The sequence below is a fragment of the Muntiacus reevesi genome, chromosome 2, assembly GCF_963930625.1.
Source record: "Muntiacus reevesi chromosome 2, mMunRee1.1, whole genome shotgun sequence".
Classification (NCBI taxonomy): domain Eukaryota; kingdom Metazoa; phylum Chordata; class Mammalia; order Artiodactyla; family Cervidae; genus Muntiacus; species Muntiacus reevesi.
The window spans coordinates 253,886,552-253,958,640 of record NC_089250.1 but is presented as its reverse complement, the minus strand read 5'-3'; positions in this window follow the sequence as shown (position 1 = coordinate 253,958,640).

Here is a 72,089-nt window from a genome sequence, read left to right as displayed (position 1 = left end):
CCCTTGGACTGCAAGGAGATCAAACCAGTCAATCCTAAAGGAAATCAGTCCTGAATATTCATTGGAAGGACTGATGCTGAAGCTGAAACTCCAATATTTTGGCCACCTGATGTGAAGAACTGACTCAGTGGAAAAGACCCTAATGCTGGGAAATATTGAAGGCAGGAGGAGAAGGAGACAGCAGAGGATGATGGCATCACCAACTCAATGGACATGAGTTTGAGTAAACTCCAGGAGTTGGTGATGGACAGAGAGGCCTGGTGTGCTGCAGTCCATGGGGTCACAAAGAGTCAGACACGACTGAGCGACTGAACTGAAGTGAACTGAAGCTGGAAGTCTGTCCTGAGGTCCCCAATCACAGCACTGTATTTATGATGCTAGGGGCATCAGAGTCCTGACCACTTTGCTACCTTCAGCTGCGCTCACCCCTCTATTCCCGTCTTGGTTCCCCCGGCCTCAGCTACACCTCCCTCTACTATCCTCTTAAAAACCTTGGGCCTTAAACAACTCCAACTTGGCTAGTATTGAATAAATGGTTTCAGGAAGGTAGCAGCGGAGCATAGGGCTACACGCAAAGCTGTGTTGTCAGATGCCACTGGGAGAGAGAGGCTGCCATGATCTCAGATTGAGCTGTAGCATCTGGAGAGCCATGTCTTGCTGCAGACTTTGCCCTCACTGTGTGCTGGGCTGTGCTCTGTCATGTTTGATTCTTTGCAACTCCATGGACTGTAGCCCACCAGGCCCCTCTGTCCTGGAGTTCTCCAAGCAAGAATACTGGAGCGGGTGGCCATTTCCTACTCCAGAAGATCTTCCCAACCCACTTTTGATCGAACTTGCATCTGCTATGTCTCCTGCATTTCAGGTGGATTCTTTACCCACTGAGCCACTTGGGAAGCCCTCTCTGCTCCTACATAAAACCAGCCATGGCAGGTCTCCTGGGAGGTGTGCTTCCCCTGCATCAGGCAGAATGTCATTGCTGTTTCCAATTCCCAAATCAACTCTGAAATTTCCATATTTATTATTCTAACTCTATAGAAGAAAACTGCAGAGCATATAGAAGACAAATTTGTTTTTGTTTTCTCAGAATCCTTTTTTTTTTTTCTTCTGGTAATAGTACCTTGATTTTTCCTGGGACACACCCCTTTCTATCTATATGGATTTACTGGACTACATTTCAAGCCCTTCCTTGCCTAGAGATAGGCATGTAATACAGGCTAAGGAGACTGGATTCTATTTTGCTTGCAAGTCTGAATGTTGAGAGAAGGGATGGAAGAGATGGAAAATGATTGGAGCCAGTTTATCCGGATAGCATTAGGTCCTGAAGTCTGGATCCCGGGGCTGCTCAGACCTCATCCTTTCCATGATCCTTTTTTCAGCCCAGCTTTCACTCCCTAAGTGACTCAGACCCTCCTCACATTAGCCAGAGTTAATTTCTGTTGCTTGAAACCCTAAAACCCTACAAGACAGAGGGCTGGCCATTCACTCATCCATGCAGTGGCAAGCTCCTGAGCATCATCTCTCTGCATGGTGCTGGGGGCATGGGGGTGAGGAGGGCTGAGTTTCTGTAATCAGCAAGGGTAGTCACTCATTCCACTCTTGAGTATGTTTTCAGACCAAGGAACTTGTCCTGGGTCATGCACAGGACTATTCCATGGCTTGATGAAATTCAAGGTAGGTTGTCACACATCTGTACTATTTTATAGATCTGTGTTGCCTTGTCCACACTTTGCTGGAGGATCAGTCAACTAATAGTTTCCTCCACCTTGGCACTAAACTGCTGCATGGACAAAAGTCAGGTATCTGGAACTATGAGAATAATTTCCTCAGAAATGCGTCCATCCAGTTGGCCATTTCATTTTTTGGGGGGATTTTGTGAAAGATGGTTCCTAAGGGTCAAAAGAGACCCTAATAGCAGGTCAGGAGATATGGCTTGATTTGAGGATTTATCACAAAATTCCATTGTGGTATTGGATAAGGTGGTGGCCTTCTGTGAGTCTCAGATTCTCTTTAGGTAAATTGGGAAATTATTCCAATGATCTCTAATGCCCATTCTGCTTTGGTAGCTTCTAACCATCTTCTGTCATAGGGAAGCTCTTGGATAAAGAGAGAAAAAAGGCTGTCTCTCCTTGTGATTTGAAGGTTCTGTATGGCATAAAAAGAGTTAAGCTTTGCAGCACTTTGCAACATTGATAAAAATGTGTGTACTTTAATTTCTAATAAAAAAATCAAGCAGGTATGAATAGCAATAAAATTGCTCAAAAATTGTTCAAATTGAAGGGAAACAATTGGAAATGGATTTGGAAATACAATGTTTAGCTAAGCAAGCTATAATGTTCTGTTATTTTAATCAGCATTGTAAAGTAATTTAAATAATGCAGGAAGAGACTTTTATACTTTAATATATAATCACTTTTTTTTCAATGCATTCATCAAAAGGCATTTCATGTTAATGATTCTATGGCTGACGACAGATACTGGCAATAATGGTCTCTCGTCTGCTCTCAGCTTATATTTGGAGCTTTTTAGATTTAACTTTTTTTCTGCTCTTCCCTACTACTCTTAAAGGAAAATTCCCGTAATTTTGGGAAAAAAATGTTGCTCCTAAATGTTTCAAAGAGAAACATATTTTTAGAAAGAAATCTAGAACATTCCCCTGATATGATGTCTTCTGTAGCACCAGTAAGTTGGAATGGAGTTCAGGGGTCATCTCAGCCACTCAGTTGCCTCCAGGCCCTTGAAACTCAAAAAGCATGAATGTGTCTTTCCCTTTAAAAGTCTTCTCCAAGGACAGGTGGGATTCTCTCACTCCATAGCTATTTTATCTGTAACTTTAATAAATAAATACTTATTGACAGTTGAAGATTTTGCATGAAGGAATGACAAAGAAAGTTTCCATCTTATGATAGAATTTATGTTGACTGTTAATATTATCAAATGACTTTCTTTGGAAATCTATTTTTAAAGAGTCATTTGAATTATTCTTGCTGCATTCTACATGCTTATGAAGCCCCATATCCTCCAGAGAGAAGGGTTCAATGCCAGCCCCCAAATGGGGAAAGTAGATCTCCAAAGATGATAAGGCTTGGCCTTGCCCTCGCAAGAACCTTCTTTTCTCCCCATAAAACACACTTTCAGTGTCACCTGCATTGCTTCTGCCCATACTGGTACTTGTTCAGTGAGGAAAACTCACCTATCCATCTATCCATTCATTTATCCATCTATCCATCCACCCATCTATCCCCACCTCCAGAGTTTCCCCAGGATAAGAATAAAACTTAGCCCTAGATGTGTCTTTACATCTGAACCCTATTTCTGGACTGGAGAGCTCCTAGTTCGACTGTCCAGAAACATTTTCGGAAAGGCAGCCTAGTTTTCATCAGCTAAGCCTGAGACGGTGGAGTTGGATTCAAAGCACTAAGGAGCCAGGGGGAGTTGGCAGCCAGGTGGGAGGAGGGGCCCAGGCTGGGGGCCCAGGAGCCTCTGTTTGGGTTGAGTCTGCCCCAGATGGAGGGTCTGGCAGTCGTTCCTCTCTTTGGGCTGGTTAGCGATGGATTGGAAACACATGGCAGACTCCGGGTTGGCGCTCGTAGCCACATGCTGCTCGTTGAGGTGGCAGGCTAAGCTCGAGCTGCTCCGGGGCAGGAAGGAAAGAGAGCTACTGGGGTCCCAGCTCGGGTCAGGAGGGCTTCCTGAGTCCTCCCCACCTGACTTCCAGGGGACTTCAGTGGCCATTCTCCAGGAGAAGAGAGGTGAATCAAGGACTGCGGAAGGATGACTGCTCAGGGTGAAAGCAGAGTCCAGAGCTGAGCTGAGTCCAGAACAAAGGCAAGAGGGACAGGAGAGGGGACTTCTGTTCACCAGGGAGGGGTCCCTAAAACTCTCTGTGCCTCTCTTCTCACACTCGTAAGTGATAAGCCTTGTCAATTCCTGTATCACAGGCCAATTGAGAGAAGTACCTAAAGTAACAAGGATAAAGCACCTAGCACAAACCCTAGGGAATAGTGGCTTCTCAATATTGGACTTCTCAGGAAATCCACAGGAAAGCAGTGAGGGGCAGAGAGTAAGTCATAGCTGTGAAAGGGCATCTGTGTCCAGGGGCAACCCAAGAAAGACACCAGAAAGCTCTCAGGGGCCCTGCATCACTGACCCACCTCCTAGCCCCCAAAGGACACGGCTGCAGAGCCCAGGAAGGACTGTAGTCCACCTCAGAACTCAAGAGCATCCCAAATTCCATCTTCGAGGCATCTGCACTGCCACATGATGACAAAATCCACACCACTCAGGTCTTCAGAGCTGCTTGTTAACTCCTTTGGGTGCTAAGTGCTTCCTGGGTCTCCATGGGGTTGCACTGGAATCCTGGGGTCCTGGGGAGAGAGGAGACACGTCTCACCCTGAGGATGTTGTGACCTACGGAGGAGAGGAGACGTAAGTGCACCATGCCGCCCCTGCAGGGCACGAGGCAAGGCTCAGAGCATGCCTTCCATTCCCTCAAAGGGCAGGAAAGGTAAATCCAGCCAGAGGCATGGGCAGCCAGTCAGCTGGGAAAAGTGTTTCATATTACTGTCAATCGAGTAAACGTGTGCTACAGCATCAATAAGTCAAACTTCTTCCTCAAACTTCCAAAGATTAAAAAAATAAATTAAAAAAACACTCTATCCTTGGTTGGGGTAATTGTGAGAAAATGCTGAGAGGGATGAAGTTTGCTAGTACAGAGGCAGATATATATATGGTTTGTGTATTTGATTTATGCAATTTTGATGTCATATGCACTGACTTTAGAAATCTCCCTTCGATTTAAGATGAGAGTCCATCATAGAAGTTTCCTAAAGATAATTAACTATATATATTAAAGTCTTTAGAAGTGAGTAATATTTGAGCCAGCTATTCCAAACCTGAGAATTTATCCTAAGAAAATTAACATATATGCTAACAAATGTTTAGCAAGACAACAGGCACCTCAGTGTCATACCTAATTGGAAAAAAATGGAATTTATCTAAAAGTCTAGTAATGATTGAGTCAATACAAAATCGTGGTATGCACAAATAAAGGAATCGTATTTGGCTAGTAAATGCAGAGGAGTAGGATATTTTAATGGAAAAATGTTGAAGAAAAAAGTCATGAAAAAGAAAATAAGGTAAAATTAAAGTGAAATAATGTTCCTTTTTAATACTACTTATCTATTAGTTTTCTATCTACCTATCTTTCATCTATTTATCTATATATTATTATATTGCCATTACTCATTTTAAAATTATTTTTTGTAAATTTTGTTTGTAAAATGTTCTACATTAGCTTATTTTTTCCAATTTTTTTTTTGGTCAAAGATCACTTTGGTTTTTGTACATAGAAAAGTAGCATTAGATTTTTCTTCCATTAAAAATGGGTCTTGGTGCTTTCTAAAGTTTAATATTGTAATTTGGTTTAAGAGAAGTAATTTCCAACTTAAAAACAAAAACAAGATAAAACAAAACCTTGACCATGGCCATCCTGAGAAAAAAGAAGAAGTCCATGAGAGGGAGAGGCTGGCCAGGCTGGGCTAGGGTAAGAGAGGGCCACTCACTGCTCTTGGTCCTCCTTCCAGAATCTAATGGGTAGAAGACAGCAGTGAACTCACGCTGTGGCCCGTGTTACCTCCTGCCCAATTTATCCACAGATGTTAAACTCTTGTTACAGAAAATTAGATTTAAGACAAGATGTTCCAGCCATGTAGACTATTTCTTTGGGTTATAGCTTATCTATTCCTTAAATTTTTTTTTTCTATTAAAGTGTAGATTTTTAAAATCCAATTGCCAATTTATCTTGCCGACTTTGCTTTCTCTACTTTATTTTCATTAAATGCCTAAGAATGACTATGTCAACCTTTAATACAATTGAAGAAAGTGTACCAAACTCACGTGTCTCTGATTTTCACTGCAGTGTTATTTATGTCAGTGAAGAGTTGGCTTGGTATCCGTTGACAGAAAATGGATAAACAGAATGTTGCATATATGGATGGTGGAATACTATGCAATAATGAAAATGAATTAAGTTGGTGCCAAAACCAATGTTGGATGATAAGGAGAAATAGATTATATTTCCGTAACATATTATCTATTTTATGTTTGTATCTACTTGTATACAATATATGGAGGATGTCATGGCAACCCACTCCAGCCTGGTGGGCTACTGTCCGTGGGGTCACAAAGAGTCAGACTCGACCAAGCAGCTAAGAATGACACAGCACATATACAATATATTTATATTATATATTTATAAAAATGTATATTGGGTTGGCCAATAAGTTTGTTCATATTTCTCCATATGATGTAACAGAAAAACCCAAATGAATGTTTTGCCCAACCCCCCATATTTAGAAACATGCTTTATTTCTGAAATATAGGATGATACTATATAAGTTTAATACAAAAATGCTATATTTTTTCATGAATAAAATATTTTTTAATAAGTGAGGAAGAATTAGTAAGAACTGTAATAACTACAAGATCATATGGATTAGCATTCAGGCCTGACCATGATGGAATCAAGAGCAGTGGACTTAGCTTTCCCACCAGAAATAACTGTAAAACTGAATGAAATTTATGAAGCATCTGTTTTCACACACTGGTGGTGAGCACCACATTTAACCATTTTCTGCAGGGGGAAGTACTTACACTTTGTAAGCATCACAGGCATGTAGTTGAAATCTACAGTCAGGCCATACTTTGGGAGTATTAATCGTTTTTCTTTTTCTAAATGTGCCATTTATTGTTCCTTTTCTCTCTTGGTTTGAGTATACTTGAGTATACTGTATTTATTTTATCTCCTCTATTGGCTTTTAAGCTATGCTTCTCTGGTTTATTATTGTAGAGATTAGTCAAAGGATATTATACATTCTTAGCTTATCACATTCTTCCTTGAATTAATATGTTTGCTTTACATATAATGAAGAACTTTCCAGTAATACACTTCTATTCACCTCTCTTTGTGTGTGTGAGGGTTATCATATATTTCACTTTTGTATGTTATAAACCCAAAACACTGTTGTTATTTCTTTCATTTTTAAAAATAGTTGATTTATAATGTTGTGTTAGTTTCTGATATACAGCAAAGTGATTCAGTAATATATATATATATAAATTTTTTTTATATTCTTTCATTTTTTTTCCATTATGGGTTTTTTTTTTTCTTTTCCATTGTGGTTTATTATAGAATATTGAATATAGTTTCCTGTTCTATATTGCAAGATCTTGCTGTTTATCTATGATATATGTAGTAGTTTATACCTCCTAATCCCAAACCCCTGATTTATTCCTCTCCTCACTTTCCCTTTGGGAACTGTATTTGTTTCTATGTCTATGAGTTTATTTTGTAAATAAGTCAATTTGTATCATATTTTAAATCCCACATACAAATGATATATATTTGTCTTTCTCTTTTTGACTTATTTCACTTAGTATAATAATCTCTAGGTCCATTCACATGATTAGAAATGCCATTATTTCATTCTTTTTTATGGCTAAGTAGTATTTCATTACATATTTATACCATATCTTCTTTATCCATTCATCTGTTTACATTTAAGTTGCTTTCATGTTTGACTATGGTAAGTAGTGCTGCTATGAACACTGGGATCCATGCACCTTTTTGAATTAGACTTTTCTCCAGATATATGCTCATGAGTAGGATTGCTGGAACAAATGGTAACTCTATTTTTAGTTTTCTAAGGAACCTCCATAATGTTTTCCATAGTGGCTGTACCAACTTACATTCCCACCCTCAGTGTAGGAGGGTTCTTTTTCCTCCACATCCTCTCCATCATTTATTATTTGCAGACTTTTAAATGGCAGCCATTCTGACAGGTGTGAGGTGGTACCTTTTTGTAGTCTTGGTTTGCATTTCTCTAATAATTACGAAGTTGAGCATCTTTTCATATGCCTATTGGCCATCTGTATGACTTCTTTGGAGAAATCAGTTTAGGTTTTCTGCCCATTTTTTGATCAGGCTATGTATTGGTTTTTGTTATTGAGTCTATGAGCTTCTTGTATGTTTTGAAATTAATTCCTTTTTGGTTGTATCATTCGCAAATATTTTCTCCCAGTGTGTAGGTCGCCTTTTCATTTTGCTTATGGTTTTCTTTGCTGTGCAAAACCTCCAAGTTTGATTAGGTCTCATTTGTTTATTTTTACTTTTATTTCTATTGCCTTGGAAGATTGATCCATGAAATGCTGCTATGATTTATGTTGGACAATGTTATTTTTAACTTAAGGAGTCGAATGGCTTATAAAGAAACTATGAAAGGAGAAAAATGCCTTTTAGATTTATATTTTTTCCTCTCTCCTTTTATGTAGACTAAGTTTCTATTTGTTACAATTTTCCTTCAGCCAATTTTTTGAGGTATGGTGAAATAGGTTATTGAAGTTGCCTTTACTTTGACCTCATTTTCCATGAATATTTTCACTGGATATAGGAGTCGAAGTTGGTTTACTTTTATTTCAACATTTAAAATACGTTATTCCATTGTTTCTGATGAGGAATTAGCAATATTTATATCTTTGTTCTCTTGTGTGTAAAAAGATCTTTGATCTTTGGCTGCTATTAAGAATTTTTTAAAAAATAAATGTTTTCGGCAATTTGATTGTGATGTAACTAGGTGTAGTTTTGTTTGTGTTTACCCTGTTTGTGATTTGTTGTTTCTTTAATCTCTGGGTGAACACTGCTCATCAAATTTGGAAATTTTTTGTCATATTTTTTCCTGTTTCAGTCTTTGTCACCTTCTGATACCTCATTTACACACATATTCAACCACATAACTAGATTACTTAGGTCTCTGAAGCTCTACTCACTATTTTTTTCTTTCTTAGTGCCTCAGGTGGTATAGCTTCTCCTGACCTGTCTTCAAATTTACTGCATGTTCTTCTGATCAATACGCTGTTAATCCCACCCACTGAAATTTTCATTTCAAATATGTTTTTCTATCCTAAAATTTCTACTTGATTCTTTTTCATAGTCTTCATTTCTCTGATGAGGTTTTCTATTCATTTACTCATTGCTACTGCTGTTGCTGCAGCTAAGTCACTTCAGTCGTGTCCGACTCTGTGCGACCCCATAGACAGAAGCCCACCAGGCTCCCCCATCCCTGGGATTCTCCAGGCAAGAACACTGGAGTGGGTTGCCATTTCCTTCTCCAATGCATGAAAGTGAAAAGTGAAAATGAAGACGCTCAGTCGTGTCATTTACTCATTATACCCCCAAATTTCTTTAAGTCCTTAAACATATTTATAATATCCATTTTAAAGTCTTTGTTTTCTAAATTCAATAACTGTGTTATCTTAGGGTCCATTTCTATAGAAAAAACTTTATCTTTTCCTGGTTATAAGCCAAATTTTCCTTCTTTGCACACATAATTTATTTTTCACTGTGTGCTATATGTTATGAATGCTATATATGTGAGAATTTATTGAGTCATCTTCCTCTAAAAAGTATTGAGATTTGTTGATAGTTAATTTGTTGGAATATCAATTTGATTATCTTATGACTTACTTTTAATCTTTGTTAGGATGAGAGTAGTGTAATCTTTATTCTGAAGTTCAAATATCTTACTTTAAAGATGTGAGCTTTATGGAATTTCAGTTAAATTCCTGGAATGTTTACAGATGTTTCTCCATCCTGACTGTCCAAAATTCCTCTGATTCCCAGTGCTGTATGTCATCTGAAATCTCCACTTGGTTCACATTCTCTTTTGTAGCTTTTTGTTTGTTTTGAGGTCTTACAAAGTTGTACCATGTATGAGCACATCATTAGTATTCATCCAAAAGCTCAAGGAGACTTCTATGCAAGTTATTTGTACTCCTTCTCTGTGAAGTATTTCTTCTTTAGTATCGTGTCTTGTAAAGTGAAAGTGAAAGTGAAGTTGCTTAGTTGTGTCTGATTCTTGGTGACCCTATGGACTATAGTCCTCCAGGCTCCTCCATCTATGAGATTTTCCAGGCAAGAATACTGGAGTAGGTTGCCATTCCCATCTCCAGGGGATCTGTCTGACCCAGGGATCGAACTCAGGTCTCCTGCATTGCAGGCAGACTCTTTACTCTCTGAGCTACCAGGGAATTTATTTAGAGTATAGTTCTATCTTGTAAGTTCCAACCATCTCAGCTGTCCCAAATTTTAATCAAATCAAAGGAAGATATTGTCAAAATTGAGCTTCCCTGGTGGTTCAGTGGTAAAGAATCCTCCTGCCAATGTAGGAGACTTCGGTTTAATCTTCGGGGTCAGGAAGATCACCTGTGGAAGGAAATGGGAACCCACTCCAGTATTCTTGCCTGGAAAATCTCATGGACAGAGGAGCCTGGTGGGCTACAGTCCATGGGGTTGCAAAGAGTCGGACACGACTGAGCGACTAAACAACAAACAATTGTCAGACTCAGTAAATAAGAAAGATCTACATGCTATTATAAAAGAAACACTGGAAATGTAGAGAGACAGGTTAAAAGTAAAAGCATGGGGGAATATGTATCATGCTGACAGTAAGCATAAGAAAGCTAGCATGGCTCTGTCACTATCAGACACAGAGATTTTAAGAAAAGGACGTGATCAAAGTTAAAGAGACTACTTAATTAACATAAATGGGGCAATTCATAAAGAAAAAGAGCAGTATATATATAAAATATATGGACCAGATATCAAAGTTTTCAAACACAAAGAAAAACAAAACAAAGAGAAAAACAAAGATAAATCCACAATAATAGCTAAAGATTTTAACACTCTACTCTTAGTAACTGGTAAAGCAAGTTGATAACACCAGAATATTTGATGAACACTATTTACCAATTTGACCTAGTTGACATTTATAGAACCTGACATTCAACCACTTCATAATACATATTTTTTCTAGTGCACTAGAAACATTCACCAAGGTAGAACTTAAGATGGACAGTAATACAAGTCTCCATACATTTCAAGGAAATAAATTTAAAAATTAGGAAAATTCTCTCATCCCTGAATATATAATACATACTTCTCAATAACCTATTAGTCAAAAGAAAAAGTTCTTATAGACATTGCCTAATATTTGTAAATAATCGATAATAGGAACTTCCCTGGTGCCCCAGTGATCAAGACTCTGCACTTGCTTTGCGGGAAGTTCAACCTGCAAAGGTTCAACCCCTGGTCTGTGAATTAAGATTCCACATGCCACAGGGTGTACCCCCCCCCAAATAAGAGTAAAAATAATTGATAATGAAAGTATAGCATATAATATTTTATAGGATACAGCTAAAGCAGTACTTAAAAATATATTGCCTTACCAGTTAGAATTGAAGGTACTAAAATTCAAACTTAAAAATCTGAGGAAAACAAAATAAAAGTGTATAAACAAAAGAGGAAATAATAGAGATGAGTAGATATCAGTGAATAGAAATTAACAAACAGTAAAGGCAATGAATAAAACAAAAAATAGCTTCATTTAGAAGATTAATAAAATTGATAGGTAAGAGAGAAAGCATAAATTTCTAATTAAAAAATTTCCAAGTGAAAAAGCAGGAGATATCCCCAGACACATGTCACACAGATATTAAAAAGATAAACTAGTACTATGAACAATCTTGTATATATAATTTGACAGTTTTGATGGAGTTAAAAAGTACATTGAAGGTCACAAATTACCAAAATTAATACAACAAAGTACAAAAGTTTATTAGCCTTATATGTGTTAACTAAATTGAATTTGTAATTAAAACGTTTCTACCAAAAGCACCCAAGTATCACATGGATTCACTGGTAGATTTTATCAAATTTTAATAAAAAAATAATACTAATCTTACACAAATTCCTTGAGAAAATAGAAAAGAAGGGAGTACATTGTAGTTCTTTTGATGAACCCGTCTTAATGCTAATACCATAAGCAAATAAGGACGTTAAAAGGACATCATTAACTAATATTTCATACAAACACAGATGCAATACTTCTTAGCAAACTATAAACAAATTTAAAGAGACAGAACATCATCATTACTAAGTGGATTATCTGAGAAAAGCAAAATTGGTTTAACACTCAAAATTAATCTAATATACCAGAATTGCCAGAATAAAGAAGAAAAGAATATCATATAATGATCTCAATAAATGCAGAAAATGCATTTGCTAATTTTCATGCACAATCCTAAAAATAATCTCTTTGCCAACTAAGAATAGAAGGGATATTTTTCAATATGATAAAGAGTTCTCCCTACTATCAAGACCAAAGAAAGGATATTTCTTAATATATCTATTCAAAATTATACTGAAAGATGCGGTGAGTACAAGAGGAGAAAAAAGAAATAAAAGATCCAAAATTCAGAAAGGAAGAAATATAGCTATCATTATTCATATATACAAAATTCTACATGTTCAGTTCAGTTCAGTTCAGTCGCTCTGTCGTGTCTGACTCTTTGCGACCCCATGAATCGCAGCATGCCAGGTCTCCCTGTCCATCACAAACTCTCAGAGTTTACTCAAACTCATGTCCATCAAGTCGGTGATGCCATCCAGCCATCTCATCCTCTGTCGTCCCCTTCTCCTCCTGCCCTCAATCCCTCCCAGCATCAGGGTCTTTTCCAATGAGTCAACTCTTCGCATGAGGTGGCCAAAGTACTGGAGTTTCAGCTTTAGCATCAGTCCTTCCAATGAACACCCAGAACTGATCTCCTTTAGGATGGACTGGTTGGATCCCCTTGCAGTCCAAAGAACTCTCAAGCCTAAAGAATCTCTAAATAATTAGAAATAGTAATTACTTTAGCAAAGTTACTAGAGATAGGTCAATATTGGAAAATTGTTTGCATTTTAGCAGGGATCAATTGGAAAATGAAATTTTAAAATATTATACATAATAAAATAAAAATGCTTAAGGAGATAGGTGTAAGACTTCAACACTGAAAAGTATAAGAAAATGTGAGAAATTAAAGAAGACCCAAGCAGTAAAGAGATATACCATGTTCATGAATTGTTCCAAGATTCAGTGCTGTTAAGATACCATACATCCCAAAATGATTCAATGCCATACAAAGCAAAATTCCGGCAGACTTTAGTTTTTGATCAGCAAACTGAATCTAAAATTATATAGCAATCTGAAGAGCCTAGAACAAAAGGCAATATTAAAGAAAAACAAATTTGGATGCTTACACTACCCGATTTTAAGAGAGACTATAAAGCTGTAGTAATCAAGACTTTTTGTACTGATGCAAATAGGAACATATATTAGAGAAACAAAATACAGAGTCTGGAAATTAATTTAGACAACTGAGCTTTGACAAAATCTGCAAGACAATTCAACAGGAAATGAGGGTAAACAAAGGGATAACCATACTGGCAAAAAAAAAAAAAAAAAAAAAAAGGCTCAAAACCTATCTGACACCACACACAAAAATTAACTTGTGGAAGATTTTAGCTCTAAATATAAAATAAAAATCTATGAAGCTCTTAGAAATAAACTTAAAAGAATATCTTACTGACCTTCAGGTAGTCAAACATATTTTAGATATGGCATGGAAAACATAGACCATAGCCTGAGTGTTTTAGCTCAGGCTTCCATAACAAAATACCATAGAGTGGGAGGCCTATTATGTTTCATAGTTCTGGAGGCTGGAAGTCCAGGGTCAGGGTGGCTAAGTTCCGATGGGAGACTTCTTCCTGACTTGCACTGAGTTCTCACATGAGAACAAAACAGAGAGAGCTCTGGTGTCTCTTCCTCTTCTTATAAGGGCACTGATTTCATCATGAGGGCCCCACCCTCATGACCACATCTGGCCCTAATTACCATCCACAGGCCCCAATACCAACCACATTAGGAGTTAGAGTTTCAACATATGAACGGGAGAAGGGGAGGAGTGTACAAACATTCAGTACATAGCATAGACTGAAACCAATACATTAGACTTGATCCAAATCAAAAACTTCTGTTTACAGAAGACACCGGTAAAAATGGTACAATAAAATTCAGTCAGTAGTAAAAAGGAGTGAACTACTGATACATGCAGAAACTTCAATAAATCTCAAAGAGAGGCAGAGTAAAAGAAGTCAGTCTCTAAAGGTGACATACTGTATGAGACCATTTGCACGGCACTCTTTTTGACAAAAATTAGAGTCACAGAGGATAGATCAGTGGTTTCTAGAGGTTAGGAGTGGGGAACGTGTGACCACAAGAGGCAGCAGTGAAAGAGCTTTGTGGAGTTCTGTGTCCTGATTGTACTGGTAGTTACGTGAATCCATTCACATTTTAATAGTCAAAAAACTGTACACCAAGAGAAGTCAGTTTTACTGCATTGTTAATAAAAATATAAAATAATTGGTAACTAGATGGGGAGAAAAGACTTTGCGACATACCTATCTGGAAAAGAACTAGTGTTTATATTAGAAAGGCAACTCAACAAAATATGAACAAAAATTGTGAAAAAACACAAAGGAAGCTGTTGCAATGGTCAATAAGCGTTGGAAAAAGTGGTCAATGTCAGCAATTATCAGTGAAATGCAAATTAACACCGTACTTGACTTACTAGAAGAACTCACTAGAAGGCTTAAAATATAAGGGACAGTCAATGGTAAATGCTGGTCAGGATATGGGACAGACAGACAGTAGAGCGCTCTCATATTTCTGATTAACTGTAAAATGGTGTAACCACTTTGGAAAACAGTTCTGTAATTTCTCATGGAATAAACATACACTCTATGACAGAAATGCCACTCCTAGGCATTTACTCAAGGTAGACCAAAATATATGTCTGTAAAAATTTGCACAAAAATGAGCACAGCAACTTTGTTCATAATTGTCTCAAATTGGAAGCAACCAAGATATAAAATTTGTGGTAGATTCATACAACAAAATGCAACTCAGAAATAAAAAATGAAAAACTATTGATATCCACAACAAGCAGAAAAATTACAGAAATATTTGTGCTGAGGGAAAGAAGCCAGGCATGGAGTACTTTCAGTAGGATTTCATTTATATAAAGTTCTAGAATAGAATCTGCCTGCAGTATGTGAGACCTGGGTTCGCTCTCTGGCTTGGGAAGCTCCCCTGGAGAAGGAAATGGCAACCCACTCCAGTACTCTTGCCTGGAAAATCCCATGGATGGAGGAGCCTGGTAGGCTACAGTCCATGGGGTTGCAAAGAGTCGGACACGACAGAGCAACTTCACTTTCTAGAACAGACAAAACTAACTTATGTATAGAATAGAGAACAGTGGTTGCTTGAGTGGGTGGAGAGGAGAGCCCTGACTGGAAAGGAGCAAGGAGCGTGGGGAAACTTTCTGGGGTAATGGAAATCTTCTATTTCCTAGTACTCAATAGCATGTGGATTACACCAGTGTATGCATTTGTCAGGGCTTCCCAGGTGGCGCTAGTGGTAAAGAACCTGTCTGCCAATGCAGGAGACAAGAGATGTGGGTTTGATTATTCCCGGTGGGGAAGATCCCCTGGAGGAGGGTATGGCAACCCACTCCAGTATTCTTGCCTGGAGAATCCCATGGACAGAAGAACCTGGTGGGCTATAGTCCATAGAATCTCAAAGAGTAAGACACAAGTGAAGTGGCTTAGCAGAGCACACTTGCATTTGTCAAGATTCACCCAGCCATACACTTAATGTGTCTTTTTCTTTGTGTAAATTATTCTCTATTAAAAAACATAATATGTGCTTATTGGGAAGATGACCTTAAGAATTGAAAGTGAAGACGCTCAGTCGTGTCTAACTCTTTGCGACCCCGTGAACTGTAGCCCACCAGGCTCTTCCGTCCGTGGGATTCTCCAGGCAAGAATACTGGAGTGGGTTGCCATTTCCTTCTCCAAAAGTGAAAGTGAAGACACTCTAAGAATTGAAAGGGCTAAGCTAATAATACAATAAACACACACGGTGGCCTTGCCTGGACTTATCACACCAAGGTACCCAGCCCTGAGCCGGCCCAGCAGCTCCCCAGCACCCCCTCACCTTGTCCTCACCCCTGCCCTGGTGTCATCCTTTCTGGTCACCACAAGGGATTTGGCAAACCACTCCTCCACTTTGATTTCTCTATTTGGCATCACTCCTTCACCTCAGTTGGCTCTCCCAAGTCGCTGGGAGAACAGGAAGAGGATTGGAAGGTAAGTGGAAGGAGATGGGTAGTCCTCACCTACTCCCTTGGGTTGGCATCTGACTGCCCTGAAGATGAGCTCTAAGCCCAGGTAGACGTGAAAAAGCTGGGAGGGTCCCAAGCGGTGCATGGATTCTTATGGGAACAAGTCTGCCGGGCCCAGGAGAGAGGCAGCTGCTGCTTTCCTCATGTGCCTTAGTATCTCCCTGCTTTTGTTTCCTTAAATATAAGGTTTTTTTACCTTTAAACTCCAGAGGCTCAGAAAGATGTCCCTGTTACAGGAGCCTGCAGTTCTGAGGCTTGGTTTACCCACTGCTGGTTTCATCACACAGAACCTGTAACTGAGCCAAGACTCTTCCTTAACCCTTTGTGGGGGCGGGGGTGGGAAGCAAAGGAGTGCATTTTCCCTTCCGCCTTCTCCTCCTGCTCTACTGACCTTTCCTTTTGCTTTTTGCTAATGTCATTTTCACTCTTGGTTGGGCTTTCTCGACAGCAAGGAAGTCTTCTTTATGAAGCCGTGGTGATAAACTAGGGTCATGCATTCATACACACAGAGGAAACCACTTCATCAGCTCCTCCTCTAATATCAAATACCTCTAATCTCATCAAGAAAACAGCAAAACTGCAAAGTGCCCTTGTTAATCCTGTCACTTACTACCTCACTGGATTTTGAAAAATGCAGTTTAATTAGCAAAATAAAAGAACTTAATCTTTCTCCGTATTATTCACACAAGTAAAAATATATGCGTTGGCTGAAGATAAAAATAAATTGCACAGGGCTACTAACCAAACACAGGAGTGGGGGAAGGATGAGGCTGCAGCCACCCTGATTGGAGGGAAGGAAGCAGACCCTAGGCTTTCTTAGGGCCTCATAAAAACAGCACTCCATTCTTCATAAATATCTCACACATACTTAATATAAAGAAGAACAATTTTTAGGCGAAAAGGTGTTCTAGCATACAGGAATGTACTCCCTTTATTGCAGATTGCAGGCTTTGTAAACATGCAGTAGGGTTCAGCAAAGCTGCTGCTGTGGATTTTAATAAAAATTGTACCAGTCAGGAGAGGAAATTTTCCCCAACAATTATTTTTAAAAAGGAATTAAAATCCCATGTTAAAAGACAATTGTGACAAGATAGAAAAAACACAATATCTTTTTTTTCCTTTTTAACTCGAGCCACCTCTACCCTCTTACATATTCATAAAATGTATACAGAGCTAATTTTGAATGTGCCCTTTATGACTATGTCACAGTCGCAATATCACCATGTTCCGAAGGCATAATTAAAGATTTGCCTAGATTTATGAGACTTTATCATTATCAATAGGGTTAAGGAATGCCGGGGAGACACATTGTTGGAAGATTCTGCTCAGCAGTTTCTTGAGCAATGAGAGTCCCGGTATTACTTTAGTGCTGAAAAAAATGACTGTTCGGCACTAATATATAGCTCTTTATTAGAAAGGGAACACCAAAGACACTTCAGTCAAAACACTTCAGTGGCTTACCCATCTCTTCCTTTCGGGGGATGGAATCGTCAAGAAAGCAAAACATCTGGCTCATGGAACTGTGTGAAATGGAAGCATCAGCTCCCCACAGCGGTAGATAGCTGACGCCTCAGATTCCCTTAATAAACTCTGAGCCATATTAAGGTGGACCATGTGCCTCAAAACACTAGGATACATTTTACATTGATCATCACTCTCCAGAAGGCAGGGGCTGCCTGGCTCTTTGCCATTAGCATTTACTCAGGTTCAGTTCAGTTCAGTCATTCAGTCATGTCCTACTCTTTGTGACCCCATGGACTGCACCACTCTAGGCTTCCCAGTCCATCACCAACTCCTGGAGCTTGCTCAAACTCATGTCCATCGAGTTGGTGATGCCATCCAACCCTCTCATCCTCTGTCGTCCCCTTCTCCTCCAGCCCTCAATCTTTCCCAGCATCAGGGTCTTTTCCAGTGAGTCAGTTCTTCACATCAGGTAGTCAAAATACTGGAGTTTCAGCTTCAGCATCAGTCCTTCCAATGAATATTCAGGACTGACTTCCTTTAGGATGAACTGGTTGGATCTCCTTGCAGTCCAAGGAAGTCTTGAGAGTCATCTCTAACACCACAGTTCAAAAGCGTCAATTCTTCAGTGCTCAACTTTCTTTATAGTTCAATTCTCACATCCATACATGACTACTGGAAAAAACATAGCTTTGACTAGATGGACCTTTGTTGGCATAGTAAAGTCTCTGCTTTTTAAACTAGGTGGGTCGTAGTTTTTCTTCCAAGGAGCAAGCATCTTTTAATTTCCTGGCTGCAGTCACCATCTGCAGTGATTTTGGAGACCAAGAAAATTAGTCAGGTAGGAGCACCCTATGCACACCTGCTTCCCTACCTGCCATCCTTCTGCAGCTTTCAAGGTTTAGAACCAGGTGGTTCTATGGAACGCAAGTCGCAGCAGCAATCTCAGCAATGAGGTTTTCTTTTTATATCTAGATATTTCGTTTTCCTGTTCTTGGAGCAATCTCCATTCAGAGCAGGACAAGCCGCAGAATTGCATTTCTCAGGCATCATACTTTTCACAAGGTAAATGAGTATGCCCGGGCCCCGTGGCCTGGCACCCAGTCCTCGGGCTGGGTAAGGAAAAGGCATGTGTTGAACAGGCTGTCATTATGATTCTGGTGCCACCTGGAATCTTCTGTCTTCTATTGGTCTCTGCAAACCGTGTTTCCTTCTTCCTAGTTCCTCCTGGTATTACTCAGTGTTTGGTTCTCCAGGGAAATAGAACCAATAGAATGCATTTAGGTAGTAGATATATGCATTCACACTTACATACACAGGTTTATTTTAAGGCATTTGCTCATGAGACTGTGCAGGCTGGCAAGTCCAAAATCTGCAGAGTAGAGGCTGGAGACTCAGGGAAGAGCTGATGTTGTAGTTCAAGTGCAAGGCCAGTCTGCTGGCAAAATTCCTGATTCCTTGGGGGCTGTCTGTCTTCATTAAGGCCTTTAAAATAATTGGATGGAGACCATTCACACTATGAAGGACAATTTGCTTTACTCAAAGTCTGCTTATTTAAATGTTAATCTCATTAAAAAATACCTTCGCAGCAACATCCAAATGTGTTTGATAAAATACCTGGGTCCCATGGCCTGGCCAGGTTGACACAATAGCAACTATTATACTGCCTGTCTCAGAGCCATGAGTTTCACTTCCATGGTAGATGGTTCTGCATGAAGTAGATTGTTCCACATGCATGACTTGTCTAAGAAATAAACTGATCTTCCACTATCACATCCAACACATGGTGGTTCTGCCATAGTTTGAATTAAAGCAAACTTCTCTTAATTCTGAAGAGAAGGTAAAAAGTGCTTGTCCTTACAAGCGAAACCCACCTTCTCCTTTCTCCTTTAGAGGACCTCTGCTTGACTCTGCTTCCCTTGGAAATACCTGGAATGAGTCTCCAGGGTTGGAGCGGGCATTCAGGGTCAATCCTCAGGTCCTTTGTAGGATTTCTCTTGTCGGCTGTGCACGCTCTTGTAACCTGTAATTCAGCAGTGTTGTATGTACCTTTAAATGAGGAAAGGGACAAGTGTCTCCACCCATCTCCAGGTAGGCTTTAGCTGGATACGGCTGAGAGGAGATTCAAGACGATTGCCTGTGTGACTCAGTCCTCCCTGGAATGGGGGTCCTTTGGTCTTGAATTTGGCAACTGACCCCCTGCATTCTCCACTTGGACTGGATACCCAGCACTAGCGCAGGTGTGACTATTTGGGAAGGTGTTTACCCGGTTTGAACCCAGGCCCCTTTAAACACCTACTGAGCAGCCCTTTTCATCTGAGGTTCTTGCTTAGACTGTGGGCAGAGACTAATGGTGCTGGCACAAAGGTTTTTGCCAAGTTCATATCCCACACTCAGTGAGTAAAAATGATTATCTTTATTTGCACCATGTGGCTATCAAGACTCATTGAGTGCACAAAATAGAGATGATGGTCTGGAGTGGTACTGAAAGACTGAATTTGCCTGCAGTGAAGGTGTTGACAGAAACGGGAGCATTGGTCACTCTGGCCAGAACTCCAGCTCCTTCTGTCTTATGTTGGGGGTCTGGCATATAGCTGCCCACTTGGCCTGGCTCCTCATCAACGCTAATTAGCAGTGAGCATCCGTAGTGAGGTGGCCAATGTTTCACTTGATGGAATTGTGAAGAATTAGTAAAATAAATAAATAACTAGGAAGCAGACATGGCAACCTCAAAAATGTCCAGGCTGGGGCTGTAGCCCCACCTCCTCACGTCCTTGTCCTCACTGCACTTCTCCTGTCAGTGGGCACATCAACGAAACACAAGTTCTGCTAGTGCAGATTCATCCAGGTGGTTATGCCTACACCTTCTGCCTACATGGCACCCATCCTAGCGGCTGATACCAGTCTAGCTCCTTGGAGGCCCACTGTCTTCCTGTTCTCACTCCCCAAGCTGCTCGAAGGGCTCCCACCCAGCCTGATCCCAGCCACGACAGAGAGTTTCTAAAGAAAAAGCTCTCAGACAAGGTCACTTCCCTCCCTGCCCCAGGAGGGCCAGCTCCCCATTCAAATCATACAAATGACGTGGTCTGGGTAACAATACCCGTGTCTGAACACAGAATTCACCCTGCTCCCCTTTGCTGAAGTTCTTACAGATCTGCTGCCCAGATGGTAAAGAAAAGCCTAGAAGCCATAGAATGCTAGGTGTGTTTCCTCTCTTTAGGTGGTAATCACTCTAAATGATGACACTTCCTTGTTCTAAAAAAGTGGCTATTATCCTTGGAAGATAAACTAGGACAAGATGTGAGAACGCAGTGCTGTTCTGGTTGGTTCTTTAAAAACTGGTAAATGTCTCCAAATCTCTTCTGTATGGTTAGTTAAAGCTTCAGTATCAAACTGAAGACCCTCACGTCCTGCCAGGTCATCTCTCACCTTAATGAGCTCTGGGAATGTGAGAATCTGAGATTCTACTTAGTAACCCTCCAAGCAGGTACTTATATACACTTTCCATAGAGTGAAATTAGCAGGTGAATTGACAAGAGATGACACAGCTCAATGTATTTTTTTAAATTGCTTACCTTTATCAGTCTATTCGAGCAGGTTGTGGTAGAATATACAGAATTACACACCAGTCCCAATAAGGACCTCTGTACAGGGGAATGGTCAGATAAAAGGAAGGCCCCAGTGTTAGGAAAATGGCCTGACCACAGTCATCATCAAAGCAACAGAAATTCTGTCAAAGCGTCCAGCTCTCACTTTCAATATCTCGCACGTGTAAGAGAAGGAACATCTGTGGCATGCACAGCAATATGTTTTAGCAACGTTTTTTGAGACCAAAATTAACATGAACAGGAAGACAGGTTTGTGTTTCTCTGTATTTTCACTTATTAATACAACAATCTGAAGGTGATTAGCAATTCTGAGCTATGTTGGGCTGTGGGTTTCCATGTGCAGTATTGAGATGTAGAACAAACATCCTCACTCTAAGTGCAGAGTTTGGACTTGGGTAAGTTTTATGGAACTGAACAGGCTTGTAAAGCTTGGATGTTTTTCAGTTCATGCTTCAACACGAGGAAATAGACACCGGAGAAGACAGAAATGCCACAGTGCCACTGTGTTGGCCCTTCTCCAATATGTGCTGAGTGCCTAAGATGGGCCAGGAGAGCAGGTCTCAGTCCAGACCTAACTTTCCACATCCTGTTTTCACAGTCTTTCTTTATTCATTTGCTCATTCATTCATTCACTGATTCATCATCATTGGCTTTGCAATTTTTAAGTGGTAGGCAGTCTACTTAGACACTGTCAAGCCCTGGCTTTCAGTGATAATCAGACATCAAACTTACTTAGAGAAGTTCACAGAGAAGTAAGGAAGATGAGCAAATCCACATTTAATTAAAATACAAGTCACTAGGATCAGGTGATTTGCCAAATCATGTGTTTTGGGGGAGGTCCGAGGGAGCAGAGGAAAATTCTGGCTATTGATCCATGTATGGATCTCCCAAGTCTCTGAGAATTTCTATTATGCTATCTTACTGGGCTGGTGTGAAGCTTGAAAGCCCTTAGAACAGTGAGTGGTTATATAGAAATGTAAAAACTCTTTGCTATCATTGTAATCTCCATCACCATCACCATCATCACTATCATAATCACTAGCACCATCATCACCACCATCTCTGCCATCACCACATTATCACTGCCACCATCATCACCAAAACCCTCACTATTAACAGCCACCATTATCACCATCACGCTCATCATCATCAACATCATTATCACTAGCACTGACATCACCGCCGTCTCTGCCATAACCACACTGTCAATGCCGCCATCATCATCACAATTACTACCACCATCAGCAGCAGCACCATCACACCATTATCATCATTTTTGTCACCACCTTCATCATCAGGCAGGATTCTCTGTTTGCCCCTCCAGACATACACCCCGTTCTTCTCTTCCTGCTCTGTACTCCAGGAAACTGATCCATACGGACTTCATCCACAGGCTCCCACGCCCTCTGATTTCCAGCTGGGAATGGACATTGGAGAGCCCACAAGAGAATGAGGGCCGTTGGCAGTTATGGCCGTGACTTTCTCCCTTCTGAGGCCTAGGTTGAGAGTGGTGGCATTCCTCTGCTGAAGGCCACAGTTCCCATCAGATGGCTCTCTCCCACTGCTGGAGACCTCCGGGTCTGGAGATGGCTCTTTCCTTGACCCTTCAGGCTTTGAGGTGGTACTGGTAATGACTATTCACTGCTGCCAGTCCTTGGGGGCCTTTCCATTCCTTAGTGTTTTCTTTTACTCCCTCCCCACACTGTTGTGAGTGGTCTTGTCATTAAACTCTCTCTAGCCACTTTGGGGTGTGACCTAGATTTCCTGCCAGGACTCTGACCATCCAGTCAGTTTTCAGTCCCTGAGTCATGTCAGACTCTTTGCAACCCCATGGAATAAAGCATGCCAGGCTTCCCTGTCCTTCACTATCTCCCAGAGCTCACTCAAACTCATGACCATTAAGTCGATGATGCCATCCAACCATCTCATCCTCGGCCACTCCCCATCTCCTCCTGTCCTCGATCTTTCCCAGCATCAGGATCTTTTCCAATGAGTTAGTTCTTTGCATCAGGTGGTCAAAGTATTGGAGTTTCAGCTTCAGCATCAGTCCTTCCAACGAATATTCAGGACTGATTTCCTTCAGGATTGACTGTTTTGATCTCATTGAAGTCCAAGGAACTCTCGAGAGTCTTCTGCATCAGACTCATGAACCTTTGTTGGCAAAGGTCTGTCTGTGATTTTTAATATGCTGCCTAGGTTTGCCATAACTTTTCTTCCAAGGAGCAAACCTCTTTTCATTTCAAGGCCACAGTCACCATCTTCAGTGATTTCGGAACTCAAAAAAATAAAGTCTGTCACTGCTTCCATTTTTTCCCCATCTATTTGCCATGAAGTGATGGGATTGGATGCCATGATCTTAGTTTTTTGAATGTTGAGTGTTAAGCCAGTTTTTTCACTCTCTTCTTTAGGACCATGTAATCCCCAACAAGTGCTGTTACCAGGGTCTCCCCAAGCAAGGTTCTTATTGTGCTTATCAGCCACTGCTTCTAAATCCCCATCACCACTTTCCCCAAGACACAAAGTGCACACATCTTTAGCAAGCTTTCAGTTATTGACACTTAAAGCTCAAGTATCCAGTGGTTGCATCCTGTGGGACTCAGTTCAAGCAATGTCCCTTAGAAGAGACATCATTCCCCTCTCCTTTTTTACAGCTCTATCCTCCAAGATCCAGATGACAACTCAGATAACACTTCTCACCCCAGAACATAATTTCCTTCTGTACTTGCCCCATGCCCCACAAGTCCCTGTAGAGAAGGGATTGGTGTCACCCTCACTCCAGGACTTCAGAAGGAACATTCTCGATGTATCTTTGTGGTATACAGGCATGAAGGAAGGGACGGACAAGGAGTAACTGGCAATGTCCCCGGAGAACTCTTACCACTACTGCTGGTGCCAGTGACCAGGCGGTGCTGACAGCTCTCCCTGCAAACGGTTCCATCACCCATCATAGCACCCTAGAGGGATCAGGAACATTTATCCAATTAAACAAAAGGAATAATCATTGATTAGATACTCTTTGCTACACCCTGAGCTATGGATCTTCATATGCTGTTTTCCCTAATATGCAGTTTTCCTTAATATGCAGAATAATCCTGCTGTGAACTGGTGTGATGTGGAAACTGAAGCAGGAACAGGATTAGCCTCAGGCCTATTAGACTCCATGAACCTCCATGCCGGTCACCAAGGCCAGGCCCACGGTGCTCCGTTACACAAGACTGTCCACAGTGCTCCCACTGGGTGCGGCGCACCTAAGCAGAATGACCAGAGTCTCTAGACGTCGGTTCCATTATCATCAGGAACATAGATATTTCTGCTCTGTCCCCACTATCCACCTGTCCCATGCATCCAATGGGGCAATGCTAGCACCTGGCCCAACAGTAGCCATGAGCATCCAATGAGATTCGCCTGCCCGGAGACCCAAGGTATTCAATAATAGCTGTGGTATACAGAAAAGTACATCTCCCTCAAAATATATTTGCTTTCTAACCCCTGGAATCTGTGAATATTGCCACATGTGGGATTTTGAAAGGAGAGGCTTAGCCTAGATTACCCAGGTGGGTCCTAAATGCGATCATGTGTATCCTTATAAGAGAAATGCAGAGGGAATTAGACCTAACAGCACACAGCACAGAAGGGATGTATAGACAGGCCAGAGATGGGAGTGACGTGACTACAAATCAAGGGATGCTGTGATTGACAGCAGCTGCCAGCGGCTGGAAGAGGCAAGGGGTGTGTTTTCCCTTAGAGCCCCCAAAGGAACACAGCCCCGCTGATACCCTGACTCCAGACTTCTGGCCTCCAAAACTGTGAGAGACTATATTTCTCTTGTTTAAGTCACCAAGTTTGTAGTAATTTGTTAGAGCAGCCCCAGGAAAGCTAATACGATAGCCTGCTAAATACTCTCGGCATTCGTGTAACTATCTGGCCCCTAGGTGCTGGGTCTACAGAGGGGAGGACAGAAGAATGAGGCACAGGCCATGCCCTAGGGCGCCTGCCTGCCATCCAGAGCCCGTGTCAGAATGCTTATGTTAGGGACAAGGACAAGGGCCTTGCTTCCTGCCCCCTCTCTCCCCCCGCCACCTCCCAGCCTGCTATCTACCCACAGGAGGCTGAAAATTTGCATAGCGACTTTCTTCACCCACCCCATCACTTTAGGAGATGTGCCAAATTTTGGCAGCTCTAGGGAACCAAGCACTCTTCCTGGGTGGCTCAGACAGTAAAGAACCCGACTGCAATGCAGGAGACACAGGTTCAATCTAGGGCGGGGAAGATGCCCTGGAGGAGGGCACGGCAACCCATTCCAGTGTTCTTGCCTGGAGAATCCCATGGACAGAGGAGCCTGGTGGGCTTGAGTCCATGGGTTTGCAAAGAGTCTGATGACTGAAGCAACATCACAAGTGCATGAAGGGAGACAATATCTGTGGGGTTCAAATCCCAGGGTCCCAGCAAACCTGGCTCCTCCCTGCTGATTGGGCTTCTTGGAGGGCGGTGTGGGGAGGTGGGAACATGGGGTGGCTGTGGAGTTGGAGGCAGTGTGCCCTGTTGTAGCATTGTGGCTGCAGTCCTTTCTGTCCCAGAATGAGGGCACGCAGGATGCAAATAGGTTTGGGGCCTTACAGAAGGCATGACTTTTATTCCTTCTTGATTTATAGAAAATACCAGTTATTTCCACATATTGGAACTGAGCCTGGGCTGGGTGTGAAGGCTTCCTTGTCAAGTGCCTTTGTGGTTACCCCAGTGGGAACTGCTAAGTAGACAACTGGTGGTTATGGAGGGGTGTGGTGGGCACCCAGGGCCTGTGGAGGAGACAGCTGGGCCATATAAAAGAGGCCGCTTCAGGAGAGAGCTTGGGTTTCAGGTAGTGAAGAGGAGGGTGGTTTCCCTGCCTGAGGTTCCCTACATTAGGGGGTCCAGAGGGTGAGGGGCTGAGGGGTCACAGTGTGCAGGAAACTTCAGACACGTGTACAGGCTATGAAGGTGCCACATGCGGGACCCCAGAGTGCCCAGCAGGCAGCGTGTACCCAGGAAGGGAGTCAGTGCTCTGACAGGAGTGGAGCTAGGGTTGTGGGCAGCCATAGCCTCAACTTCCACGAGGGATGAACCGGCTAGGAAGCACTGACCTAACTGCTTCTGTCATCAAGTCAGCTGGTGCCTGTCAGCCACTGGGACTTCAAATTTGATCTGGCCAGCGTGGCCAGGCGCTGCCAAGGTGGTTTGAAGTGGATTTGGACTGCTCTGAAAGCTGTCTCCGGCAATGAAACAGACAGTCTCTGAGCTTAGTGGGCTGCAGGAGCTGCCAGCACCGTTCTCAGATGGGGGAAGGGGAGGAGAGGGACTCCTGGCAGTACCCACAGGGCTTGTCCCTGGACCATGCCAGGCCTAGGGTATCCCCAGCAGAGGCCTTGTTTCACGCCAAAGGCGTGAACGCCAGGAGGTCCCAGAGTCTGCCCAGTGATGAGCAGGTAGAGGAGTCTGTGCTCTGAGCAGGGTCTGGGTGGGGAGCAAGCTTGAGTTTAAATTTTGGTTGCGATCCTTTCTCATGAACACCACCTCTCTTGTCTCCAAGCCTCAGGTTCCCAACCTGGAAAGTGGGGATCATACTGACTCTCTCAGCAGTCCAGCAAGAGAGGGGCTAGCTGGGGTCATCTGTTGTAGGCCCTGGGCTGAGGGCCTCGCCGGCTCTGGGAGCTCCCACAGTCACCCTCACTTCCCAGCTGTCCTTTTATTTATTCACTCAACATGCAATTAATTAGTAAACACCTATCTTGACTTAGGCACTGGGGCTAGGGCTGTAAACAAGAAGGATGAGGTCTGTGCCCTTGAAGACCTTCTATTCTCGTGGGAGGGAACAGACAATGAACAACTGACAATGAACAAGGTCGTTTCAGACAACTGAACGTCTATATTAACACCTAGGAAGAAAATGGAGTGGAGTATCAAGGAAGAAGGAGCGTCTGGCTAGGCAGCATCCCGCACCAACCCCAAGGTGTCATTACATGGACCCTGGGGAGAGGGGTACAGCAGCAGCCCCTGGGCTTGTACAATTAATGCAGTAGCTCCAACGGTGGTCAGGGAACCTCTCTTGAGAGATGAACTGAATAAAACTCTAGAGGAAGAGAAATAGAGCCAGAGACATGTCCGGAGGTGGGAGTGACCTTGACAAGGGCAAAGTGGCTAGGCAGACTGAGTGAGGGTGGAGAGGAAGTTGCAGGTGGGGGCTGGACACGTGGTCATGGTGGCTGAGCTTGGGTTTCATCTTAAGTGCAGCCAAAATGCATCACAGAGCCGGAAACAGGGGCGTCACGGTCTGATTTATGCTCTCAAAGCCGCAAAGCACCACCGACATCACCACTGTCATCACTCCTCTCCTCCAGCTCCCAGCAGCCCACCCTAAGGCCTTAGCTCCTCCCACTCTTCCCAACCCCAAGTCATTTTTAGAAATGCTTAAATTGAATTACAAGATGCCTGCAGTCATCCATCTTGTACTGCACCGCGGTCCATTTATCCCCCACACCCGTCCTCCTGTGGATGGACTTTTGATGGTTTCCCGTTCGTGATTATGTTTAGTGCGGCTGGCACTTGCACGTGACCTGACCAGGTGCCGCCCTGCAGGGGGAGTAGTGGAGCAGGTGCCTGGTGGAGCACACACAGGGGCGAGAGTGCAAAACGGTTTTCCTGAGTGGTTGTACCAGTCCCCACTTCCACCAGCAGGGCTGAGAGCTTTGTTGGCTCTCCATGCTCCTTAACCCCCGGCTCTTTTCATCTTTTCTGGTTTTGCCATTTTGTGTGCTGATATTTCATTGTGGTTTTTATTTACATTTCCCTGATGGTTACAAGGTCCAGCACCTATTTGCATGCTCACTGGTTACTTGGATATCCACTTCTGTAAAAGGGTCTCTTTACATCTTTTTCTATTTTTCTTTTGAGTTGTTTCTTACTGACTTGTCTGTGTCCTTTTTCAGCTTGATGCTCCAGAGTCACTTCAAAAAGTTACAGGCTTGATCATCAACTCCCACAGCTGTGTCCACCATCTTTCCCCTGACCCCACATCCTTAGGCCTGTTGGGATCTAGGGAATTTCTGTATTGAATCCAGATAGGGCCAGTTCCTAGCCATCCCTTGGAGTAGGTTATTCTCAACACCAGCTCTTGCATTGGTCCCCGTCTGGAGAACTATCTCCTTTCACCTCCCGTATAAAATGACTCAAGTGTTCTGGTCCCAGAATTGTGCCCATGTTGAGCTCTGCAGACCCAGGTCACAGTCCCTCTTGTCCCAGAGTGGGCCTCTTTCCCCTTGTAGGGTTCCTCCCATGATCAAAGGTTCCTATGGGTAGGGCTGGGTCTCCATCTTCTTGATTCCCAGAGCAGAACTTTCCCAAGGTCTGAGCACTGAGTCAGGTTGGCTACAGACAGGGGCCAGGCCCCTCGTTCTTGGACAAGAAGTAGGAGGAAAAACACTGACCACCATGCAGTGGCTCCTAACCTGTCCCCAGCAGGGGCCACCCCTGCCCGGAAGGACAGGGGGTGGATGCATTTTGCTCGAGGCCAGTGTCTCTGTGCTCTGGCCCCTCCCTGCCTACCCAGGGCCCAAGTACTTGTCTCTCTCCTTCCCAGACTGTGTCCCCTCCCAGTGACCCCACCCAGAAAGACCTGTCCTGTCTCTGAGACTCTGATCAAATGCTGACCACACAGTTCAGCCCCTCTAGAACCTCACTGCAGAGAGAACCCCTGAGGAAGATACTGCAAACACTGTCTCTAAAACCAATCATGCTATTTAAGATTTATTAAAAAAAAATCCCATGACAACTTGGGAAAGATGATTTTAGCTTAAGTCATATGTGGGGCATTTTTCTTTGCTGTTTTGATAACATTTATGCACATAACATTTAACACTTGAAGACAGCTTCTCTTTTCATTTTTCATTAAAATCAATCAACACAACACAGAACTCCATGTGCCCATGGGAATGCTGATGTAAGAACTCTGGCAGAGGGTTGTTTGTGTCTATAGGACTCTGCCCTCCTAACTGTTCCAGTCTGGACCTCTGGAGGTGGCCTTGCCATTGTGATGAACTGGGCCCACCCAGCTCCTGTGTTCTCAGACAAATGGCCGCCCAGAGTTGGAACGAGACCATGAGTTCGTTTCCAGTCTTGCTGCCCCCTCACTTTCCCAGAGAAGCCCAGCCCAGGACCCACCCTGCTCTGGGCTTTGATTTGTTGCATTGGCTCATAGTCAGTGGGGTCAGGTCAGGAGATGTTTTACTCCAGATTAAAAATAAAAGCCAGAATGCATGCAGGGGGATTTGGCTGTCAGAGATAGATTTCTGTTTCTTCCCATAAGGTTTGATCTCATCCTATCCACTTCCTCCCCAGTCCCTCACCCTAGTCCCATCCAGTCTTCCTCAGGCTCCTTCTGTTTCTCATCAAGCACCATCATCTCTCTGCACCAACATTACCTGGCCTCAGAGAAATTTCATGCCTCTCTTTCCTAAAACTCAAATCACATGTGCAATTATTTTTCCTTCATTTATTAACTTATTCATTTGTTCAACAAACTGCTGGCAGAGATTATCTTCTCACAGAGAAGAAAAGCACATAGGTAGATAGAGAAACAACCAGAAACTAAGATAATCTCATAAAATGACAAAAGCAATCGGGACAAAGCAGGTGTAATGGTTAATTTTATGTGTGCACCTTGGGGCACCCTGACATGTTATTCTGGGTATGTCTGTAGGGGTGTTTTGGATGAGATTAACATTTGAATCAGTAGACTGAACAAAGCAGATTGCCCTTCCCAATGTGGGTGGGCCTCATTCAATCAGTTGAGGGCCCAAATAGAAGGAAAGAGCTGATTGTCTCAAGAGTAAGGGGGAACTCCTCCTGCCTGAATGCATTATCTGGGGCATCATTTTGTCCAGTCTTCACATTGGAACTGAAACATTTGCCCCTCTTGGATCCTAGGCCTGCTAGCTTTCAGAGAGGAGCTTAAACCATCAGCTTTCTTGGTTTTCTAGCTTAATGACTATAGACCTCAGGACTTCTCAGTTTCTGTAATCATGTGAGCCAGTTCTTTATAAGAAACCTCTTTCTCTTTTTATATGCACCTTATTGGTTCTGTTTCTCTGAGAATCCTGCCTAATACAACAGATATATGATGCAATTGGAGAGGATACTTGAGCTAATGGGGAAAAAGAGCAAACTGTTCAAATGTGGGGGAAGGATGCTCTAGGAATAAGGAATCACATGTGCAAAGGCTTTGAGGTAGGAACAGATTTGTTGTATTCAAGAAACATGCAAAAATAAAATAAAAAAAATATCCATCTAGCACTTGAATTTCTTCATATGAACTTTTCCTTATCTGAGATGTAGGTGATATGTTCTTAATTTGACTTCATTTTTAATATGCTGTATTTAGTTGTATTAGTTCAGTACTCTAGGTAAATACATGGCAATTTAAATCATGTAAATGTAAATGTAGACTTGTTTTCACAACAAACAAGGTTGTCAGGGATTCCTTGTTTTCAAAGTACAAATGAGGAAACAGACAAAGGATTAATCTCAAAAATATACAAGCAACTCCTGAAGCTCAATTCCAGAAAAATAAATGACCCAATCAAAGTAGTGTGTTTTAATTAAATAAAATCTTGGAGTCATCTCGTCTCCTTTCTGTCTCTTGGACCCCACCATTTAATCTATTAAAGTGCATTGGGTTGTCCTTTAAAATTTTTCCACATTTAGAATATTCTCATATCCACTGCGATCAGTCCAGATATGTGTACTGTTCTCCTCACAGGTCCCATATTCATCCCAGTTAACTCAAAATCATGTTTTTCCTTTTAAAATATGAATCAGATAATACTACTCCTTTGATCAAAATCTTCTAAAGCTTCCTCATTTCATCCATTTGTAAGCCAAAATCATTATGGTGACCCACAGGCTCTATGTATTCTGGCTTCTATTGCTTTCTGACACTGTCTCCAACTTTTCTCCATTACCTCTCTGGACCCATTGACCTGCTGCTGTGCCTGGAACTTGAAAGATTCCCTTCTGTCCCAGGGCATTTGTACCTCTGCCTGGAACTTTCCCTCCTATATATCCATGGCTCTCTTCCTCTCCTACTAGAAGTCTTTGCTTACAATTCACCTTCTCGAAGAGACCCACTTTGACCATCTATCTAGATGACAGCTGCTCACCTCATCCCAGATCTTCTGAGACATCTTTTTTTGCTTTCTCCTTTTGTCCATGCGAATACTTCTGAAACGCTCTATCATTTATATGTTTATCATGCTTTTTATTTATTGTCTTTCTACTAGAATGAAAAAGGACAGAGGGTTTTTTTCCCCAGTTTTGTTCATTGATGACATATGGTAGGTGCTCAAGATTACAGGTTCACTGGAGGCACACTTGCCTGTGCATTCCTTGAGCATGTGTGGATTTCATGTTTTGCATTTCAGACTGTGTGAAAGCTAAGGTAACAAAGCATCAGAGTGTGCAGAGGAGATCGGAGCTATTGTTACTGGTGCCTCCACTACTACCAACTAACTTTGAGTGCCTGCTACATGCCAGCTATTACACTCAGCTGTTGCCTCTTTAAATTCAGAACCATCCTGTGACACAGACAGTGTTATCACCTCACCTTATAGACAAGGAAACAGAAGCATACAGAGGATAAGCAACCTACCTGCAGTCAATAAGTTAATGTTCTGTGTAGCCAAGATTCAACCCAAGAAGTCTGGTTTCACATCTCTGTCCTAGTCTTGGTCCATCACCTTTCCGTGGGTACCATGATACTGAAGGATCTGACTGTATAGGATGTGGGATATGGATCTCTTTGGACCTATTTCCCCCAGCCAGAACAACTTCCTGAGGTCTTCACTAGTGGCCATTGTTGTCTCTGTCTGATGAGGAGCAAAGTTTGAAGGGAGAGGGAAATGTATGGAGTAGAATGGACAGAGTTCTGATGAAAGGTCTTCTTAATGATTAAATCACTTTTGTTCTGGTCTAGCACTTAAGCACCTCACCCCACACAATCTGTACCACTCCTGTAGGGAATATATAGCCTTACGTATCCTTTGGATAAATGCCCTTTAAAGGCCTTTACACCTTCTCTCTCTCTGAGCTTTGGCGCAGGAGAATGGACGACAGGTAACAGGGCTCAGCAGGATGCAGGAAGAGCAACTCGGCGTCTGATTATCTCCTGCACCTCTCCTGGCAGCTCGTGGTCCATTTATGCAAGTACTTTTTCCTACCCCATGTAAATCTTCTCATTTAGATGTGTTATACCTAAATTCCCTCTCTAAAGAATTTTTATTCTGAGAAACAAGTTGATTTCTCTATTGAAGGGTTCCACTGTAATTAAACTGATTGCTGAAAAAGACATCATTCTTCTTTTAATAAGGCAATTTGCATATTCAATAACTTCAGCCTCACTTGCTGAAAGACAGTTTGAAAGTTTGTTTGTATATTCTCTCACTCAACTGTTTTCCGATTGCCTTACCTCGTTTCCAGTAACATGGTGATAATTGAAGGGAAAATACAAGAGAAAATTTCTTTTAATAAAAAAAAATTATGTTGTTTCAAAACATGGTACAATTAATAGACAACAGGGAGGGCTCCTGTAGGAGAATATTTTTTGAAAATCAGATATTTTGTAGGTTACTTGCTTTGCTGTTCATAAACTGAATCCTCCAGTCTGACTGGAGTTGGAGACAGAAGGAAGTGAGAACAGGAGATGCAAGGGCTGAGAGCTGGGTTGATATGGGACACTCACTCCAGCTACAGGAGGAATGGCTCAGATAAAAACCACATTTGTTACAGACTGAATGTTCGTGTACCCCAAACTCATACATTGAAACCCCAACCCTGTCTCAGTACAGGCTGGGACCTGGGACCCTTTGCTACAGTGCTGCAGAGCTTACACCTGGACACACCTCTCCTTAAGCAACAAAATCCAACGGAACTATATGGGGCTAAAAATAACTGTGTGCATGCTCATTTAGGGCAAGTTCTGGACAAAAAGATACAAAAAGACCCCAAAACACCCAATTATCACTTCTAAAGATCTGGGAGCAAAAGCAGGGTACTGCACATGCACCCTGCACACGAAACCACCAAAAAGGTAGGCAAAACACCTAGGTCACATCTCCAGCTGGACCCCTGGACACACCTCTAGCTTCACCCTATACGAGAAACCATGCAACCCCTACTCCCCACTTAGGGAGGGAGCAAAGGAACCTGTTTCTTGTTCTCTCTCTCCCCTACTGCAACAGCGGCCCCAATAAAGCCTTGCCTGAATTTCTTGTCTGGCCTCTAGTCCATTTCTACTGACAGGGGAAGTCCAAGAACCCTGTGAGGTATCAGTATCTGGAATTGGGGTGGTTGGATGGTAATTAGGGCTAAGATCTGTTTCTTTAACTTTCATATTATAGTGCTTTTGCTATGAGTTAAGAATGTTACCTTAGCCTAACTATATGGGATAGCCCATTCTTAAGGTTCTGATTTTTAAAGGTATAACACTTCTATTCACCCAGAGATGACAAGTGGCAAAACAGAGAATACCATTTGTCTTGTTGGAAGCTTCTAGGAACACTGTGATCTGACATATGTGAACATCTGCAAAAACAAAGGATTTCAGCATCAAGAAGTTTACAGCAACCAAATATACACCCTCCCTTTTTAGTATAAAAGAAGTCTGAATTCTAACTTGAGTAAGATGGTTCTTTGGGATGCAAGTCCACCATCTTCTTGGTCGGCTGGATTTCTGAATAAAGTTGCTATTCCCTGCACCAACAACTCATCTCTCCATTTATTGTCGTATTGTATGGCAAGAGCTGTATGAGCTTGGACTCAGTAACAAAATGAAGTCATGAGAGTGGAGCCCTCATGATGGGATTAATGACCTTATCATTTAAGTAAGAAACAATAAATGTCTGTGTAAGCCATCCAGTATACAGTATTTTGTTATGGCAAAATAGCCATCATCAGCTTTGCCTCCACTCAGCTATGGTGAGGGCTTCCTATGTGGTACAGTGGTAAAGAAACTGTCTGCCAGTGTGTGTTTGATCCCTGGGTCAAGAATATTCCCTGGAGGAGGAAATGGCAGCCCACTCCAGGATTCTCTCCTGGGAAATCCTGTGGGCAGAAGAGCCTGGCAGACCACAGTCCATGGGGTTGCAAGAGTTGAGCATGACCTTGTGAACGAGCACACACACATACACAGCTATGGCGACCTCTCTTGAACCTGCAGCCCTGGATTTAAAGTACTCCCAGCTTCCCAAACATTCATACCATCTCTCATCCTGCTTGCTTGTCCTTCACCAGTCCCAAATGGTGACCCACTTGCCATGGACATCATATCGTGATACCAGCAGTATGTGGTTCAGGACAAAGTTTCCATCAGCCGATTTCTCCCCATAGGAATCCTCTGCTGTTGTGATGTGTGAGGTCACTGCCCTGGAATAAAACACAAGATACTCTAGGATAGCATGCACTCTTACAGGCAAATTCTGGCGGTTTCTACTGTCTTTTGAACTTAGCATACAGCTCAAAGGAGATGTGGCCCAAGGGCTCACCCTCAATGTCAGTGCAAAAGACTCCAGCACAACTTGGAATCACTGGGGCACAGACTTGAGCAGACTGTGGGTCCAGGTGGTGGCTTCGGCAAACCTCACAGAAGAGTTTTTATTATTGTTTGTTTGTTTGTTTTTTAACAAAGTGTTTAATTGCTGCTCAGACACTGTTTTGAACCCAAAGGGGATGTTGAGGTCCAAACTTTCTGTTGGCATCTGGTGACATCAACTTGCATCTTTGGGCTGCAAGTCAGTTAAGGGGATTTAAGGAAACAAATTCAAACCAATTGCTTTCTATTATTTAATTGTGGTATATATAAGTGAAAGTGAAGTCACTCAGTCATATCCGACTCTTTGAGACTGCATGGACTGTAGCCTACCAGGCTCCTCTGTCCATTGGATTTACCAGGCAAGAATACTCAAACGGGTTGCCATTTCCTTCTCCAGGGGATCTTCCCAACCCAAGGATGGAATCTGGGTCTCCCATATTGCAGGCAGACCCTCTACCATCTGAGTCACCAGGGAAGTCATATATAAATGTGTGTGTGTGTGTGCATATATATGCTTTAACCTCTGAGCCACCAGGGAAGCCCTATATATATAACATAAATGTATCATTCCAATCATTTATTTTCAATTTTTTATTTTGGTAAAATACACATAAAAATTACCATCTTAAGTGTGCAATTCAATGTCATTAAGTACATTTGTGTTGTTATACAACTGTCTCCACACTCCATCCACAGAGTTCTCTTCATCGTGCAAAACAGAAACTCTGAACCTGTGCCTCAATAGCTTCTCCCTCTCCCCTCCCCCAGCGCTGGACAATTACCCCTCTGTCTTCCTTCTGTGAAATTGACTACTTTAGGTATCTTATATAAGTGGAATCATAGAATCATACAATGTTTATCCTTTTGTGCTTGCTTTATTTCACTTAGCATAATCTCTTCAAATTCATCCATGTTGTAGCAAGTGTCAGAATGTCCTTCTTTTTAAGGCTGAATAATATTTCATTGTCAAGCTTTCCTTGTAGCTCAGATGGTAAAGAATTTGCCTGCAGTGCAGGAGACCTGGGTTTGATCCCTGGGTCAGGAACATCCCCTGGAGATGGGAATGGACCCACTCCAGTATCCTTGCCTGGAGAATTTCATGGACAGGGGAGCCTGGCAGGGGTCAGTTGCAAGGAGTCGGACACAACGGAATGACTAACATTTCCACTTTTCAATAATTCATAGTATACACTGACCACATTGTGTTTATTTATCCATCTGTTGATGGACTCTTGGGTCGAGTCCACCTTTTGACTGTTGTGAATAATGCTACTATGTACATGGGTATTTAAAGACCCCTCCCAGACTGCTTTCTGCTCTTTTGGGTTTATATAGCAGTGGAATTTCTGGGTCATAACGTACTTCTATATTTAATGTTTTGAGGAACCGCCATACCATTTTCCACAGAAGTTACATCATTTTACATTTCCACTGGCCTTTTGATTTTTAAGAAAGTCATTCTCTGCTTGAACAACTACCCTATTCTACTTTTTTAATATGTGCTTAAAATAACATGAAGTCCCCTGGGTAGAATGACTATCCTCCCAAGCCCTGTAACTCTCCCATTTTTAGTGTTTTTAATTGGTTTTAATTTTGTGATATGTCCTCTACATACATTCAAATATAGCATTACATTTATCCAATAGGTGGAGACTTGTGTGAAGACCCAGCTTCACAACTGTTGAATTATTTCATCTCTCAAGACTGTTGTAGGAGTTGTCTGCTGACGGATGTATGGTTGGTTTTCATGGCACTCAGCTAATCACACACCCAGTAGTAGACACCATCCTAGGGTACTCAAAGTTGGCTGGCTGAGGGCAAGTCCTGGGGACAGAATCCACAGCATCCTAGGAGGCCAGGGTGTACTGAGAGGTTCCGAAGGGAATGAAACAGCTCAGGTTTTCTTTGTTAAGAGGCCTCAAAATCCAGGCTGATACTACCCTCCTTCCCTACCCAAGAGGTGCTAAAAAATGAGCCTCCTGATGGAAGTCAGTGTCTCCTTTCTTCTTAGAGGTGATCACGATAATAATCTCCAATCTTAGGAGCTTACGGTGTTTGTGGTTTTCCAAATGGAATTCAGGCTCTTTGCTCACTCTAATTTCCAGCTTTAGCTCCAGTTGTTGTAACGCAATCCTGAAAGGGTGAATTTGGACAATCGCAGCTTGGCCATTTTGAGCACATATGCTAGAACTAAGTCTTTTTGGCTCAGCTGTAGCTTGAATCTAATGAAAATGACAGATAATGCAGCGCTCTGTGTGCCTGCCAAAAAAGAGGATATTTCCCATGAGATAGCACCTGGTGATGCAGAAATAGACACTATAGATTTGTGATTGGCTGGTGCGTCCCCGTATTCATATCTAGCCTGTATTATCAACCACACAAGATCACATCCTGGATAATAACAGCAACAATGGCATGCATAAAAATTACTGCAGCAAAAAGGGAAAAAAATACTAGATCAATTATGTCAATTATATGCTAGTACTTTTTCCCCTCACAGTTCCAATACTGAGAGAAGGTGGCATCTCTCTCTGATCTAATTATTCACAAGCTTATTCTGGGTTTCCCCCCTCTTTTCTCTCCTCTCTTTTACACACCGATATAAAGAAGCTCTCTTTTAGAAACACACCATGGACTCAAACGTGCCGCCATACATATGTGACTTACATTTTAGCAGTTGAATAATCAGTTACTTGAAAGTAAAGAGGAAACGCCTCTCGTGTCGGCATGTTCTATGGGGAAGCGCTGGGAGGGGTATCCACTGCAATGACCTTACCTTAGAGCAAAAATGCCATCAGCCTCAAGAAGTGTCATAAATTAAGTTGCTATTTAAGCCCTGATTCTAGTAAAAGGGTCCAAATTTCCAAGGTGCCTTTAATGACTCTGCGCTCAGTGACAATGAAGTATTTCTTTAACAGACTGCCACCGAGCAAACATAAAAAAATGCACAGCTTGGAAAGAAAGCTTGCCACCTTCCCTTTCTCCAACTCCTTTCTTCTTCCTTTCATTTTCTTCCTCTTTCTCCTGTTTTCATCCCCTCTTTCTGTTGCTTCATTTTGCCTTGAGAGGTGCCCTGTGAACCACTATTCCTCACTCAGGGCTCCACAGACAGGGTTCAAGTTCTCCCTGACTTCCTACGTGACCTTCATAAAAGTCAAAGTTCTCCCGACCCCCACCTGGAATCTCTGTTATTCCATCTTTAAAGTGAGAGTGCCTGAATCAGCGCTCCCAGGTCCCTGCAAACACTCAGATTTAAAGGGAAGAGTAGTTTACGTAGGCTAGCTAAGGCGGAAGGTGATTTTGAGAGAGAAATACAAAATCATTAAGCAGATCAGTAAATTTGATAATGAATTGTTTCAATTAGATTCAGGTGGCAGCAGATGTTAAATTACTTTAGCAGAACCAAGCTTAGGGGTTTGTGGTTTACTTTTCTCATTGAAATGTACGGATACAAAGAGAGAAATCATATTTTCAGTCTAGCTTGACAGAAAGCCCCTACTGTGTGGGGGCCTCCATAAGCATAACTGCGTTGGACTGGGAACAGAAATGGACAACTGTCACCCCAGCCTTCCCTCCCAGCTCTCCCTGAGTGTGCTGGGGTGAAATCTACCTCTCTCTGCGTCTCAGATCTCCAGTCTATAAATGAGGACTGGATTCAGCTCTTGCCCTAAAATATGTCGTGCTATTTTGCATTGCTCTTTACCTTTGCCAGACCCATTACATATGTTTCAAGTGTATTTGTGTCGGGAATATAGTATATTTCAGAGTGTGTGGTCTCCTAAGCTCCCAGACTGTGAGGTCTGGTGGAACAGGACCCCAGATGCTCCCGGCACAGTGCCCCCTGCCTGTGTTAGTTAGGGGCATATAGTCTTCTGGGGCTGACTGTGATCATGGTGGTGGAGGTTGCAGAGGTGGAACAGAGGAGATGGAAGGTGAACAGTTCATCCTGGCACCAAATCAGCTCAAGCATCTCAGGCAGCTGACCCGAAAGTGCTTCCCACAAACCCCACCCTTGGTATGATCCCCAAAGGGTCATGCCTATCAGTTTTGTTGCCCCAGAGGAGGCTGGACATCAGGATGTAGGGAAGGAGGGAGAAAGAGCATGCAGGTCCCAGGGGCATCACTGCCCCTTCTTCCTTCTTGAAGCATCACTCCTGGACACAAATGACCCCAGGGCCTGTCTCTGGTGTGCCCTACACAGGGTAGCCCAAGGCAGGCAGAAGCCCTCCCTCACCAGCAGGCCCCATTTCTCCAGGCTCTCTGCCATGCAGCATCTAACAAAACCCCACCAGGTCTGCTGAGCTCCTGAGAAAACTGCCTCTTTAAGAACTTATCTCATATTTTCAGAAATTGACTGTGAAAATTCTAAGTAATGGTGTGACATGATCACACTCACTTTCTGTAGTTAATCCTTCACGAGGGTCAGGCGCCCCTCTCTTCTCGGTGGCTCATTTGATTGTCACCTACCTTGCACAAAACCTCCCAGCCCCGAGCACTGTCTGGTGGGATGACAGGCAGTCAGAGTGCTGAACGCTGTGCGGGAATAACTGAATTAGAAAAAAGCTGCTGGCACTGTAATAAAGCGTTTAATGGACAGACAGCCTCTCTTGCCTTCCTTGGGGTAACACTAAATCCCTTTTTATTGTGGTTTGCACAGATGTTAGTGAGTTATCCATTTCTCTAATCATACTAGAAGTTGGCACATCCATCTTAAGTAAGAAGACCAGCCCACTTGCTTTTACAGAGTCCTTTTTCTAATAAACTTGTGTCAGTTTCAGGTCAGTTTTACCAATACAAATAAAATTCAAACAAATAAAAAGTATATTGTCTCATGATGAGATTTATGTAATTATGTCCCTTAGGTCACTTTAAATTTACACAGGGAGTTATACCCCGCATAACCCTTATTGCAGCCTGGATTTTCCTGCGACTCGGGAACACACACGTACAAACACACAGCCACAGAGTTTACAATATTGGATCCCCCAGGTCATGGCAAAGCCTGTGGTGCAGAACAGCCCCTGTTTATGTCCAAAGGGTGAGCTGGCCTGTGGGTGAGTCACAGATTTTTTTAAACGACTTCTTTCACATAAAATCTGCTCTCTGTCCGGGGTCAAGGCTGCAAGGCTGTCATGGCTTAAGGACCACCCAAAGATCTTTTTGCAAAAGAAAATTTTGCAAAACAGGGTCATGGAACAGGAAAAAAAAATGTGTTTGTTAAAAAGAGAAGGGGGTCAAAAAACCTTCCCACCAAGGTGCTCCCAACTGCAACTTCTGTGGAACTGGGAAAGGTCACCTGAAGTTCAGGCCAGGATAAATAATTGCTGTGGTGAGGGGTTCCTTTTTCCTTTCCATGGAGTTGATGGGTTCACAGCGGTAGCTGAATCTTGATAGATTGGCAGATGCTGAAAGGCAGCGCTAGGCGGTGACCGGGGCAGGGTTGCACTTCGGTTCCCAGGGCAAAGGGTGGGCAGCTGAGGTCCTGGGCTGGGTGGATCAGAGGCCAGGTGACAAAGCCACCTCTGTCCTTGCACAGAGCAGGAGCAGACCCTGGCCCTGGCATCATCCTGGGATGGACGCGACAGGGTGAGATCTCTTGCATGACCGAGGCCCAGGGCTGCCGCTCGCCTTTGTGTGCACAGAATTACTGCTCTCTGGGGCCTCCCCCTGCAAGTGAGCAGGGCTGTCTCTGTTGTGCTTCCTGGTCCAGTCGTCCACTTCATAAATCAAAGACGATGGGTGGTGCTTTAACCATTTGGTGTCCTGTTTCGAGGAGGAAAACTGCTATGGCTGCTGCAAGGAGGGAAGCCGAGGAGGATTAAAGGGAGTCTCTGGGCTCCCTCACTCTCCCACTGGTTATGCTGCAGAAACTGAGGTCCCAAGAAGAGGTGTGACTTGCTGAGGACCCATCTCACAAGGCATGAAGAGCTTAGACTGGTCTGGGGCCCTGATTCCAAGTCTTGGGCCACTGCATTCATTTCTTCATTCACTGACTCATTCATTGTTTTATTGGGCAGCTATTTACAGAGGGCCTACCATTGGTCAGGGGCTTCCCAGGTGGAGGCTCAGCAGTAAAGAATCTGCCTGCTGATGCAGGAGATACAGATTCGATCCCCTGGGTTGGGATGATCCCCTGGAGAAGAAAATGGAAACTCACTCCAGTATTATTGCCTGGGAAATCTCATGGGCAAAGGAGCCTGGTGGGCTACAGTCTAAAGGGTCACAGAGTCAGACAAAGCTGAATGACCAGGCTCTAGCACTTCACTTTGACAAAGAAATGTTAGTGATCATTCCTGTGGTTATGATTAATAACTGACGATTAAGTATGAAATCCTGCATACCTGAGATCTTCATCTTTTTGGCAGCTATCATCCCCTCCCAGGGGTCTGGCAGTGCACTGAGACCTTCCAGGAGATGATGGTTTAGGTGGACAACTAATCCAACCGCCTGCCCCCTACGGACCTCAGGGGGTCCCTGAGGTCACGGCATCTCTCAGGAGCAGTGAAATTTATGCCAGGGCTGGCATCCCCCGCCCCCTACAGACCTCAGGGGTTAACCGCAGCTCTTGCAAGCAGTGGGGTCCATGGCAGGGCTGGGCAGGCAGCTCAGGCTAGGTGGTGGGGCCTTTGCCTGCTCTCTGATGGTGAAAGCCTCACAAACCACAGTCCGCATCTGTAGACACAGAAGTGGCCTTTGAAACACATCAGCTTCTGACTGATGGGTAAGGCTGGGCCAGTCCCCATAATGCCAGTCTTGAATGGGACTCACTTTGAGTTAAAGGCTTTGTCTGTGTTGGGGGACATTTTCAGCTCTCTGTGTTCCTTTTGCCATCACCTCTCACCCAAACTCCAACCCCAAGCCTGGAGGAGTTGCGTGGGTGTGAAAGGCCCTGTGTGTGTCTCACCCACATGCATCACCCACTCCAGCAGGTCTTAAGTGGCAGGTGAGACAGGCAGAGTCCAAATGACAAGACCAGCAAATCAACATCCACCAGGGCTGCAAGACACAAGTCGTTCCCTGCAACAGCTCCGGCCATTCAGTGTGGAAAGAAAGGAAGGGCTTGTGCAACTGGCCTGAAAGGATGCCCCTTCCTCTCCCACCGACGGGGAGTGTGAGGAGCTCTGACAGGTACCAGGGCCCCAGGGGTCAGACGAAGGAAGAGCTGTGGATTGTAGCTTCCATGGACAATACTGTGATGTCAATCATCTAGGAAACTTTGAGCAAACTCCGGGAGATAGTGAGGGACAGGAAAGCCTCGCACACAGCAGTCCCTGGGGTCATAAAGAGTTAGATATGACTGAGTGACTGAACAACGACAGTGAACCCTACACCTTACTGGTTGTGCCTTCCCTCCCCCATTTCCCTATCCCCATTTCCCTTCCTTCCTTCCCTTCCCCATTTCCCCCTGTCCCCTTTATTGTCCTCTGGGCCACTGACTGACCACCAGCATGGTGTTGGAGTCAAGGGGCTAGGCTCTGGAGCCAGACTGCTCACATAGACTCCCAGCTCAGCCACCTCCTCACTGTGTGGACCACTTCAGATGGACTTCTACCCTCTATGTGTCTCAGTTTCCTCGTCTTAGTATGGAGATGATAAAACACACTCACATCCCAGGGCCCTTGTGTGGATTATGTGAGAGAATGATCATTAAGTACTTAGGAGGATGCCTGTTCAGCTGTTCCTGACACGCAACAAATGGTGCTTAGTAATTCCTCTAGGCTGCATTCTTTACTCCATGTCCCTAGGCCCAAACTCATCTTTTTCTTTTTGGCCACATCACATGGCTTATGGGATCTTAGTTCTGGAATCAGGGGTTGAACCCAGGCCATCGACAATGAGAGCACAGGGTTCTAACCACTGGACTGCCAGGGGATTCCCCAAATCATCTTTTACAGCATTGTGCCAGTAATTCTACTTGCCCTGCCCCACTGCAGCTGTCATGCCTCCCTCCATGGAGGCATTACCCGCAGTAAATCCAAGCTTTGAAAATTGGCACTCAAGGCTCTTTGTAAATGGACTCACTCTTATCTTTCCAGGCTTAATGTTCCAACCCTACCTCCAGCTCTGCTTTGGTCAATCTGGTTCCATCCATCCATCTACCCACCTGCCACCCATTAACCCATCCATCTACTCATCCATTCATTTGTTTAAACACACACATCCATATTCTTCTAAGCTGACCCCCAAATAGGCCTAAGAAAGCATTCACCCACACAGAAGCTTGCCCTTCTTATATGGCCCCACTGGCTTGCCTCTCAGAGAAATAAAATATGGATTGGTAGATAGATAGATAGATACTAGTTGATTATGAGGGATTGACTCTCATGATTATGGAGGCTGAGAAGTCCCAGGATCTCTGGTCTGAAAGCTGGATACCCAAGAACACCAATGGTATGATTCAGTCTGAGTCTGAAGGCCTGGGAACCAGGGGAGCCAATGGCATAAATCCCAGTCTGAAGGCAGGAGATATGAATGAGATATCCCAGCTCAAGTGGTGAGGTAACAAAAAAGAGGAAATACCTCCTTTCTCCATTTTGTAAATTTTTCAAGCCCTCAGGGGATTGGGTGATGCTCACCCACACTGGGAAGGGCAGTCTACTTTACTGTCCATCGGTTTAAATGGTAATCTCTCATCCAGAAACACTCTCACAGACAAATCCAGAAATGTTTATTCTGGGCACCCTGTGGCCAGTCATGTTGACATATAAATTAACCACCATACCTCTCCTCCTGAGGGTTCTACCTTCCCTACGCTCCATGGCTTACAAACTCATGTGTGGGTTTCAGTCTCAGCTACTAAGATTATTAGGAACCTCAGTTTCCATCAAGATCATGAAACAGGCCTCCCCCACTGACTGCTGTGTGATTCAATGGGGGCACATTAAAGATGCTGTAGGGCTCGCTCACTGTAGGTACTCAAAGAAAGGGAATTGTTTCTTTATTTCCCAAAATTTTCAGGTCTTGGGGTCATTCTGAATGCCAGCAGCATTTGCTTTGACATTCCTGACTAAAGCATCTCTACTTGTTACCTGGCTCGTTTGGGTTATTCTTGCCTGAACTAACATACATGGAGTACTTAGTAGGTGCTCAATCAGCATTTGGTTGAGGGGTAGCAAAGAGGTTTTATAGCTAAAGAAGACTCTCACTAATTATAAGTGGCAGCTTAGAGAATGGGGTTGACAAAGGTCCTGAGGCTCTCTCTGGCCTCAGTGGTCCACAGATTCCATGATGAGAACGTGATGTGTATCATGGGGTGGGAGAGGGAAGAAGGCGAGGTTACCATCTTTCTACAACCAGGAAAACACAGGAAAGTTTGAGAAAAGTCATCATCCATGTATCCATTCAAGTGTTTGAGAACAATTTTGGTGGGCCCAGAGATACCTTTTTCCTCTTTGTTTGCAAAACTAACATAAACGATCATTTCCACTGACAGTCAGATAATAGGTGAATTTTAACTGTCCATTCATTTCTGAAAAAGTCTTGAGTGAATACTACACTTGAAGTCTTAACATTTTATCTAATTATAATTAGATCTTCCACAGTGTTATTTACTTTTCCTAATCATTACTGAGTACCTTCTGTGTGCTAGGGGCTGGGGAGTCATCTTCAATGAGTTCACAGGCCCTAGGGGGTTGGAATCAGGTAAGGACATAATGATGCTGAAAGTCACCTATTTGGCTTCACTACCTAATTAAGTTTGAACTCAGCCACCAATATGTTCCTTTTCCACTGAACTTTAAAGTACTCTGCAGACACATCAACTAGACATACATGAAAATGACCTACAGATATCCAGAAATAAAAATCCACTTTGGTGCATGGCAGAAGTTGGGAAAGCATGGCCAATGGGCCAAACCCAGGCCCACCACCCATGTTGGGAATAATTTTATGGAAACCCAGCCATGTCTGTTCCTTTACATTATTGTCTAGAGCTCATGCTCTACAAGGGTAGAGTTGAGTCATAATAGAGATGGTGCAGCCTAAAATATTTACTATCTGGCCTTTACAGAAAGAGTTTGCCAAACTCTGACTAAAGAACAAGATAGTATAATTCCAAAAATGCATCTGCAGGCCTGAAGAATTGGGCCCAAAGAGGTGGCCAAAATATATAAAGTTGAGGGGAGAAGGGGTCTAAATGTTGTCCAGATAATAGGAGCTGCAGATGTGGCTCAAGGGCTCACCTCTTCTGGTACAAATGTTACATTTTCCTGAAAGGAAACTGAGTAGAGAGTAAATTAGGAAGCGCAGGGGAATAAATAAAATATAATTCCAAGTATGCATGCTCCTTAATATGCGAATGGTTTGGGTTAAATATCCTGCAAAAAATCACATCAGTGTCCGTGATCCAGGACCTAGGATCACCAACATAATTTTAAAATGTTTCCCTTGGTGAAATGGATGTCCTTAAATGTATGTGCACATACAAAGACATAGACATCACACATGTGGTCTCCAGGGGCTATTCAAAGTGAAATGTGTGCGTGCATGTACAAATATATCTTTCCATATCTATATATAGAAATTCTAAGGCGCATATAAATAAATGTTAAATAAAATTTCACTGACTTTGGAACTATGTAAAGAAATCTTGAGCTGTAGAGATAACTTCTGAGAGAGTGAAGGAGTTGGATGAAATCAATGAGAAAAGTAAGGGAATGCATGAGAAATTTACACACACATACGTCTATCAGCAGTTATAAAAAGATATTTAAAGTATATATCTGCATTTGAACATATACAAATACTTTAAGCATATATAGAGATATTTAAATTATATATGTGTATATTTTATGATCAGAGTGTTAGGCACCCTGACAGGCTACACCAAGGAAAGGTGTCATTTGCTATTCCTTGGTGGAGAGGCTGGTGGGCCCCAGAATACCAGCCTCTACCAGTTGTTTCTAAGACCAGGATACCTTATGCATCCTAGAATGCAAACTGACCATGAGCACATGCATGGTTCTTAAAGGACAGACTCTAGAGTCCAAGGAGTAGTATCTTGGCTCTACATGTTGGCTGTGTGACTTTGGGCAAATTACTTAACCTCTCTGTGCCTTGGCAGCCTTACTTGTGATAGGTAAATAGCAACAGTACCTGTCTCTGGATTAATATAGAAATGAAACATTAATATCTAAGCACAGGTTCTGGCACATAGTAAACTCTCAAAAAAGTAAGCTATTTTTGGTATTATTTATATCTGTGGTCTGAGGTGTGTTTCTGTTACCTTCAAGAGGAATTTTGAGGAAAACAGTTTTCGTTTTTTTTTTAAATTAACATTCTCTGTCATCAATGCCCTTTATAGTCAGCAAAGGACCTCCACGTGTTGTCTCAGAATAGTGCTGTTCAATAGAAATAGAGTGAAAGCCTGATGGGTAACTTTAACTTTTCTTGTAACCACACTAAAATGCAGCAAGAAGCAGGTAAAATGTATTTTATCTTATTTAGCTCAAATAAGATATATTTAGCTCAAATAAGATATATCAGCCTTCCCTGCTAGCTCAGTTGGTAAAGAGTCTGCCTGCAATGCAAGAGACCCCAGTTTGATTCCTGGGTTGGGAAGATCTACTGGAAAAGGGATAGGCTACCCACTCCAGTATTCTTGGGCTTCCCCTGTGGCGCAGCTGGTAAAGAATCCGCCTGCAATGCAGGAGACCTGTATTCATTCCCTGGGTTGGGACTATCCCTTGGAGAAGGGAAAGGTTACCCACTCCACTATTCTGGCCTGGAGAATTTCATGGACTATAGTCCATGAGGTTGCAAAGAGTCAAGACACGACTGAACGACTTTCACTTCATATTTAGCTCAACAGTGAGAGGCAAAGTAAAGACCTTTTCAAAGATATTGAAAGTCTGCAATATTGTACATTACATGGAAAAAGAGATTTGAGGTTACAGATGGAATTAAGTTCACTAATCAGCTGATTTTAAGATACAGCTATATTCTAGATTGTCTGAGTGGGCCTAATGCATTCACAAGGTTCTTGAAAGTGAAGAGGGAGGTAGAAGAGAAGGTCAGGGTGATGACCCAGGGGAAGAAATTGTCTAGCTCTTGTAGAATGGAAGATAGAAGGTGAGCCATGGGAGGTGGGCCACCTCTGGAAGCTGGAAAAGGCAAGGAAAGAGATTCTCCCCTAGATTCCAGAATGGAATACAGCCCTGCTGACACCATAATCTTAGCCCAGTAAGTCCTGGGTTGCACTTCTAACTGACGAAACTGTAAGGTCACACATTCAGGTTATTTCGAGCCACCTAGTTTGTAATACTTTGTTATAGCTGCAATAGAAAAGGAATAAACTGAAATCAAAATATTATCATTTCAAATCAATCAGTATGACAAATTATTAATGAGATCCATTACATTCTTCATTTTTTCATACTGCTTGAAATCCAGCGTGTTGATAGCACATTTTATACCAGCCAAATCACATTTCAGATGCTTGATAGCCATGCAGGGCTCATGGCTGCCGTTTTGGACACTGCAAACTGAGATTATTCCCACAGTAACTGTGTGGTGATATTAGCAGTAGGTGTTCCTATGTGGCTCAGTGGTAAAGAATCTGCCAGCCAATGCAGGACATGCATGAGATGTGGGTTCGATCCCTGGGTCTGGAAGATTTCCTGGAGGAGGAAATGGAAACCCATTGCAATATTCTTGCCTGGAAATCCCATGGACAGAAGAGCTTGGCAGGCTACAGTCCACAGGTTCACAAAGAGCTGGACATGACTTAAGGACTGAGCATGCACACACACGTGTTAGCAGTAGAGCAACACACTCAGGCCATCCTCAATTATATATTCACATGCACTTCTGCTATGACTTCCAGTTGTTTATTTGTCTAAAACTTGTTGATCCCTCTTACTTTTAGTCCCTAGATCAGAGCTGGCCCTTAACAGTTGGTGAGATTGCTCACAATGCCTGGAGAGCAGGCACGTGGCAGGATGGGGGTACGGGTTCAAAGTAGCCTGTGCCTCATTCACCAAACCTGTACCCTGGGAACTGTATTGATCCTCCCTTCTGCCCCAAGGAGCACAATTTTGTCATATCTATTTGAAGTCCATGTACTAAAAGGAAAAATTATTATCTTTCTGTACACTTTGATTCCTCTCAACCCAAGCCCATTCTCCTCTGGCCCTCCCATGGGCATTTAGAATTATAAACTAGGACAGGAAATAAGATGCACCTCAAATAAACAACCTAGGCTTACACCTAAAGAAATTAGAGAAAGAAGAACAAATAAAACCCAAAGTTAGTAGAAGGAAAGAAATCATAAAGATCAGAGCAGAAATAAATGAGAGACTGAAAAAACAAATATCATTAAAACTAAAAGCTGGTTCTTTGAAAAGATAAACAAAATTGATAAACTTTTAGTCAGACTCATCTAGAAAAAAGGGAGAGGTCCCAAATCAACAAAATAAGAAATGAAAAAGGAAAAGTTTCAACCAATACCACAGAAATACAAAGGATCATGAAACTACTAAGGAGCAACGCCAATGAAACGGACAACCTAGAAGAAACGGACAAATTCTTAGAAAGCTACAATCACTCAAAACTGAACCGGGGATACAAAATGTGAATAGACAAATTACCGTATTGAAATCGAATCAGTAATTAAAAAACTTCCAGCAAGCTAAAGTCCAGGATCAGATGACTTCACAGATGGATTCTACCAAGCATTTAGAGAAGAGTAAACTCTTCTCCTGAAACTATTCCAAAAAATTACATACGAAGAAATACTGCTGAACTCAATCTACGAGGCCACCACCACCCTGATCCCAAAACAAGACAAAAGCAAATGAATAAAAGAAAATTACAGCCCAATATCACTGATGACTGTAGATGCAAAAAATCCTCTACAAATTATTAGCAAACTAATTCCAACAATACTTTAAAAGGATCATACATCATGATCAAGTGGGATTTATCCCAGGGATACAAAGAATTTCTCAGTATCCATAAACCAATCAATGTGATACACTGTATCAACAAATGGAAGAATGAAAGCCATATGATCATCTCAACAGATGCAGAAAAAAAATCTTTTGATAAAATTCAAAATGATTTATGACAAAAAATCTCCAGAAAGTGGGCATAGAGAGAGCATACCTCAATATAATAAAGGTCATGTATGACAGACCCACATGTAACATTTTGTGAGAGATTGTGTGTGTGTGTGCTAAGTCACTTCAGCTGTGTCTGACTCTGTGTGACCCTATGGACTGTAGCCTGCCAGGTTCCTCTATCCATGAGATTCTCCAGGCAAGAATACTGGAGTGGGTTGCCATGCCCTTCTCCAAGGGATTGTCCCAATCCAGGGATCAATTGTACATCTCTTAGGTCTCCTGCATTGCAGGTGGGTTCTTTACCACAAGTGCCATCTGGGAAGCCCACTGTAACATCTTACTCAGGGCAAAAAAACTTTTTCTCTAAGATCAGGAGCAAGACAAGGATCTCCACTGTTGCCACTTTTGTTCAGCATAGTTTTGGATGTCCTAGGCACAGCAATCAAAGAAGAAAAATAAATAAAAGTCATTTAAATTGGAAAAGAAGTAAAACTGACATTGTTTTCAGGTGATACAATGCTATATGTAGAAAATTCTAAACTTGCTGCCAGAAAACTATTAGAGATCATCAATGAATTTGGTAAAGTTGCTGGATACAAAATTAGTATACAGAAATCCTGCATTTCTACACACTAACAAAAAATACCACAAAAAGAAAGTAAAAAGACAATTCCATTTACCACCATATTGAAAAGAATAAAACTCATAGGAATAAACCTATATAAGGAAGTAAAGGATCTGTACTCCAAAAAATATAAGATGCTGATGAAAGAAATTGAAGAAGACTCAAACAAATGAAAAGATACATTGTGTTTGTGGATTGGAAAGATCAATACTGTTAAAATGACCATACTTCTCAAGGCAATCTACAGATTCAGTATACTCCCTATCAAATTTCCAATGGGCTTTTTCACAGAACTAGAACAAAAAGTTTAAAAAATTGTATGAAAACACAAAATACCCCAATAATCAAAACAATCTTGAGAAAGAAAACTGGAGCTGGAGAAATCATGCTCCCTGACTTCAGACTATACCACGAAGCTACAGTAATCAAAGCAGTTTGGTGCTGGCACAAAAACAGACATATAGATCAATGGAGCAGAATGGAAATCCCAGAAATAAACTCAAGAACCTACGGTCAATTAATCAATGACAAAGGAAGCAAGAATATACAATGAAGAAAAGACAGTCTCTTCAATAAGTGTTACTGGGAAAACTGGACAGGTATATGTAAAAGAATTAAGTTTGAACATTCTCTAATACCATATACAAAAGATATACTCAAAATGGATTAAAAATCTAAATAGAAAACAAGATACTATAAAGTTCCTAGAGGAAAACATAGGCAGAATACTTTTTTGACATAAATTGCAGCATTATATTTTTGGATCTGTCTCCTCCAGTAATGGGGAAAAAAAAGAACAAATGGGACCTAATTAAACTTAAAAGCTTTTGCACAGCAAAGGAAACTATAAACATAATGAAAAGACAACCTACAGACTGGGAGAAAATATTTTCAAATGATGCTACCAACAAGGGATTAATTTCCAAAATATACAAACACTTTATATGGTTTAATATAAAACAAAATCAAAAAATGGGCAGAAGACCTAAACAGACATTTCTCAAAAGATATACAGATGGCCAGCAAACACATGAAAAGATGCTCAATGTCACTAATTATTATAGAACTGCAAATCAAAACTGCAATGTGGCGTCACCTCATACCAGTCAGACTGGCCTTTATTAAAAAGTTGCAAATAGAAAGAGTGTGGGGGAAAAGGAACCCTCTTATGCTGCTGGTGGACATGTAAATTGGTGAAGTTACTATGTAAAACAGTATGGAAGAGTATGGAACAGTATGTAAAAAACTAAAAAGAGAGTTGCCGTATGATCCAACAATCCCACTCCTGAATGTATTTTCAGAGAAAATAATTTAAAAAGATACACACACCCCAATGTTCATTGCAGCACAATTTACAGTAACCATGGAAGCAACCTAAATGTCCATTAACAGATGAATAGATAAAGAAGATACGGTATATATATATATATATATATATATATATATATATATATATATATTTACAGTGGAATATTACTCAGCCATAAAAAGAATGAGGTAATGCCTTTTGCAGCAACATGGATGGACTAGAGATTATCATATTAAGTGATGTAAATTTTACAGAGGAAGACAAACATTATATGTTACATATTTAGAATCTAAAAGAAATGATACAAATGAATTTATCTACAAAATAAAAATAAACTTGCAGACGTAGAAAACAAACTTATGGCTACCGAATTGGATAACAGGGTGCAGTGAAGAGAGTCAGTGTGAGAGAGATAAATTAGGAGTTTGGGATTAACATGTGTGTGCATGCGTGCTAAGTCACTTTGGTCATATCCAGCTCTTTGCTGTGCTATGGACCATAGCCTGTCAGTCTTCTCTGTCTGTGGACTACTCCAGGCAAGAATACTGGAGTGGGTTGCCATTTCCTTCTCCAGGGGATCTTTACAACCTAGGAGTCAAACCCTTGTCTCTTGTGTCTTCTGCGTTAGTAGGTGAGTTCTTTATCACTAGTGCCACCTGGGAAGCCTAGGATTAATATATACACACTGCTGCTGCTGCTGCTGCTAAGTCGCTTCAGTTGTATCCAACTCTGTGCGACCCCATGGACTGCAGCCCACCAGGCTCCTCTGCCAGATGGATTTTCCAGGCAAGACTACTGGAGTGGGTAGACACTGCCTTCTCCGAATATATTCACACTACTATACATAAAATAGGTAAACAGCAGGGAACTACACTCAATATCTTGTAATAATCTATAGTGGAAAAGATCTGAAAAAGAACATATATATACATGTGCATTTGTGTGTGTGTGTGTAACGAAATTACTTTGCTACAGACTTAAAATTAACACAACATTGTAAATTAACTGTAATTTCAATAAAAAAAGCAATCCTTAAAAATTTCTAAGGAGCTATGCCTAATATGTCAGAACATTAACCCTTTGATCTTTGCACTGAATTTTATATACCACCAATGAATGATAAACTTTATTCACTTCCATATTATTTCCTAGTTTGACAGAGGCACTATATTTTTATAATATAGTCTTACTTGCAATGCAAATATTTTCAGTGTCTCTCACATCAATAAAAAGTAATATTAATTTAAAAAAGAATTATGGACTAGGTAGACATCCTTCTAGCCCTTTGGTGCCACTTCCACATACTTATGGGCATTGTCATGTATTCTTGTGTTTAATTTACATAAACAGTGTTGTAACATATCATGGTACAATCTACCCTTTTCTTTCAAAATTGTTTTCCCTCTCTAGCCAAGAGCTAGACAGTTTTATTTAAAAAAGAATCAGCACACTTTTCTGGAAAAGACCAAAGAGTGAATATTTTAGGCTCTACAGGTCATACAGGCTATGTCTCAACTACTCAACTGTGTATCTAGGACAAAGGCAGCACCTATGTAAATATTGTCATCAACAGTATGGAAATAAATGGATGTAACTGTCTTCCAATAAAACTTTATTTACAAAAACAGACGCCAAAGATTCAGCCTGCCTCCCACTCAAGTTCATCCATTTTAGCTACTCTATAGTATTCCACTCTCTGAAGACAGTAAGAATTCTTATCCACTACTTTGCTGATCTCAAACAGTCTGTCACTACTTCCTTGTATTACAAGCATCCTGTAATGCACTTCTCATATGGACCCTTCCATGTATCTGTAAGAGAGTTTCTTTAAATTAAATTCCTACAAAAAATTGCTGAGTTAAGAGTGCCAATTCAATACCTACTCTCTGAAATGCTCATACCATTTTATGGCTCTAATGTCAGGCAGAAAAATGCCTGTTTTTCCTTCAATCTCATAGCCACTACAAGAAGAACTCCTTGACCTGGTCATATGGGGTCAGAAGGTGCCTGCAGGTTGGTTCCTGTGTGCCCAGCCACTTTCTGCTCCTAGCTTGCAAGTCACGACTGAGGAAGGGGGTAAGGCTGGTGGCTTGTGTTAAGCTATGATACTTATTTCAAAGGATGAACTTCATGTGGTCACATCTTATTAGGCTTAACTCACAAAAGCACTGCTCTTTATTTTATATATATATATATATATATATATATATATATACATATATATATATATGTATATATATACACATAGACAGAGAGAGAAAAAAAATTCTTCCCTCATAGCTCAATCAGTAAAGAATCTGCCTGCAATGTAGGAGACCCAGGTTTGATTCCCAGGTCGGGAAGATCCCCTGGAGAAGGAAATGACAACCCACTGCAGTATTCTTGCCTGGAGAATCCCATGGATAGAGGAACCTGACAGGCTACAGTCCATGGCGTCACAAGAGTCAGACATGGTTTAGCGACTAAACCACCACCACCAAGGAGGAAAAAAGGAAATCCATGAACCAGTTGGCTTTGACATTGATGATCCCAGGAATGATTTTGCAATGCAAGAAATCAATTTCCTGGCCTCATAACATCATTTCCAGAGATGTGATCACCAGAGGAGATGGCATTTTCATAAAGACCTTTCTGCTTGTGCTGGTGGATAATGATCCAGAAGTGAAAGTCTCTTCACTTTCAATAGACACCCTGGATGGTTATCTGATATCTGCCCTTGCTCCTGACCAACCAGGATAGAGATACGAGGTCCTGCCATACTGGGAATAGCCTGAGTGGTTTTATACAGAGAGCAGTGGTCATTAGAAAAGGGAAGACTCCCTTAGGAAAATGCAGCATTTGGAGACTGGGGTTATTGTTACCTAAATTCTGAAAAATCTCACTTTTTCCTTTTTCCTAGTCATTCATTCAGCTAACAGCTTTTATTAAGCATTGAATATGTGTCAGACATTGTCATTGACTGCAACTGATAAAGCTTCCTGTCTTCTTGGAGCATGCAATCTAATGGGAAGTAGACAAACAAGAAGCAGAATAAATATGTGAATCACATCTGCTCATTTATTTCTATTTCATATCTGCTATGTGCCAGGAGCTGAGATTTTTACAACATGGTACCCAACTTCAAGAGGTCCATACTTCGATAAGTGAGACAGATGGATAAAAGAAATGCAATGCAATGTGACCATTATTCAAAGTATATTCAAATGCAATACAGCATGTATCATTCATAATAGTGTCATTATGGGACTGTGATGAGTTCTGCTTCAGGCAGTGGGAGAATAAAGACCCCTTGAACTTCAGAGCCATATTACTGAAGTTTTCCAGAGAAACAAAACCCATAGGAAATTTATGTGTGTGTGTGTGTGTGTGTGTGTGTGTGTGTGTGTGTGTGTGTATAACAGTATTATAGGAGATTTATTATAGGAATTGGCCTGTGTAATTATGGAGACCAAGAAGTTCCACACTGTGCTGCCTGCAAGTAGAAGTACCAGGAAAGCCAGTGGTGTAATTCAATCTAAACCTGAAGGCCTGAGAACCAGGAGTGCCAAGATCCAAGGGCAGGAGAAGATGCCAGTCCCCACTCAAACAGAAAGCAGTTTTGCCTTTCCTCCACTATTTTGTTCTATATAGGCCCTTGACAATTTGGATGATGCCCACTTTGCCTTGGTGTCTTGGAAAGCAGGAACATACCAAGTAGAGAGAAATGGAGGAGGACATTTGGGGCTAGGGAAGCAAATTTGGCAAAACGTGGAGGTCTGGCAGGTAGGCTACACCTTGAGTCATGAAGGAACCAAGAATCTGAGGAGTTAGGCTAGTGTCTAAAGTCTTTCAATGAGCCGTGATCACTAATGGCATCCATTCTGAAATGCTTCCAAACAAAAAGTCATGTTTTTAAGAAAACGTCTCTGGACCCTTTAGGCCTAAGCAGGCTACCTGGGTCACAGGGGGCACTCGGAAGTCTACTATATGAATGGCTGATACTTAAAAATGCAGCATCAAACTCAAGTCATAATTACTCTTTTTCTCGAGGGAATGATTAGTTTCACACAACAAAACTGTGTTTGAAGAGCCTGGCAAAGAAACAAATTGGACTTATGGTTATATCTTTGTTTTAAAAATCTTGAAGGCAGAATTCCAATATTCCTTAGGCAATGTACTGCTCTGTGTTGGAGAAGGTTATCTAAGGCAAGTAAGTGGACAGAAATGCAAACGGTTCTATGACAAATATTCTTTGTCCAAGTAACATGGTCGCTGGGAGAGCATGGAGTCATATCTAAATGAAGCCAAAACCACTGCTAACTTCAGGCTACTCTGGAAATGGGAGCGGGTATAGAGAGTGGGTGAGACTGCAAATTCTCAGGGACCTGGGCCATTTATGGGTGATGGATGCCTCCTATTTTTGAAAAATAATTATTAACTTACTTTCTTTTCTTTATGGCTCTTTATGTCCCTCAAATCCTAGAGAGGTTTTAGAACCAGAGAATAATGGTTTGTGGTGGTGGTGGTTGTGGGGGGGTGATGGTGCTGCCACTATGGAGGGATGGAGGGTTTGCTCCTAGATGGCCTCTGTGTCCTTGAACTGGAGCTGAAAGAGGCAATCCCACCTGATCCTTACTAGCAGGTTAGTTCTGCTCTCTCTCATTTACTCTGATTGCAAACAAAGTTGGTCCTTCTCACTGGGATGGTCTCTGAGGACCACAGTCAAAAGACTCTTTCCAGTTTTCTCTTCCCAGATATGGGGCTGGGGCCAGTGATGCCCCTTGGTAAGCCCAGTATCTTTATCTGTGAGGTAGGGACACAGTAGCCTTGGGAACTAAATAAAACAATGCATGGGACGTGGCAAGAACAGTGCCCGGCACTTGTCCACCTCACTCTGTAAGACTGATATTCTTCTCTCTCCCCTGCTGTCTACTGAGGGATGAAGGGTGGGCGTCCTGGCTTTGACACAAGGATGTCTACTTTGGTCATTTTGGCCAGCTCAAAATGTACTCAGTGTCATGTGCATGACCATTCATCCAGGAGACTGAGTGCTACACAGTTGAGACAGAAGAAGATCATGTATCCACTTGTACTGTTGTTTAACAAACAAGAACACGGTATCAGTGGTGCCCAGTACCAAGCATTTATATAGCTCATGTGGCCATGGGCTGGCTGGGGTTCAGCCCATCTAGCTTGAGCTCAGTTGGGTGCCTCTGCACTACGTGTCTTGTATTTTCCTCCTTGAACCAACAAGCTAGCTTGGATGTGCTCTTCTCGTGGTGATGAGAGCAGTGCAAGAGGTGAGCAGAAACACAAAAATGCCTCAAGTTCAAGGCTCAGAACTGGTGCAATGTACCTTCCACCTCATTCCATTGGCCAAAGCCAGGCTCTTGGCCAAATACAAGATCAATAGGTGGGGAAATATGTCCCAATCTTTTAGTGGGAGGAAGTATAAACTCATTTGGCAAAGAGCTGAACACAGAGAGGGGCCAAGAATTGGGCCAAAAACTCTATCCGTGGCGGGTTATGTTCTTATAACCCCTTGATCAGTTTAGTTGTGTCAACGCACCTACAGACTGAGGGAGGGGGAAAGATTATCTCACAACCAACACACTGAACACACATATCTATTCATGGATTCAACAGATATTTACTGAATACTCACTATGAGCCAGGTACTTTTGAGGCACATGATACCATGATAAATAAGAAAGACAAATTCCTTGCTGTTCACATTCTGGAAGGCAAGACAAACAAACAAACAAAAAAACCAGTTAATACTTCCAACAACAACCAGGGAAAGGTTACTTGGTGGTAATTATAAAGCAAAACAACAGAAGGTTGGGCAATAAAGAGCACCCAATATGTGGATCAATTTTAGAGAGTAAGGGGTTATCCAATCAACAAATTATGCTCTTTATTTTTTTTCTTCAAATATAATTTTTAAAATGTTTATAATATTGTGTTGGTTTCTGCCATACAACAACACAAATCAGCCATAATTATACACACATGCCCTTCCTCCGTAGCTGCCCTCCCCTCCCGCATCCCACCCCTCCAGGTCATCACAGGGGCCAGACTGGGCGCCCTGAGCAACTTCTCAGCAGCGATCCATCTTACACCTGATAGTGTGTGTATGTTGATGCTAGTTTCTACATTCATCCCACTCTCCCCATGCTCTTTATTGAACACCTTCCAGAAGTTTCTGGTCTGATGGTCTCAGTCATCAATATTCTTTCAGATACCCCAATGGCATTTCACTCTCAGCTCAAATGAGTGCCCCTCCACCCCTTCCTCTGCTTCTAACTCAGCTAAGAGGAGAGGAGCAGTGCTAAATTTCATGCATAACTTTTCTCTTTTGAAGAGGGTCTTCATTTTTCAGGAGGAATATTGAGTGCTGTGTTATAGTCTTTTTAAAATGTCTGTCTATGAAAAGCAATCATGGTAGAAAACTGGTCTTTCCCCATCACTATCTTATACATCACACAGTTGCATCAGCTGTAGCTATGTGACATACCAGACCATGGTAAACAGCTGAATATCAAGGGCAGGATTATTATTACTTTAGCCAAAAAAATTCCTCATTGATAAAATAGTGAGATAATTACACTGAGGAGTGAATCATAAAAAAGAGAGACTGGATGGAGTTGTTATATTTGGTTAACCACATGTTCAACAATATATCAGTATTGGATAGTTTGGGAAAGTTACCTGTGTGTCTGATAATACTGCAGTATTCTCATCTGAACACTGACACTGGGGTGACGTAACCATAGTTTTACTTTCTTGGTTCTAGCAGTGTTTTGAGATGTTTCCTTTGAAGACAAGAACATGAAGACTTGGATCTGACAATGATGCCCCAGGTGCCCCTCCACTGGGTTCTGTAAATGCCCTGGAGCTGCTATTGACCCTCGAGGGAGTGAAGATCAAGTGAGGACCTGAGATGGATGGGGTCACTGGGCATGGCTGACTTCTGCATTTTTCCATGACAGACAATTCAGGAGGAGTGGAATAATTGTGGAAGTCCTGCTGCATCCCTAGCCAAATATCTTGCAATGATGCTGGCTCCATCCCAGAGCCCTGGAGCTTTGGCACACCTGAACATCCTAAGTAAGTTTCAGTGGCTTTAATACTCAGTCAGACAAGAATTATATCATCCCAGACCACCCAGAGGCTTTGGATTTGAGGGGATATCCTCCAATTCCAGTATTTATTTGTCCTTCTTTTTTTTCCGGTTACCCTGAAGCTGTACACCAACCCCACCCTACGCCTACCCCCACACATACACCATCTCTAATTCTTGATAGTCACCCTGGAGAAATAGAAATCAGGTCTTTCAGATTGGCTAACAAAGGAAAGGTTCACCCCTCACCACACACACATACACACACACACACACACCAGGATCACCCTTCACACATATAGACATGCACGTTCACACTCATACATCCTTGTGTAGGGGAGTTTGGTTCCCATTCAATTGGAAAGACACACATGTAAAATGGAACCACACATCCCTTTTTTGAGTCCTCAACAAATTTTAAGCAAAACTCAATGATGGAACTTTTCTTTTATCTTTTTTTGGGGGAGGGGGGCGGTATGTGTGTGTGTGAGACAGAATTCTTAGTCTATAGAACTGTTTAGTGAGGAATTTACAGGCAGAATTGACTCTTTGTCTCTACAAAGCCATGAAGGAAAGAGTCTAAGTGGTAATTGTATGCACAGTTCAAAATATTTTAAATGAACTTGTTCTTACAAAGAAATAAGTTATGAAGTTAACTTTTGTATGTGTGCGAATAATTAAACTATTGTCATGACTTTAAATTATCATCCATTGTTAACTTACATCATTAAATCTTACCTCTTTGCTAAAGAATAATGAAAAAATGCACTTAATTAACAGTTATTGCAAGCTCCAGGACATTGATAATGCCAGTCTGAGTCTGAAATTCACAAGTATGTTTTGTACTTCCCTCCCCGTTGTTGCGCTGGGAAGCAAAGCCTCGTAGTCTGAGGAGTGACGCTGATTTTCCTGTATCAGGAGTCCTGGAATACTGCATTCTCCCTGAATCATCCAGTCACACTAGGATTTCACATCTGTGCAAAGAGAGGTACTGGTGACCCCACTGAGCCTTTGCTCTTCTTATGGGATTTACAAAACACTCTCAGCCACTGCCATATTGGAGAACAAACTCCTCCCATGACCATCCTATGTGTAAAACATTTAAGAAATTTGTTGGATAATTTTGGGGGTTGAGGAGCAGGTGGCTGAGTTAGAAGAAAGGGGCATGGGTGGATCTTTCAACTGATCCCTGCGGAAGACGATGACTCGTGTTAATTTCCTTGTTGTTTCGATTAAGGAGGTGATAGATATATTTTTTTTTCCCTGGATATTGTTAAAGAGGCTTGCCAGGCCTTAAGGAATGTGTGGCATTCTTCAGATGAAATAAGGCCAATCAGTGGAATAATGAGGAAAGTAATATCTCCCCAGAGAGGCTGATGGGGTTTTCATCAAATCAGCCAACCTTTCCCGTCACTTACGCCGCCATGCACTCCCAGCAGGCCCCGCTTGCCTGCCTCCCCTCCTTCCTTCCCTTTGTCAAACCTCCCTTGTGGTTATTAGTCATATCCAAATTCTCAGGGACCCAGGACATTTACAGGCACTGGACATCTCGTTTTGGGGGGGAAATAATTATTAACTCTTATTTTCTTCTTTTGGTGACTCAACTACCCCTCAAGTCTCAGAGGGATTTCAGAACCAGGGCAGAATGGTGGTGGGGAGCTGCAGAGCAATGGAGGGTTTGCTCTTTGGTGGCCACCGTGTCCTTGAAGTAGATCTGAGACAGGCAGTCCAATCAGATTCCAGTCTGGAGCAGAGAAAGGGGGACGGACCACACCACGGTGGTCCAAGAGGTCTTATGTGGCTCAATCTTGCCCTTGGCCGATTTCATTACTTCAACCCGATGGTCAGGAGCCTGGAAACCAGTTGACTAAAATAGCCCTGCTCCCTGTGGCTTACCAGAATAGCACGGACCTGGGAGAGAGGATCAAACAAGATGTCTTGGGATGTGTGCTGGAAGACATCTGGTTGTATCTGCCTTGTGGCTCTGGGCCACTCTGCCCATCAAGGGATGGTCTTCTGCACTGCAAGGAGATGCCACTTCAGTGCCTCCAGTCTCTCCTCCAATGGGCAGCGTCAATGGGAAAGGCAGAAGCACACCACAAGGTGTCAGATGACAGGCACATGACACCACGTGGCGGCTTCAGCATGGTCATCCTCTCTGCACCAATGGCCTGTTGGCTGTGGACCTTGTGAGGACTTCGCCAGGCATCGCCAGGAGATGGGGAAGGGGCATGCTGGAAGCCCGCAGTATTGCCTCGCCCACTGGATGTTTGCAGAAGCAAGCCGCCCTGACCGGCTCCCAACACATGGGTTCATCTGCAGACCCAGCACCAGGAAGCAGCCCCTGGATGCTCCTTTTGCGATGCAGGAGCCGTGGACCTCCTCCACCAGGGCTGGAGGCCGGGGTCACAAAAGAAGGGAGACAATTCCTTTTCGCCTGTGAAAGTTTTCCAAATTAACTGGGTTCCATGCACAGGAGTCCTCCCACCGTGCTCGGCAAATGATTCAAAGCCTCCACATGATTTCATCTGTGCAGACTCTAATCCACTTACTTAATGAAATACATAATTAACATATTATAATTGCAGTAAAGATGGTTTTGACAGAAATCATTTCCCGTATCTAATACCGTGGTAATTTAATCTGTTCCCCACTCCCTAACACGACCCTCTATGATTAAGTTTCATAAGAATTTTTTTGATTGATTGACTCATCTGACGGGCCTGGGCCTTGCTAAAGGAGTGTCTGTCAGTTTCCGGAGCGGCATGTGAAGTCGCGGCAGATGGCTGCGCGGCTCTGCGCGTTGTCTCCCTGTGTGGTCTCGTCTCTCCCACTTTTCCTTCCCTTCCCCTTCTTCTCAATGCCCTGATAATCCACCCTCCGCTCGCCTGAACTGCCAAAACCCGGCATGTTTTTATCTGCTGCTCTCCTCTGCTGTGGGCATGCTTATTAAAGGCAGGGAAAGCAGGAAGCGCTTGGGCGGCAGTGGGAACCAGATGTCTGTCTCCCCGGACCTGGCCACGCCCCCTCCTGTTCCCCCAACCCACCCTGGTTCTGCCTGCCCTGTTTCCATCTTGAATCCTGCATGTTGGCTAATGGAGATGCAGAAGCGGCTCTTCCTCTCCCCCACGTCCCAGCCCTGCCAGAGCTCTGTGCTGTTCTGGGGGCACCACTGACCTCAGAGTCAGAGTGAGGCTCACCCCTCCCCTGGCCTTCCCCCCATGTCCCTGCAGAAGCAAACATGCACACTTTCCTGCCATCAAGAGTGGGTTGCAAGCATCTGGACTGCTCCTTGGTCAGTGAATGGGAATTCTAAGAGAGCTGGAAATTTAAAGGGTGATGCTGAAGTCTGGTTACTGGGAAAAGTGCCTGCAAGATGTAAAATGCCAAAAAGCAGGAGAGGAAGGAAGGGGCCTGCACAGTGAGTGAGAAAGCAGCCCCATGCGAAGGTCTGCACCTGTTATTTCTCGGTGCTTCCTCAAAGTTGCTACTGTCTGTTAAGCACCCACTGTATAACCAGGTACTGGGGATCATGAGCTCCAGTTAACAGATGAGAAAATGAGCCTCTGTGGGGTTAAGCACCGCGTTTGAAGCCACCTAGCAAGTTGGCAGTAGAATCAATTGGAGTGAGCCTGCCGGGATGGTGGGTGCTGGCTCATGGGTGCTCCATCATCTGCTGAAGGGGAGAGGCCAGAGCAGAGGTGTGGGCACGAATGCACACAGAGTGTCTGCTGGGGAAGGAGGGAGCATTGGAAGTCAAGGGCACCCTGGTTTTCAAGTTGCTCTGGCCTCTCCCTGTGGGCAGCGGTCAGATGGTGTCTCCCAGGCCCTCCCACTGACATGGGCCTTCCCAGCAGGCTCATCTCAAAGCCCCTCCCCAGGAAGTACCCCATCACGCCAGCAGGATCACATCTGTCATCTATTGCAGCTCATCACAGTTTTTTTCCAAAATGCAATTCTTTATAGACTCACTATAGCTCCTTTCTGGGCCATCGCTTCCTGGAGTGCAAGCTGGGGTCTCCCAGCATCTCAGAGGTGTGGATAAAACAGGTAGAAGATCTGTTGGATACACATGTCTCCTTCTTCCCAGCATCCACCCTCCAGCTGAGCCAAGTGGGTAATGGACTGGAGCCCAGTTCTTCCTCCCACCAGCCCTCCCACCCCTTCTCCTACCTGAGGGCCCAGCTCAGAAACCCAATTGGCTTGACTCTGAGAGCAGCATGAGGACATGCTGCAGGACCTCCTCAGTGGCTCTTTGGCCACCTCCAGGGCTTGGAGACCCCAACCCAACCACAGAACACTGGCTGAGTGCTCCCCGTCCTCAGAGGGTCCTAGCCATCTTTGTCTTGTGGGCCTCCTGCTCTATAAAAATTATTCCAAATTCTACTTTACAACCACATTGGTATAATGACAAATAGAACCTTAGACCCTAAGAGCTCACTTTTTTCTTTGATTTTAATTAGAATTAAAATAATTATTATTTAAGGTCCTGAAGTGTGAGTGAGCAGTCTGCCTGGCCCCTCTGCCCCTGACTCTCCAGGCAGGGTGCCCCCACCCTGGCCAAGCCAAGCAGCCCGCAGGCCACAAGAGCAGCCCAAAGGCCACAATGGTGTCCCTGGTCAGGACACTCAGGGGCTCTGCCATCTGCCATCCCCCTCATCCCTCCCCTGGACATGCAGAAATTAGCTTGGCCTGACCACCCCCCCAAAAATGGTCTCCGCTGGGAAAGGATGAGCTGGCTATGAGGCTAGGTTCTCTCATGGAGAGAGAAAAGACATCCTGACAATGTTTTAAGGTGAGGGCTGGGAGGGGATGTGGGGGTCAATGCCCACAGGTGTACAAAAGCTTCCAGGGTCCTGGTGCCAGTTTTCTTAGGACTGGCCCGTGTTGCCCCCTGTCCTGGACACACCTCGTCTATCTTCCTTCAAGCTCAAGACACAATGCAGGACAACTGACTGGTCCCCAAGGAGCATCCTTTATATTGAATAGTCAAAATGACACCCCCCTAGGTGATGCCAATCACCCAGGGCATACACATGCCTGTGGCACGATCCCTTCCAAGCCACGAGCCTCCAATGACGGACCATGTGTCCCCCTCCAGACTGGCCTCTCTGTCACTGTGTACAAACAGTGAGTGCTGTGAGGACGGTCCATCCTTATTTCTCTGAATCCTAACACAGAAGCATGAGCACGAAAGGAAAACAGCTTACGCCTGCTTGGTGTTAAAAGACTTCCTCTGCCGCCGAAGCCTGTGACTCCGAAGGACTGTGGCATTCTCCTGGGATTAGGGCTGCTTGAGAGAGGCCAGGTCTGAGCAGGGGCAGCCGGGGGCCAGATGGGGATAAGGGCGGGGCGTGGCCAGGGGAAGGCCAGTTGCAACCTGGGGAGCCCCGGGGCGGGGGCGGCGCGAGCATCCAGCCTCCAGCCCAGCAGCTGCCCCCAGGCTCTCGGGTCCAGGTGGGCAGGTCGCGGGCCCAGCGTCGCAGGGCAGCCTGTGGTTTGCGCCTGTGAGCTGGGGGAGGGGAGGCTCCGCGTGAGTGGCAAGTGTACAGGAACACCACCACGTCAACTGCCAATATGTTATGAGGCCTTGGTAACAATCCTGAGTCTCCGGGGAGCGCTGCTGCAGTTCAAGTGCGCACCAGACAGAGAGAAAACAATTTCTGGTGCCAATAATGCAGCACAGATGAAAAATGTTTTAATATTTGAAGCTGCTTTATGGCAGAAGCGATGACAGTGATGGACTCAATGTCAGCTTTTTTTCCTGAAATGTCATCTTTCGTCTATGAGTTTTCCCTGCTCTGGAGGCATGCAAGCCTGATGCTGGCGCGTTGCAGCCATTGATCATTGATTTTGTTCTAAATGGAAAGCTTGCCAGAAGACTAGAAATTCTGGAATTTATTAGGATTTCTTTAAGAGGCACTTTAGCTCAACAGTTCTCATTACTGTCTTTACAATGTTACTTATTTTTCTTTTTATGTCATATGATTTGTAAAGGGTTGGTACTCAGAGAACAATATACGATTAAACCATTGTGCGTGCTGGAGCTGCTGGCTTAGTCAAAGGGGTTCTCGGGGGGGCTAAATACATATTTGACTGGGAAACGACAACATGGGGCTATTTTCGCAGGGAAATCTGTATTTTGAAATTTGTTGATGGGGTTTGTGCTAAATGGTGTTTCAATGAAAGTTTTGATTAAAAAGGGTCACTTATAAATTAATACCTCTTAACTCCATGCAGAAAAGGCTGAATATGTTCATGTTCTGATCTGGGGTCTGTAAGCATCCCGGAGTGGGTACCACGCACCCGCAGCAGGATGGAGATGAGCCCCACTCGACTCTGGGTGGGCCGGTTAGGGTCTAAAAGCTTGTCATTGTATTTATTTACAGGGACATTACCTCATGAATGCCAAAGAGTGGCTCAATGCCTCATTATGTATTAACATTTAACGTACTCCTATAGCCATGTGTAGGCGATCATTCTTCATTTGGTTGAAAAGAACCCATTTGCATTAGACAGTTGGCTAAATGTTTTTCTTTTCTGACGTGTTTCCATTGGCACAAGACTAGTTCAAACAGGTATGTTAGCTCTTGGCTGGGCTGCCTGACATCCAGGCTTTATTACAGAGCAGGGCGCCCAGGGAATGTGAATTACAGTTTGTATCAGCCTCGGCCTCCTAAACACATCACTCAGTCTAGTTGATTATGGAATTTGCTCTGGAGCTGGGGGGCCTCAAGATCCTTCTCCAAACGGACTCGCTTGTTTGTGTAGCACCAGTAACCCACAGTAGTTCCTGTGGCCATACAAAGAGAAATCTGAGGAAAAGGAGCTGGGAGTCTGAGGAGGAGGAGCAGAGAGACAGACTCAGCCTCCCGAGGCCACATCCCAGGCAGAGGTTTATAGCAGCTGCACTGACGAAAACAGACTTTCCCTAGCCCTCTACTAAAGAGGCAGCTGAAATGGGTGAGCAAAAACTTTCTGGAAAATGAAATAAACGTTTGCAAAGCTGCATGTCCTCTCCTCGCTGCACATTGGGAGGTGATGGGCCATGTGCAGACGAGTGGAAGCAAATCCTACTTAGTGATCTGGTGCTGCGGGATGGAAGGAAATCCGCTACCTTTGACATACTAACCACTCAGACTGCAACTCTGTCATCACCACTGTACAATCACTATATTGCAAAGATGACCACCTGCTCTGTTGTTTTTCAGCTGCTCAGTTGTGTCCAACTATTTGCAACCCCAAGGACTGCAGCACACCAGGCTCCTCTGTCCTTCACTATCTCTCACGAGTTTGCACAAACTCATGTCCATTGAGTCAGTGATGCTATCTAACCATCTCATTTTCCACCACCCACTTCTCCTATCACTTCCAATTTTTCCCAGAATCAGGGTCTTTTACAATGAGTGGGCTCTTCCCATCAGGTGGCCAAAGTATTAGAGCTTCAACTTCAGCATCAGCGCTTCCAATGAATATTCAGGATTGATTTCCTTTAAGATTAACTGGTTTGATCTCCTTGCTGTCCACGGGACTCTCAAGAGTCTTTTCCAGCACCACAGTTTGAAAGCATCAATTCTTTGGGGCTCAGCCTTCATATGGTCCAACTATCACATCTATACGTGACTACTGGAAAAACCATAGCTTTGACTATATGAAACTTTGTGGGCAAAGTAATATCTCTGCTTTTTAATACACTGTCTAGGTTTGTCATAGATTTCCTTCCAAGGACCAAGCATCTTTTAATTTCATGGCTGCAGTCACCATCTGCAGTGATTTTGGAGGCCATGAAAATGAAATCTGTCACTGCTTCCACTTTTCCCCCTTCTGTTTGCCATGAAATGATGGGACCGGATGCCATCATCTCAGTTTCTTGAATGCTGAGTTTCAAGTCAGCTTTTTCACTCTTCTCTTCCACCCTTGTCAAGTTCTTTAGTTCCTCTTCACTTTCTGCCATTACAGTGGTATCATCTGCATATCTGACATTTTTATTTCTCCTGGCAATCTAGATTCCTGCTTGTGCTTCATCCGGCCCAGCATTTCACATGATGTACTCTGCATAGAAGTTAAATAAACAGGGTGACACTATACAGTCTTGTCATATTCCTTTCCCAATTCTGAACCAGTCCATTGTTCCACATCTGCTCCAACTGTTGCTTCTTGACACACATATAGACTTCTCAGGAGACAGGTAAGGTGATCTGGTACTCCAGTCTCAGAATTTTCCACAGTTTGTTGTGATCCGCACAATCAAAAGCTTTAGTGTAGTCAGTGAAGGAGAAGTGGATGTGTTTCTGGAATTTCCTTGATTTCTCCAAGAAGCAAAGAATGCTGGCAATTTGACCTCTGGTTCCTTTGCCTCTTTGAAACTCAGCTTGTAAGTCTGAAAATTCTCTGTTCACATACTGCTGAAGCCTAGCTTGAAGGATTTTGAGCATAACCTTACTAGCATGTGAAATAAGCACAATTGTATGGTAGTCTGAACATTCTTTGACATTCCTTTCTTTGTGATTGGAATGAAAACTGACCTTTTCCAGTTTTGTGGCCACTGTCGAGTTTTCCAAATTTGCTGACATATTGAGTGCAACACTTTAACAGCACCACCTTTTAGGATTTTACATAACTCAGCTAGAATTCTGTCACCTCCACTAACTTTGTTTGTAGTAATGCTTCCTAAGTCCCAGTTGATGTCACACCAGGATGTTCCAGGTGAATGACCACATCATTGTGGTTATCCAAGTTATTAAGACTTTTCTTGTATAGTTCTGTGTATTCTTGCCACCTCTTCTTAATCTCTTCTGATCTGTTAGGTCTTACTATTTCTGTTTGTTATCATGTCCATGCTTGCATGAAATGCTCCCTTGATATCTCCAATATTCTTGAAGAGATCTCTAGTCTTTCCCACGCTATTGTTTCCTTTATTTCTTTGCATTGTTCTTTTAGGAAGGTCTTCTTCTCTCTTCTTGCTATTCTCTGGAACTCTGCATTCAGTTGGGGTATATCTTTCCCTCTCGGCCTTGCCTTTCACTTCTCTTCTTTCCTCGGCTATTTGTAAAGCCTCCTCAGACAACCACTTTGCTTTCTCACATATCTTTTTCTCTGGGATGGTTTGGTCACTGCCTCCTTGTTATCAGCATCTGTCCATAGCTCTTCAGTCACTTTGTTTACCAGATATAATCCCTTGAATCTATTCATCACCTCCATTGGATAATCATAAGGCATTTGATTTAGGTCATACCTGAATGGTCTAGAGGTTTTCCCTACTTTCTTCAAATTAAGCTTAAATTTTGCAATAAGGAGCTGATGATCTGAGCCACAGTCAGTTCCAGGTCTTGTTTTTACTGACTGTAGAGAGCTTCTCCATCTTTGGTTGCAAAGAACATAATCAATTTGATTTTGGTATTGACCGTCTGGTGATGTGTATGTGTAGAGTCGTCTCTTGTGTTGTTGGAAAAACGTATTTGCGATAACCAGTGTGTTCTCTGGAGAAAGCTCTGTTAGCTTTTTCTCTACTTCATTTTATAATCCAAGGTCAAACTTGCCTATTACTACAGATATCTCTTAAATTCCTACTTTTACATTCCAATCCGTCATAATGAAAAGGGCATCTTTCTTGGTGTTATTTCTAGAAGGTGTTGTAGGTCTTCAAAGAACCAGTCAACTTTAGCTTTGTTCTTTGGCATCAGTGATTGTGGCAAAGATTTGAATTACTGTGATATTGAATGGTTTGCCTGGGAAATGAATCGAGATCATTCTGTCATTTTTGAGACTGCACCCAAGTACTGCATTTTGGACTCTTTTGTTGACTATGAGGGCTACTCCATTTCTTCTAAGGGATTCTTGCCCATAGTAGTAGATATAATGGTCATCTGAATTAAATTCGCCCATTCCCGTCCATTTTAGTTCACTGATTCCTAAGATGTTAACCTTCACCTTGCCATCTCCTGCTTGACCATGCCCAATTTATATTGATTCATGGACCTAACGCTCCAGGTTCCTATGCAATGTTGTTCTTTACAGCATTGGACTTTACTTTCACCACCAGACACCTCCACAACTCAGCATCATTTCTGCTTTGACCCAGCCTCTTTATTCTTCTGGAGCTATTGATCCACTCTTCCCCAGTAGCATATTGGACACCTTCTGACCTAGGGGACTCATCTTCTGGTGTCTTATCTTTTTCCTTTTTCATACCATCCATGGGGTTCTCCAGGCAAGAATACTGGAGGGTGTTGCCATTTCCTTGTGCAGTGGATCATGTTCTGTAAGAACTCTTCAGTATGATTCCTCTGTCTTGGGTGGTCCTATATAGCATGGCTCATAGGTTCATTGAGTTATGCAAGCCCCTTCACCATGGCAAGGCTGTGATCACAGCAAGCTCTCCTAAGCTCTCTTTGTATCCTCTACTCCCCTGATCCTGACTCTCACTCCATTGTTCACAGTGGAGCCAGAGTTCTCCACTTAAAATAAAAGACAGTCCTTAAAAATCTAAAAAAGAGTTATAGGACCCAGCAATCCCACTCCTTGGGATTCTGGAGAAAGCTCTAATGAAAAGATATATTCACCCCCAATGTTCATAGCAGCACTATTTACAATAGCCAAGACATGGAAGTAACTTAAATGTCCATCAAAAGATGAATGGGTAAAGACAATGTGATACATATATACAATGAAATACTATTCAGCCATAAAAAGACAGATATGATGTCATTTGGAGCAACCTGGATGGATCTAGAAATTATCATATTAATGAAGTAAGTCAGATAGAGAAAACAAACATCATGTGATAGCACTTAGAAGTGGGATATAAAACATGATACAAATGAGCTTATTTTTTAAAACAGAAAGACATTCGAGAGACCTAGAAAGCAAGCTTATGGTTACCAAAGGGGAAAGAGCAAGGGTTGAGGAGAGATAAATGAGGAGTTTGGTATTAACGTGTGGTATCAAAAGACTCTTGCTCCTTGAAACAAAAGCTATGACAAACCTACACAGCATATTAAAAAACAGAGACATTACTTTGCCAACAGTCTGTCTAGTCAAATGATGTTTTGAACTGTGGTGTTGGAGAAGACTCTTGAGAGTCCCTTGGACTGCAAGGAGATCAAACCAGTCCATCCTAAAGGACATCAGTCCTGGGTGTTCATTGGAAGGACTGATACTGAAGCTGAAGCTTCAATACTTCGGCCACCTGATGCAAAGAACTGACTCACTGGAAAAGACCCTGATGGTGGGAAAGATTGAAGGCAGGAGGAGAAGGGAACGACAGAGGATGAGACGGTTGGATGGCACCACCGACTAGATGGACATGAGTTTGAGCAAGCTCCGGGAGTTGGTTGTGGACAGTGAGGCCTGGCGTTCTGTAGTCCATGGAGTTGCAAAGAGTTGGGCATGCATGAGCGACTGAACTGAACTGATTAACATATGAATAGTCCTACATATTAATAAAAAACAGGTAAACAAGAAGGACCTACTGTATAGAGTAGGGAACTCTACTCAATATATTGTAGTAACCTCTAATAGAAAAGAATCTAAAAATATGTATATAGATGTATATATGTGTGTGTATATATGTGTATACACATGTGTAACTTAATCAGTTTGCTGTACCCTTGAAACTAACACAAATTATAAATTAACTATAGTTCAATCAGTTTTTTAAAAATAAAATAAAATATAAGACCGATCACATGACTTGCCAGCCCTAAACCTAAATGGCTTCCCGTTTCACTCAGAATAAAAGCCAGTAATTTTTATGACATAACAGGCCACATGATCTGGGCCACTCTCCTGGCTCTGGCCTCATCTCCTGCTGCTCTCCCCCTAGGCACTCAGTGCTGATTACCCTGGCCTCCCTTTCGGTGCCCCTTCTCTCCCCAGGGCCTTTGCATGTGCGGCTCTGCCAGGGCTCAGTCTCCCCAGGTGGCACTGTGCTCCTGTTCCTATTTCATTCTGGAGTCTGCTCAGGGGTCATCTGCACTGAGCGTCCCAACCCCTTTACCTAGAATCATAAGTGCTCTGTCCTCCTCCTCTTTTGTCAGATTGAGCTCCCCAGAAGGAGACAGACACAGAGATGGAGTTGGAATTCCAGAGGTTTAAGAGGGATCGACTCCATGCAGGGAAGAGGGTGGAAGCAGAACTGGGCAGAGGACGATGTGAACTGTGATGTGGGGGTCTTGGGAGCCAGTGCTGCTTGTCAGGGGTCCCCAGGAGTCAAAATGACTGGCCTTTGGTCTATTTCACTTAGTTCCCAGGTAGAAGCTGCCCTACTAAAAGTAGGACCTTTGGGAGGCAGCTCTCTGCTGCTGAGGTGGGACCTTTCTTGAAGGGCCCCTCGAAACAGCAGCAAGCCCTGCCCTCCTGAAGGTGGGTCTCAGTTCCACCACACCCTGCTTGGTTTTCTTCGTTATACTCACTACACCTTGAGGTATTCTGCGTATTTACTTGTTTATGTGACTACTGCCTTCTGCAGGAGGAGAGGGCCTTGTCCATCTTACTCCTCCCTTGAGAATGGAAAGAGGCTGGAACAGAATAACCGCTCAGTCAATACTGCGAAATAAGGGGATGGTTCCTGAACACCTCCACCTGCAGTCCCCCAGATGATCCTCCCAACAACCATTATAGGTTGATATTATTATCCAGATTTCATGCACGAGGAAATAGAGGTTAAGAGAGGCAATCAGCACAGTTCAAAATCTGACAGGTGGAAAACCCAGAGCTCAGATCCAGAGATGCAGAGCTCCCGATCCAAGCTTTTAACTGTCGGTGGAGGGGCTCAGAGCCTTGGCCACCTGAGGGCTGGTCTGAGGATGCTAGAACATGGCCATGGGGCCTGAGCACCATGGGGTGATTTGGTTGGCTGAAGGATGTAAAGTCCAGGGCTGAGGGTTGTCTGTCCCCTGGGAGGGGCTTGGGGAACAGAGTGGGCAGAGTGAGGAAGGGGGCAGCCTCTGAGTTTGCCTGGGTGGGGGCCTTACCAGGCACACTCCCTCCTGTGGGCTCTGGACGCCTCTGCTTCCTCCTCAGTCCAGCTTCCTCAGTAAGGGCTCCCTCCCCCACCATGATTTATTGCAACTACGATGAGTCCCACTGGATTCACCCGAAATAAAGAAATGAATGAATACTCCCATGCTAGATTCTTCACTTCCACCAGGTCTGGCTCCGTTCAATACACTTCAGTGAGATCCATTTAGCACATCCATTCTTTCCCTAAATTTCACCCATATTTTCCCCCAGGGAATTCACCCTCCCTTTTTAGTAAGGGTCTTGATAAGACTGATGAAGAGAGGGAATTATATCTAAGCAATACCAACTTCTCAGAGTTTGAGTTCTGATAAGTGGGCATGGCAATTGGAATCCGTCAGTCCTAGATTATAGTCTGAGTCAGAGTCTGAGGCAGCCAGCAATGGCTCTGGTTCCATATCCTTCCCCAAAATGGGTCTGTAAGTCTTTCCTTTCTTTTTCTTTACACTCTCTGAGTTACTCTTCTGGATTCCAAAATAGTCCCCTTTCAATGCCAGCCAAAGTTGCCTTCTGTTACTTGCAACCAAAGACCCCTGAGAAATACATATGCCCAGCTGGGCCTGAAAAAGGGTAAGGTTAGAATAGGGGAAGAAATGTCCCTGACCCAACACCTATTTCATTTGCATCTTGATTTCATTCTTCCCTCCCTCCTTTTCATGTCATTTTGTGATGGTTTGCCACAGGAACACTTACAGTGAAACATAAAAATGCAAGAAAAAAGGAAAGAATTAAGGGTAGAATTAAGTGTAGTGATTTAGTTCATTTTTTCTCTGAAATTCCTAAGAGCCAGATTATCAAGGAAAATGTAAACAGTTATACTTTCCTCATTCTTGGAAAGAAAGTGGGGCCTTGCTTGTAGGGAAATCAAGTCACCCATTTAGAAAGTTGAGGGAATCATGCAGAGCCACGTAGACTCAGACTCTGGGCCCAGTGATGTACACCACAGGTGTTCTTGGAAGTGGGTTGCACACTCTTTATAGGTGATTCCAATCCAGTCCAAAGATGGGCTTTCCTTGGCATACACAGTGTTCTATAAATTAGACTTAATTTACATTAAAAATAGAATAGTTTATACAAATGCTGGTTATCTACCATTCTTTTAAAAGTCAAATCTGGCCACACATTTCCACGTGGTGACCAAAAGCTGGTGTGAAGAGCAGACACCCTCTATAC